Here is a 60,948-nt window from a genome sequence, read left to right as displayed (position 1 = left end):
CCTTTATAATCTCTTTAAGTAGCACCACTTCCTAATAACCAAGTATCCAAATATCGGAGCCTATAAGGGCATTTCTATTCAAATCCCCATGTTTCCAATCAGGTGAATATCATAAAGCATGGTGTTTTATTCCTTAGATTGTGGGGTACTGTAATCATACTGCCATACGATTTTTTTAAAAAGATTTATTTATTTATATGAATACACTGTCGCTGTCTTCAGTCACATCAGAAGAGGACATCAGATCCCATTACAGGTGGTTGTGAGCCACCATGTGGTTGCTGGGAATTGAACTCAAGACCTCTGGAAGAGCAGTCAGTGCTCTTAACTGCTGAGCCATCTCTCCTGCACCAGCCATATGATTTTTAGATAGATTCTCTCTGATGCTTGTTTGCATTTTCTGCTTTAGAATGTACTACAGAGATTTTCTCAAGATTGTCAACAAAGAGGAAATTATCAGTTAATAATTATTTCCTCCCTTCCTCTCTCTCTCTCTCTCTCTCTCTCTCTCTCTCTCTCTCTCTCTCTCTCTCTGATATAGGGTCTTATTATCTAGACCAGCAGCCCTTAAATTCACTATGCATGTCATGTTGGTCTTGAATTTCTGATTCTCTTGCCTCAGCTTCCCAAGTGTTAGAATTACAGGTTCATGCTCACCTAACGAGTAACCTTTTGAACATCAGAAGTTTTATTGTCTTTTCCTTTTTCACTAAGGTTAACATAAGACACCCCAAATGGAAATTCAAGAAGATTTTTTTAAATATAACTGCTCATTATCAGGGAAAGTTATACTAATTCAACTAAAAATTTGATCCTTAAAACAGACTCATTTGTTGCTAGAAGGGTTGTGGATCTATCAGCTCTCAAGTGGGTAGCTTTTCCTTAAAAAGTCATTTTTTTAATTAATTTAATCTGAATTTATGAGTTAATTTTCCTTTTTTACCAAATAAATTAGCTTACTTTACCAATTCTGTTCCTTTAGAGAACCCTGATTAGTATACTATCATATTTACTTTTATTAACGACATAGCCTTTAATATTTAATTTAATCTTTAAGACATTATTTGATGGGAGTCCTTAGTCAGCTACACACAGGTCTTCTCATTGAGAAATCAGAAATAATCATTGCTTACATTCAATGGAATAAAGTGTAGTATGGAATGAAAAAGTTTAAGTTCATGAGCTTGCTTCTTTAGCAATTATAAATATTGCCATGAGGTCTTAGATGACATTCCCAGGTACAAGAAAATGGTTGCTTTGCAGTATGTATACTTTCTCCTTTTTGAGCAATGTTACATACAAATCAAGTATAGATGACTTTTTTTAGATGTTTAAATTATTTTTAATAATTTGAAGCAAGTAAGAAGATAGCTTTCTAAAAACAACTTTTATTATAGAAAAGGCAGCTTTTCAAAGTCTACATTCCTTTCATATTTGATTACTAAGTGTTTAAAATAATTTTTCAGTTTATTTTTATCTCACAGAGAAAGTATCATCATATAAATAATCACTTAATTTTTAAAGAAACTACTTGTCCAACTCAGAAATTTCTGAAAAACAGTGCAAAATTGTGTACATCTTTGACTTAAAACCATGATAGACAGCAAGCTAAAATAAACAGAATTATTTTATTTTTTCTGTTTTTTTTAAGATTTATTTTACACACACACACACACACACACACACACACACACACACACACACACATACACACTGTAGCTATCTTCAGATACATCAGAAGAGGACATTGGATCCCATTACAGATGGTTGTGAGCCACCATTTGGTCGTTGTGAACTGAACTCAGGATCTCTCGAAGAGCAGTCAGTGCTCTTAACTGCTGAGTCTTCTCTCCAGTCCCTAAAATAAATAGAATTTGATCATAGATTTGGGGCTAGTTGGCCTTCTTGGTTTTGCCATTAAAAACGTGTCTTTCTAGACTACGTTGATGATTTTCTGTATTTTTAAATAAAAATTACATTTATTTATTACATATGGGTGTATATGTCCCAAAATGTATGTGTAGAGGTGAAAGGACAGGAGTAAGTTCTGTTCTTTCATGATGTGGATCACAGAGATTGAACTCAGGTTTTCAGGCCTGACAAGTGACGTTACTCATAGAGCCATTTTTGCTCACCTGGAATATGTTCATGGTTTTTTGAACAGTCCATGGAAGGTCACAGGAATATTAGTCTCCACTTCAGCCCTGGCAATTTCACTCAAGTCTTTGGCATTCAGAACCAGGAGATATGCAGGCTTTTGTCCTGCCCCAGGACTCACCACCACACTCAGAACTACACCTGTTAATTAAGGCAGTTTTGAGATTTTAAATACAGGTTAATCTGACATTGAAGTTATATAGTTAATAAGACAGTATTACATTAAGAAATAGAAATCATATAGAAATAAGTCACATAGAAAACCATGTACGCGATTCTCGTTCTTTAATAACCTGGCTGTGTGACCACTTGAAGGAATACTCTAAACTCTTTCTTCCTGGACTAGAGCTATCCTGAAGAAGGGAGTGACCTTGTCTATAAGACATCACACTTTCTTCCTACAACAACCAGATCAAAGTAGTAACTCATCAATATTGGCTAAGGGAGCAGATCTATGTTCTTATCTTTAATATAAATTATGATTAAGTAAAAATGTATACTTTAAAACTTTCAAAGCAGAAGAGTGTGTTATAACTATGCATTTCAAGACTTATATGTAAGTTTATTTCTTTCAAACAAAATGAAAACCTTGCTTTTATACTTTTCAATGAATGGTGTGAATGTAAAACCACTTATCAGAAAATGGCCACCAAAATTATTTATTATTCTTCTATGGTTTCCCACATTTTAAAATTTTAATCCTACAGAATATAATACATTTTCCTATCCTTGTGTTAATGGTTTAAAATTCCTTTATTATTTTTATGTGTATAGTTATTTTGTCTGTATAAGTGCCTGTGTACCATATATATGTCTGGTGTCCACAGAGGCCAAAAGAAGGTTCTGGATCGCCTGAAGCTGAAGTTACAGCTGGTTATGAGCTATAACGCGGGTGCTGGGAATTGAACCTTGTCCTCAACAAGAAAAGGCGCTGCTTTTTACCACTGATCTAACCTTCTAGGCTCCCTAGCATTAATGTTTAGTTGAGACCGATGCAATGTAATACAATTGCTTTATTATATGCTATGGCTCTGGTTCTTGCTTAGCCTCAACTTACTAAAACAAACAAACAAACAAACAAACAAGCATTAGAGTCCCAGACATGCAAATTCACTGATCTTCTACAATATTTTATTTCCTTTCTTAGAACTCCATCTGCTTATTCAGAAATATATTTTGGCGAAGAAAGGCAAATAGAATTCTTGCTGTTATGCCCTTTCTTGTCCCTTCCATTCAGAGCTTCACTATGACACAGAAGGTGCTTTATTGTGGTGTTTTGTTTTCATTTTGGTTGGTTGCATTTTGTTTTTTCTAATAGCAACCTATGAGACCTGACCAGTGATGAAAGTCATTTGGAAAGAAATTTCAATTCTTCAATGCAATACCATTCGGTTTAAGAACCACCATTTGAAAGTTAGTGAATAATCAGTCCAAACCCCTTCCTAATAGTGAACCCACTGAATTTCAACATAAAGGAAAGTTCGGACACATTCACTGCTTCCATTACCATCATCTTCTTCCAGAGCATCCGGTTGAGAAACAAAGATGGGTTCAGATGGGTAAGAATCCGGTTCTTGCCACATCCAGATTTCTTTAGTTTTGACATTCAGCTTACACAACTGCTTATGTCCAAGAAAAAGCAATTAGTTAATTAATGAACTGCTTTACTTGACTAGCACATAACTCAAAGATTTATTGGATGTTAGTAAGATGCTTTATTACCTTGTCTGGAACAAAGTGATTCAATCCAAGTCCGTATGCATAAGTGTAAGGTTTCCCCCCACATTTCTGGTAATTGATTTGAGGAAATTCAAAGGCTTTAAGACAGAACACAGGCACAGGAAAATTCAATATCTTTAAGTAGATCATTGATTCCCTTCTCAGCTTTTCTCTAGATATCTTACCTTGACGGGGCCCTGAAAAGAGGACTTCAGGTTCCAGCCATATGGTCTCATCACTGCACAGAATGGCTGTGGCAGTTGTATGGGGAAGTGTGACTAAATTTCTGCCTGTGTCAGCCTAAGAAAGAAGATAACAGAGACCACAGGGAGAAGAGAAGGAAATTCAAGTATCTGTAAATGCAGACGTCCCAAACTTTGCCTCCTCTTTTCAGAGGTCACTGCACAAGGAACAACAACGACGACCAGACAAGAAGGCTGGCTAATATATTGGTTTTGAAAGTCTTTCAGATGACATACTGGTAGGTTATAAGTAACCTGCAGGAAACATATTGTTCAGGGTTAAATGTCTGTCTCTAATGTGACAACCATATTGATTACTTTAAAATTCTCGATGATGGTCTTAGACTTCAGAATGTGACATTGCCCTGTCCTAAATGTCTATTCTTTCATGCAGCCAATCAGTCAGGCAAGTCAGTTTCTTAATCACTTGTGTGCTAGGCACCATGCTAGGTACCAGGAGGGGAAATAATATTTAGGGATTCTCCAATTGTCTACAAATTCAGCATTACAAATACAACTGGTATGACTGAAAAAATCTTGGTTATTTGGTTACTTCACAACCACTTACTGAGCACCTCCTGTAGATTATGGGTTATATTAGGTGTTAGGGAGACAGCTATAAAAAGGGTTGAAATGGACCTTGTGGCATGTGTGTGTGTGTGTGTGTGTGTGTGTGTGTGTGTGTGTGTATGTGTGTGTGTGTAATTTAAGAAACCACACGAAAGCACTGTAATAAAAAATTCTGTAGTATTGTGGGATAAATGAGAACATAGGTGACACCTGTGGGTAGGAAGGACAGGGCATTACAATGGGCTCATAATACAAGGTAGAGAATATGTCAATGTCAAGTAGGTGGAGAAAAGTTTCTGCCTGTTTTATGGAGTCAGAAAAAGACAAAGCCTGAGAACAATCTGAAGGTGAAATTTAACTCCAGGTAAAAATGAGAACAGAACTTTAAAACTCAGGAAGAAATAAGGACTGTTGAGGAAGTAATAATAATAGAACTACTTAGCATGCTTAGCATACTTAGACTTATGAAAAAGCAGGTGTAGCTGGGGGAGTGTCCCTGTGACAGTGAAAAGCAGAAATTTTGAAGACCTGGTAAGACCGGAACCTAAACCAGAGATAACCAAACCGTGGGGCTCAAGCCACAGCCTGGAAATATGGAGATGGTTTCCTGCTTCCATCCATTCAGAGTTTCTGAAGGCTCTGAGTGTTAAAGAAGGCAACATGGCCCCATGTAGGGGATGAGCAGGGAAGAGAGCAATGGAGGAAATGTCAGCTCAGACCTGACTACAACCCTACACATGCAATGCTAAAAGGAAACTCAGGCAAAAGAAAACAGGACTGGGAACATGAAGGAAAGGCAATAAGAAAGTGTTGACATCACACAGAGCTATCATAATCACACCCAACACACATCATCAAAGAGGACTGGAAAAACAGCCACTGGTCAGTCTTTGTCTGATATTTGCCTTTATCGACCATCTGAATACAGAACACTGATATAACAACACCATGACAATGTTAGTGAACAGTAGCAGTAGTTTTTATTTAGATGCCAGGCACTGTGCAAGCTATTTGGTATAGATCATATTGATTTGTTTCTCACAGCAGGTAAGTCCTGTCTTTCTCCCATTTTACACATGAGGAAATTTAGCCTCAGATGAAGTACCATGTCAAAGTTACAGAGCTAGGGCGTGCCTCAATCCTAGTCTTAACAAAATGTTTGCTTCGTTAGCAGCTGAGTTAGGACTCCATACCCATAGGGAAGTCACAGAGGATATTAGTGACTCAATTTCTTCATCAGTGAGATGAAGCTGTTCTCAGTGAAAATTAAGGGTTTGAGGAAGGACCCTATGAAAATGTAGTTTTTTTTTAAAATTATAGTTTCTGAAGAGCAACAGATGCCATCTGCCTAAGGATAAAAGTACTTATTATTTTCTACCTAGGATATAAAAATGACATATAGTTATATTTTCCAACAAGAAACATAGAGTTATATTTTAAACCAAAAACCTACTAGGCCTTATTTTTAAAAAGACATTTATCTCCTCTCATATGCATGTGATGGTACACACACACACACACACACACACACACACAAACACACACACACACACACCCTTAGATGATTGCATGAAAATAATGGGAAAACACTTCTGGATCATATTTTATACTCTTATTATTGAGGGGCAGAGAAGCTTATGTAGTATTTGGAGATTAACAGATACACTAATAAAGTTTACAGTGTACCATGAATGTAGAAATAGAAATAGAATAGTAGAGGGATTCAAATCCTGAGGAATTTGTGGGTTGAAATTTTAATATGGGTCAGAGTAAATCTCTTTGTAAAAGTAGGATTTGATACAAAAGTCTTAGATGAAGAAATCTCTAATGCACTCAAGCAGGGAGGGAAAAACTGTCCTAATCTAGAAGAATGGTACTGAGTATGTTCCAGGAGCACCAAGGACCAGTGCAGTGGTAATTATAGAACTCTGTGGCGAGCTAATGGGCTTAGACTGTGTAAGGCACATGGGTTATAGTGAGGACCTGAGCTTTCACTATGGATAAACAAGGGGAAACTATACAAGGATTTTGAGTAGGCAAGCAAGACACTGTAATTTATTCTTAAAGAAATCCCTCTGCTTTGTTGAATCTACACCTGGGTATTTGTTTTGAGTAAAAATGCAAGATTGGATTCAGAAAAACCACTTTGTTTTATAGTAGTCCAATGCAGACAATATGATTCTAGTTGGGCTGGTAACACTGCAATCAGTGAGACAGGATAGATGGAATTGAGAGTTTCCTAGAGAGAGACAGCAAGCCCAGTACCATGTTGTCTGATCTGAACAATCAAAAACTGGTATTATTTCACAATTGTTGAAACTATTTCAGGTGGTACAGTTTTTGATTGGGTTCAGTTTTAGGTTTTGTTGCTTACTATTACATTGAAAGTTGCAGGTAGCAGTTGATAACTTGAACCTTGAGATTCAGAATCAGGAAGAGATATTATTCAGGCTACTATAAAATAATCTGTCAAAGCACTGAGGGCATAAAAAGATACTATAGGAGCCAATGACTGAGTCATAGAGCCTTTCAGCCTAAAAAAGATATGTACTAGTAGCTTGTTAAGGAAAAATGAGTTGAAAGGACTTGGTTCCCTAAGAATAGCAAGGAAGATCTGGGAGGGAGGAAGGATGGGGGAGATTGCTGGACCAATGTATCAAGTGCAAGGATGAGAAATATTAGATTTGCTTAGGAAGATTGATATTCAAGGTATGGGTACAGATGCTGGTGGGTGGTAGACAAGACAGCAGGAATCTGATTCTTTTCTGATTACTTTCATTTCATTTCATTTCATTTTAGTGAGGAGAGGAAGATATGGAATATTTAACTAGCAAAGTAAGACAATATGTGAAGTTAGAAAATGAAGCAGTAAAATTTGTGGCCATTTAAAATTGAACCAACAAATATTACTGTGTGTTTGCAACACTTAAATTTAGATACAGAGATACAAATATGAAGAAGATAGATAATCTAATTGAACTACAGTGTAATTTTGACAAGTTTTATAAAGAATAATTATCTACAAGGATGTTCATAATTATTGACCATGCAAGGTGACTTGAGTGAGACAGGAAAGTGAGTATTTCAAGTTTGTAAGGGATATTAAGTGGCATGTTCAATGGAAGAAAATTTATAGTAGGAGTGATAGCAGGGCAGGCAGCTGTACACATCATGTTATTGTACGCTGTGTAAATATTATCCCGGTGTTATTCAAATGCTGATTTTTCTGCCCCATATCTGGTTGCATTCAGACATGGCTTTGTAATGCTTATTCTGACAGTCTCCAGTCTCAGGGTTGTATATAAATTGCTCCCCATCTATTCTCTGATTTGTCAATAAAAGCTAATCAGCCAGTGGCTGAGCAAAGGAAAGAATAGGGCTGGACTTCTAATCCCAGCTAGAGGAAAGGAAGAGTGGAAGGGAGGATTCACCATGAGAAGCAGGATCTGGAGACACCATGGGAACACACCTGAAGCAGGGAGAGTCATGTCAATACTAAAATGCAAGTACCTTTGGGATTTTGGCTGGGAGGTGGCCAGTTTAGTTTAGAGGATTAAGATAGATTAATCCTGCTCAACTATTGTGCCATAAAGCTAGATTAAATAAATCTTGTAGTCTCTGTCTCATTTATTTGGGAGCTAGTCATGATAAAGGAGAAGTTATCACTTTTTAAATCATGCTAACAGGCCACACTGTAATATAAAAGGCACAGCTATAGCAGGGAGTGAATGGGATTGGAAGAGCACTGAAATTTCAGAAGAGCATTTATATTCTAAAAGCTTTAGAATTCTCTATAACCCCATCTGTTCTCCACGCCATTTCCAGAGGGACCCATGTCATACACACACACCATATACAAGCTCCCTCGGTAATCTGTTACCAATTATATGTTATCCAGAGTTTGTAAAGAACGCCCCTTTATAATCGCTCTCACTCCATCCATCTTTCCAGCTATTCTTACAAACTCCCACCTCTCTGCTTTCAATGAAGCATCCCAAGGACTCTGTTATACTTCTATGTTAAGTCCCATTTGCTTTTTATTTATATTTTTAAATAAAACTGTCTTAGCAAAGTTCTTTTTTTTCTATTTGTAGAGCCAAATTTAACTCAACTATTATTCTTTATCAGCTTGTATATATGCTTAAAGGCAAAAGGATCAAGTTCTAAGCTATATTTGTTTTCAACTGTGTCTGATTTAAGCCTTTAGTTCAATGTATCTGCTTCAATACCTTTTGTCCAAGCCGGTAGCATACAGACAGAAAAAGTGTGTGTTCGTGTGTTTACATGAGAAAAATATGTTTTTCTTGGCTTTGACTGGTATTTCTATTTCACTAAAAATTCTGGATACTGCTGATGTTATTCTGAAACACTGAAGAGACAAAAATCTAGAGACAGAGATGGTTGTGTGGGGTTCAGAAAGACAGCTCTCCAAATATTCATTAGAACCAGGTTTCCTGATTCTAGATCTGCTGTTATTTTCAGTCACAAAGTCCTTTTTAAAAGGCTTTCTTAATGGTAGTGGAGATTCACTGCAGTGTAAATTCCTATTGTATTTTCTAGATTGGTAACAGTAGGGTCAGAGTGGCTTCTTGTTCAAGTCACATTGTCTAGTTGGATAGTCTCACAGTCACCTTCAAATAGTTAATTTCCAAAGGAATATTACACTTTACATCAAAGAGGAAAACACATCTGGGACCCAGAGGACCTTTTTTTCAAATCCTGTCTACTTTCCACGTTATTAGTTTCCTTTGACAATCATGCTTCTTCTATAATGTTCATGTTTACTTTATCAAAAGAGTATTTAAGCCTCAACTTTGAAGTTCATGATTTTTAAGGTTCTTATTTATATATTAATACTTTTGAATGCTATTTCTCTTGCCAGTGTACCTACTGTCTTTATTTCAGTTACCAAATTTTCAGAGGAATATTATGAACACATCCACCAACTGTCTAATATTATTAACTATTTTTGTGTTTAATGTCATTTTCAGATTTATAGAAAAACAAGTTTCCATTGTCAATTGATTTAGGACCTGCTTTCTGATCCTTCGTTTCTCCAAAATTTAAAATTATTTAAGATATTTGCACAACTGTCAAAGGATGCTGAGAATCACTGGGTCTGTAGTTTTTAAGGAAGTATACTTTCAAAGGGATTTTGTGAATAAAAAGGCCACAGAATTTGAAATCAAGAAAATTATATAACTTGGCTTTGTGGAAGTTGCCTTTTCTAAATCACACCATTCTTTTGAGCTTCAGTTTCCTCATTAGTAAAATAAGAGGTTTAATAATGATATTTAAAAACTCCTTCCAGATCTGAAATTTCAGAATTATATGTATAAACAGTACAGTTTCCAAGTGAGATGAAAAACTCATGTAAAGAAAGCTACCTTGTCAATTGTCAAAGGAAGAACGTATCTCCTGACTTCAGGCTGAGGAGCTTTCATAGCATTTCGTTTTACTTCTTCCCAATTCTCACGTAAATTAGCTAAATATAAGTAATTATAAACAAATTCAAACCTGTGAAAACAAGAAGTCAAACATGAACACAATTACAAGTAATGAAAAAGGGTCTAATGTAAAACAAGCTGACCTAGCACTTAAGATCTTCCTGCCTCTTCCTCCTAAATGTTGGGATTTAAGGCATGCACCATTACACCTAACCAATTTTAGAGATGATTCATGACTTTGAAAGCACATATGTCTGGTTATTCCTTAGGCCACAACTCAGACTGCTATTGACAGAAATAATGTCAGAGTCATTTCCTCTTCCTACTCAGTGAGGGAAAATAAAGAGACTTACCTCATGCATATGTTGCAGTTACAGCAGCTTTCCATATTCTTTGTTCTGCCCCATTGTCTCTGCTCTGTGTCTTTAGGAGTCAATGTATTTTTAATGACTAGCCTGAGAATAGCATTTCTGTTTCTATTATTCAGAATGAGGGAGGGTTCACAGCCTTTACAGACCTCAAGAAGTTTCCATTTTCAGGCCTGCTCAGATTAAGTTGGTTTTCAGTATTAACTGTAGTTCTGATGGTCAGTCTGTCTCGATTTTCTAAACTCTCTGGTCATTAACATTATACTTTTTGCTATTTCTACCACTTCCCTTTTTATATGTGATTCACATTAAACAACAAGGGATTGCATATTTATTAAGGCACTTTGTTTCCAGAAGAAATTGGAAATGGGACATTTATTTAACATCTTTCTTTACCCTTTCCAGCAACAGAGATCCACAATCAGAAACCCATTATCTTCATAAGTATTGATATGATGGAAGAGATTGAAAGGGGAGGTCCTGTATTTGTTATTGAAATATTTTCTTCTTTTTTTGTCAGCAACATGAAGCCAAACCTGGAGAAGTAAGGAAATGTTTTGATAAATTTTAAGGAAAAAAATTATAAAATACTTTCTTCAGTATCACAATGTAACAAATAAATCAGACATACCCCCATGCTTTCATTGGACTCGAAACAGTCCATGTAGTTGGCTCCCCAAAGACTCCACGAAGAAAGAAACTTGAAAAGGTTAATTTTGACTGGAGTCTCCACAAAAACGATATAGTTGGGAGTCAGACCAAAACTGTTCAGAAACACAACAGCTTGTGAATGGGAGGTCTAGTTCTCAGTTATGAAAGGGAGGGGGGCAGTACATAAAGTATATTTAGCTATTCAGATCTACAATGCTTACATGAAATTAATTGACTTTAAACTTAGTTTTCAGATCAGGATTAGTATCAAAGGTAGGCAAAGGGAGATCTTTAAATTTAAGATGTCTTTCAAATTACCTGTGTACATAAGATGGCTTGAACCGATCACTGCATGGGAACTGCACAACAACTTCTGACTTGTTTATTGGGTCTTCCTTGTCTGAAATAAAGTGGTTTTAAAGTCTTTAAAACTCCTCCTCCTCCTCCTCCTCCTCCTCCTCCTCCTCCTCCTCCTCCTCCTCCTCCTCCTCCTCTTCTTCTTCTTCTTCTTCTTCTTCTTCTTCTTCATTCTAATTCTTCATGCAACACATTCAAAACAGCTTATATAAGAAAAAATACATTTTCAGATGTGGATTTTTTTCAGAGCTTGTTTTCATCTTCTTAGTCATTGGGATACCTTAATAGAGTTTCATGTTGTTAAGGGGGTCTTGAGTGACAGGTAGTTACCTAAGGGTTCCACCAAGTTTCTTCTGGGGTAAGAACAAACAATTGTGTGTCTTAGAAAGAAGACTCAGTCAGGAAAATGTAGTGCCAGTTGGAGAGCAGGGAGCTAGAGAATTGAGATGGAGGACAAGAAAGCAGCAGCTGAAAGTCTTAGACAGAAAGTAATAGGTACAGATCTGAGGACACCTGATGGAATGGAAGGACGTTATGGGTTGATATGGGAAAAAAGATGCACCAGACATAGATAGAATTAAAGAACAAACTCCCAAAACTTAATTTTAAATGGCAAAATACTCCTATTGAGGGTATAGAAGAGACTCCAGAGGTTGGAATCCAATTTTCAGTTTGGGGTAGGACTTTTTATAGGCTTTTCGGGGGCCCTTAGTACTCCCTCTCTTTTCTGATTTGTCCAAGCCTGGATATCTTCTCTTCAATAGGCTTCCCCCACTCCTTTAGTCTGTCATTTACAGTTAGAAACAGTTTCAGTCTCTTCCAGGAAGAGGGCTGTCCTCTACTCCAGGAGCACCAAATAGTTCTTGCATAAGAGGCCAGTATTGTTTTCCAGATCTGCCCACATTCTGATGACTTCTCTTTATTGTGAAGTTACACTAATGTAGGAAAATCCAAATAGCAGCAAATTTGAAAAAGTGCCCAGGGAGACACATTTCACAGCAAGTGGAGGTCAGGTTTAAGTCCAAGAAAGTAAAGCAGTTCTTTAATGTGGGCAAAGTACCCTCTGATATTGCAAAGTTCCTTAGAACTATAGTATGGATGAATAATATCAACAGCTCTGTCCAATAAATACTAGGCATACTAAAGTTCACAGATGAGAAAATAATGTGAATGACTTCTTAAATAATGTCATTGGTCTCACTCCCCAAATTTTTCAGTCATTCCATATAAGGAGGAACTCAAGATTTTGCTTGGTATATGAATAAGGGCTCAATAAATCTTCAATAGACTTAAATTTATCAAATTTATATTTGATATAATTAAATTAATATTTAAATACACATATGCACTAGATCTTGAAACATTGTAGAAAAGAACTTGGCTTCTTGCTTTCTGGATTTTGAAGCCATCTTTGTTTACTGTCCTGCTTCTGGACATTAGTCACCTGGTAGGATATGAACGAAAGGAAGTTTAGAGTAATCTTGATACTATGATCTAGATTTGATATTTCTAGCAACTGTTTTTTTCAATGATAGGAACACCACTTTCCCCTACTGGAGGGAAGATTACAACCTCACCTGCTTTCAGTGGAGGGATCTTAATAATGTTGTAGGCAACTGTAAAATTTTTCCCAAAGCAATTGCCAATGTTATAAACTGTTCCATCACTTTCAATATGTGGATGAGCAGTGGCACCATTGACGGAAACATAGTTGCAAAGATCAACCTGTGGAATGAAAGATGAATTTTGAGGGTCCTTTTAGTTTCAGTTGTACACTATGAGTAGGACACTGAGTATAGTGGGTTGATGTTGAGGTTGTCTATAAACTAATGGCAGAATATCTAAACTCCTTTATTCTAACTATTTGAAATAAACATCACATTAATGATCTTTATAGTCCTGAATTCCATGACTGGTCCCCTATTTAGCCTTTATTGCTTCCCATTCCCAAGTAAACACCTTAATAATTTCTTTGAGGAAAGACTTTCAGTAGCTTTCAATTAGAAAAGCAGTTTATTTCAAATTTATAGCTTAGTATTCCAGCTTTCCGTTTCACTCTACTATGCCCCACTACTTCCCTTTAAACCATCAACACTTCTAGATGTTGAGTTCTCAGTTTAAAGCATTATTATTCCATACCCGAGATATCAGAGTCATTTTTGAATTTCATAGTGATCAATGACATTTCTACTATTTAGTGGACAAAGTCAGGATCATCAAGCCTTTTTAGTATATGGGACAGCCTGTATAAAGTAGCCATCTTCTGTCTAAAGCTTCTGCAGAAAATCGCAGGTTTAGCCTACAAAGAATATTCTCAGTTTCTGCCAAAATGTCTCTTATTTTCACACCTCTGTGACTTCGACCATGCAACCCTCTCCCCAATCTAGAATGTTCTTTGACCAAATTCAGCGAAGTTACATGAATTCAGATGAAATGCAAGAGTTTAAACTCTGATTTCATCTTTCTCCACCCTAAACAATTGCCTTCAGACATACTTTTGTATCCACTTTCCTTAGATTTACATTTTCTTAAAAGATTTATCCATCCAGTGGAAAAAAGACAGCATTTTCAAGAAATGGTGCTGGTTCAACTAGTGGTAAGCATGTAGAAGAATGCAAATTGATCCATTTTTATTGCCTTGTACAGAGCTCAAGTCAAAGTGGATCAAGGACCTCCACATAAAACCAGATACACTCAAACTAATAGAAGAGAAAATGGGGAAGAGTCTCAAACACATAGGCACAGGGAAAAATTTCCTGAACAGAATGCCAAAGGCTTATGATCTAAGATCAAGAATTGACAAATGGGACCTCATAAAATTGCAAAGCTTCTGTAAGCAAAGGACAGTGTCAGTAGGACAAAATGGCAACCAACAGATTGGGAAAGATTTTTACCAATCCTACATCTGATAGAGGGCTAATAGCCAATATATACAAAGAACTCAAGAAGTTAAATTCTAGAGTCAAATAACCATATTAAAAATGGGATACAGAGCTAAATAAAGATTTCTCAACTGAGGAATATCGAATGACTGCATAGCACCTAAAGAAATGTTAAACATACTTAGTCATAGGGAAATGCAAATCAAAACAACCCTGAGATTCCACCTCATACCAGTCAGAATGGCTAAGATCAAAAACTCAAGTGACAGCAGATACTGGCAAGGATATGGAGAAAAAGGAGCACTCTTTTATTTTTGGTGGGATTTCAAGCTTGTACAACCACTGTGGAAATCATTCTGGAGGTTCCTCAGAAAATTGGACATAGTACTACCTGAGGGCCCAGGTATACCACTCCTGGGCATATACCCAAAAGATGTTCCAAAATACAACAAGGACACATGCTCCACTGTGTTCATGGCAGCCTTATTTATAATAGCTGGAAAGAACCCAGATGTCCTTCAACAGAGGAATGGATACAGAAAATGTGGTACATCTACACAATGAGTACTACTCAGCTATTAAAAACAATAGCTTCATGAAATTCATAGGCAAATAGATGGAACTAGAAAATATCATTCTGAGTGAGGTAACCCAATCACAAAAGAACACACAAGGAATGCACTCACTGATAAGTAGATATTAGCCCAAAAGCTAGGAATACCCAAGACACAATTCATAAACCATATGAAGCTGAAGAAGGAGGAAGACCAAAGTGTGTATACCTCAGACCTTTTTAGAAGGGGGAACAAAAATACCCTCAGGAGGAAATATGGAGACAATGTTTGGAGCAGAGACTGAAGAAAAGACCATCCAGAGACTGCTGTACCCGAAGATCCATCCCATATACAGTCACTAAACACAGTCACTATCATGGATGCCAAGAAGTGCATGCTGACCGAAGTCTGATATAGCTGTCACCTGATAGGCTCTGCCAGAGCCTGACAAATACAAATGTGAATGCTTGCAGCCAACCATTGAACTGAGAACGGGGTCCCCAGTGGAGGAGTTAGAGAAAGGACTGAAGGAGATGAAAGGGTTTGCAACTCCATAGGAAGAACAACAATATCAACCAACCAGATACTCTAGAACTCCCAGGGACTAAACCACCACCAAAAAAGTACACATGGAGTGACTGGTGCCTCCAGATGCATATGTAGCCAAGGATAGCTTTGTTGGGTATCAGTGAGAGAAGAGGCCCTTGGTCCTGTGAAGGCCTGATGCCCCATTGTAGGGGAGTGTCAGGGCTGGGAGGAAGGAGAGAGTAGGTGCGTGGGTTGGGGAGTACCCTCCTAGAAGCAGGGGGAAAGGGATGGAATAATGGGCTTCTGGAGGGGAAACCAGGAAAGGGGATAAATTTGAAATGTAAACAAAGAAAATATCCAATAAAAATTATAAAAAATTTATCATTTTCTGAATCCTGCCTCTTTGATTTCCCATCTAGAAGTTAAGCTTACTAAAGACAAGTACAATACTTTGCAAACATATGTTAATACATGCTGGTTGAGATTGTGTGTCTATTTTAAGTAATATTCATGAATACTACGAAGTATATCATTGTCTAGTATTTTGATCAACATTATTTTATTTAAAATATAGTTTTATTTCTAATAAGTATCTATAAAAAGGGACAAATTTGTGCAACAAAGTTGTGTCGAACCACCAATGGGTGGTTTTCAGTATTACTGTCTTTTTTAAGACTGATATGTACTGGATCCAAGCTAGCCTATTACACCTTAAGTGTCAGAGATGATGCTGTGTTACTCATTGTTATATCCCTTGTATCTAACAAAAGTTTTAATACATGGGAAGGTCTCGTAAAATATTTGTTGTACAAATGAACAAATATAAGTTGTTTTAATGGTTTCTCCCATCTATGTAAGTATTTTAAATGCCATAGATTAAAAAATAAATTCCATCCTATGTTAAATATCTCATAGTTGGCAAAGCTTCTGTAAGGCAAAGGACACTGTGGTTAGGACAAAACGGCAACCAACAGATTGGGAAAAGATCTTTACCAATCCTACAACAGATAGAGGCCTTATATCCAAAATATACAAAGAACTCAAGAAGTTAGACTGCAGGGAAACAAATAACCCTATTAAAAATGGGGTTCAGAGCTAAACAAAGAATTCACAGCTGAGGAATGCCGAATGGCTGAGAAACACCTAAAGAAATGTTCAACATCTTTAGTCATAAGGGAAATGCAAATCAAAACAACCCTGAGATTTCACCTCACACCAGTGAGAATGGCTAAGATCAAAAACTCAGGTGACAGCAGATGCTGGCGAGGATGTGGAGAAAGGGGAACACTCCTCCATTGTTGGTGGGATTGCAGACTGGTAAAACCATTCTGGAAATCAGTCTGGAGGTTCCTCAGAAAATTGGACATTGAACTGCCTGAGGATCCAGCTATACCTCTCTTGGGCATATACCCAAAAGATGCTTCAACATATAAAAGAGACACGTGCTCCACTATGTTCATAGGCAGCCTTATTTATAATAGCCAGAAACTGGAAAGAACCCAGATGCCCTTCAACAGAGGAATGGATACAGAAAATGTGGTACATCTACACAATGGAATATTATTCAGCTATCAAAAACAACGAGTTTATGAAATTCGTAGGCAAATGGTTGGAACTGGAAAATATCATCCTGAGTGAGCTAACCCAATCACAGAAAGACATACATGGTATGCACTCATTGATAAGTGGCTATTAGCCCAAATGCTTGAATTACCCTAGATCCCTAGAACAAACGAAACTCAAGACAGATGATCAAAATGTGAATGCTTCACTCCTTCTTTAAATGAGGAAAAAGAATACCCTTGGCAGGGAAGGGAAGGCAAAGATTAAAACAGAGACTGAAGGAACACCCATTCAGAGCCTGCCCCACATGTGGCCCATACATATACAGCCACCCAATTAGACAAGATGGATGAAGCAAAGAAGTGCAGACCGACAGGAGCCGGATGTAGATCGCTCCTGAGAGACACAGCCAGAATACAGCAAATACAGAGGCGAATGCCAGCAGCAAACCACTGAACTGAGAATAGGTCCCCCGTTGAAGGAATCAGAGAAAGAACTGGAAGAGCTTGAAGGTGCTCGAGACCCCAAAAGTACAACAATGTCAAGCAACCAGAGCTTCCAGGGACTAAGCCACTACCTAAAGACTATACATGGACTGACCCTGGACTCTGACCTCATAGGTAGCAATGAATATCCTAGTAAGAGCACCAGTGGAAGGGGAAGCCCTGGGTCCTGCTAAGACTGAACCCCCAGTGAACTAGACTGTGGGGGGGAGGGCGGCAATGGGGGGAGGGTTGGGAGGGGAACACCCATAAGGAAGGGGAGGAGGGAGGGGGGAGGGGGATGTTTGCCCGGAAACCGGGAAAGGGAATAACACTCGAAATGTATATAAGAAATACTCAAGTTAATAAAAAAAAATCTCATAGTTGGGGACCAGTAAGAAGTTAAATTTAATCTGCCTCAACTGTTTTTTCTGTCAATTTATCCAAATGTTTTCATTATAAGTTCCCAATTTTATGTGCTTGAGTGATGTCCCCTAAGCACAGTGTCATACCTGCTTAATAGTCTCCAAGGTCTCTGGGTTAATCTTTGTGATAAAGTTGGTCTCTGTGCATGCATAGTAATCTTCTCCCACTGGGTAAATATTTACAAGGGCATTGTCAGTAATCTCTACTCCTCGAAAGTAAGAAAAAAACCTGCAGAAGCAAATTAATTTTGCAGTTCAGTAACTTCAAAACTATATGAACAAAAAGGGACTCATATAAAACACAGTTTGGTTTCATTAACCTGGAAAATATATTCTTGCAGGGGTCTGGAAAAGCACAGGTGCCAAATTCTGTTATGACAATCCTCTTCTCGGTCATTGCTCGAACATAAGCATCAGTGCGGATGAATCTGGAGAACATTGAGAAATGGGAAAAGGATGCAAGTAGGCTATCCATTCAAGACACATGAAGCTGGGAGTCAGTGTGTTTTCATCAACTTGGAATCATAAATCCCTCCCCCCAAATAGAGAGAACCATCAACTTCCTTTATTGGGAATGACCCCAAAAGGAAAGAGCTTAAACTGAGTCTTCTAAACATAACAGTGATTGATGGGGAAACTGAGGCACTGAAAGTTAATTAGTTGATATGTGTGATTGTGACAGTGGCCAGAGTTAGAAAAAGTAAGTGTCCCATATCATGGTGTGTAGTTTTTGTCAGCCTGACATGAACTAGAATTCTTTGGGGAAAAGAAAACTTTCATTGAAAAGATGCATCTATCAGATATCTTATAGGCAAGTCCATGGAGCAGTTTAACAAATTAATGATTGATGCAGGAGAGAGCAGCCCACTGTGGATGGTACCACCACTGGGCAGGTGATATAAGAAAACATGCTGAAGCCTGGGGTGATGGCTCAGCCATTGAGATCACTAGCTGCTCTTCCAGAGGACTTGGATTCAATTCCCAGCACCCATGTTTTTGGCTTACAACCATCTGTCTATAACTCCACTCCCAGGAGATTTATCACCATCTTCTGGTTTCTGCAGGTACTGTATGAATGTGGTGCACTGATATACATGCAGTCAAACATAAACATAAAATAATATTCCCAAAATGTTTTTTAAAGAAAGGTAATAAAGAAAGAAGGAGGGGAAGGAGGAGGGAGAGGAGGAAGAGAAGGAGAGGAAGTAGTATAGGAGGAGTAGAGGGAGGAGGAGGAGGAAGAAGAGGAGGAGGAGGAAGAAGAGGAAGAGGAGGAGGAGGAGAGGAAGAGGAGGAGGAGGAGAAGAAGAGGAAGAGGAGGAGGAGGAAGAAGAAGAAGAAGAAGAAGAAGAAGAAGAAGAAGAAGAAGAAGAAGAAGAAGAAGAAGAAGAAGAAGAAGAAGAAGAAGAAGAAGCAGCCAGACCCGGTGAGAGAGAGACCCAACCGCCTGGTCAGGTGGGCACTCCTGAGGCTGCAGAGCGGAAGAGACCACCAACACTGCTCACCCCTGCCCACATCCCTGGCCCAAGAGGAAACTGTATAAGGCCTCTGAGCTCCCGTGGGGGAGGGCCCAGGAGCGGCAGGACACCTGCCTGAGACACCGCCGGAACCTGAAAGAAACAGACCGGATAAACAGTTCTCTGCACCCAAATCCCGTGGGAGGGAGAGCTAAACCTTCAGAGAGGCAGACAAGCCTGGGAAACCAGAAGAGACTGCTCCCTGCACACACATCTCGGACGCCAGAGGAAAAAGCCAAAGACCATCTGGAACCCTGGTGCACTGAAGCTCCCGGAAGGGGTGGCACAGGTCTTCCTGGTTGCTGCCGCTGCAGAGAGCCCCTGGGCAGCACCCCACGAGCGAACCTGAGCCTCGGGACCACAGGTAAGACCAAATTTTCTGCTGCAAGAAAGCTGCCTGGTGAGCTTGGGACACACGGAAGCAGAATTTCTCTAGGACCGGGCACCTTCTGTGTTTACCGGAAGTCCCACACCCGCGGATCCCGGCCCGCAGCAGCTCTCTGCTCCCAGACCCGGTGAGAGAGAGACCCAACCGCCTGGTCAGGTGGGCACTCCTGAGGCTGCAGAGCGGAAGAGACCACCAACACTGCTCACCCCTGCCCACATCCCTGGCCCAAGAGGAAACTGTATAAGGCCTCTGGGCTCCCGTGGGGGAGGGCCCAGGAGCGGCAGGACACCTGCCTGAGACACCGCCGGAACCTGAAAGAAACAGACCGGATAAACAGTTCTCTGCACCCAAATCCCGTGGGAGGGAGAGCTAAACCTTCAGAGAGGCAGACAAGCCTGGGAAACCAGAAGAGACTGCTCCCTGCACACACATCTCGGACGCCAGAGGAAAAAGCCAAAGACCATCTGGAACCCTGGTGCACTGAAGCTCCCGGAAGGGGCGGCACAGGTCTTCCTGGTTGCTGCCGCTGCAGAGAGCCCCTGGGCAGCACCCCACGAGCGAACTTGAGCCTCGGGACCACAGGTAAGACCAAATTTTCTGCCGCAAGAAAGCTGCCTGGTGAACTCAAGACACAGGCCCACAGGAACAGCTGAAGACCTGTAGAGAGGAAAAACTACATGCCCGAAAGCAGAACACTCTGTCCCCATAACTGACTGAAAGAGAGGAAAACAGGTCTACAGCACTCCTGACACACAGGCTTATAGGACAGTCTAGCCACTGTCAGAAATAGCAGAACAAAGTAACACTAGAGATAATCTGATGGCGAGAGGCAAGCACAGGAACCCAAGCAACAGAAACCAAGACTACATGCCATCATCGGAGCCCAATTCTCCCACCAAAACAAACATGGAATATCCAAACACACCAGAAAAGCAAGATCTAGTTTCAAAATCATATTTGATCATGATGCTGGAGGACTTCAAGAAAGACATGAACACACTTAGGGAAACACAGGAAAACATTAATAAACAAGTAGAAGCCTACAGAGAGGAATCGCAAAAATCCCTGAAAGAATTCCAGGAAAACACAATCAAACAGTTGAAGGAATTAAAAATGGAAATAGAAGCAATCAAGAAAGAACACATGGAAACAACCCTGGATATAGAAAACCAAAAGAAGAGACAAGGAGCTGTAGATACAAGCCTCACCAACAGAATACAAGAGATGGAAGAGAGAATCTCAGGAGCAGAAGATTCCATAGAAATCATTGACTCAACTGTCAAAGATAATGTAAAGCAGAAAAAGCTACTGGTCCAAAACATACAGGAAATCCAGGACTCAATGAGAAGATCAAACCTAAGGATAATAGGTATAGAAGAGAGAGAAGACACCCAGCTCAAAGGACCAGTAAATATCTTCAACAAAATCATAGAAGAAAACTTCCCTAACCTAAAAAAAGAGATACCCATAGACATACAAGAAGCCTACAGAACTCCAAATAGATTGGACCAGAAAAGAAACACCTCCCGTCACATAATTGTCAAAACACCAAACGCACAAAATAAAGAAAGAATATTAAAAGCAGTAAGGGAAAAAGGTCAAGTAACATATAAAGGGAGACCTATCAGAATCACACCAGACTTCTCGCCAGAAACTATGAAGGCCAGAAGATCCTGGACTGATGTCATACAGACGCTAAGAGAACACAAATGCCAGCCCAGGTTACTGTATCCAGCAAAACTCTCAATTAACATTGATGGAGAAACCAAGATATTCCATGACAAAACCAAATTTACACAATATCTTTCTACAAATCCAGCACTACAAAGGATAATAAATGGTAAAGCCCAACATAAGGAGGCAAGCTATACCCTAGAAGAAGCAAGAAACTAATCGTCTTGGCAACAAAACAAAGAGAATGAAAGCACACAAACATAACCTCACATCCAAATATGAATATAAAGGGAAACAATAATCACTATTCCTTAATATCTGTCAATATCAATGGCCTCAACTCCCCAATAAAAAGACATAGATTAACAAACTGGATACGCAACGAGGACCCTGCATTCTGCTGCCTACAGGAAACACACCTCAGAGACAAAGACAGACACTACCTCAGAGTGAAAGGCTGGAAAACAACTTTCCAAGAAAATGGTCAGAAGAAGCAAGCTGGAGTAGCCATTCTAATATCAAATAAAATCAATTTCCAACTAAAAGTCATCAAAAAAGATAAGGAAGGACACTTCTTATTCATCAAAGGAAAAATCCACCAAGATGAACTCTCAATCCTAAATATCTATGCCCCAAATACAAGGGCACCTACATACGTAAAAGAAACCTTACTAAAGCTCAAAACACACATTGCACCTCACACAATAATAGTGGGAGATTTCAACACCCCACTCTCATCAATGGACAGATCATGGAAACAGAAATTAAACAGTGATGTCGACAGACTAAGAGAAGTCATGAGCCAAATGGACTTAACGGATATTTATAGAACATTCTATCCTAAAGCAAAAGGATATACCTTCTTCTCAGCTCCTCATGGTACTTTCTCCAAAATTGACCATATAATTGGTCAAAAAACGGGCCTCAACAGGTACAGAAAGATAGAAATAATCCCATGCGTGCTATCGGACCACCACGGCCTAAAACTGGTCTTCAATAACAATAAGGGAAGAATGCCCACATATACATGGAAATTGAACAATGCTCTACTCAATGATAACCTGGTCAAGGAAGAAATAAAGAAAGAAATTAAAAACTTTTTAGAATTTAATGAAAATGAAGATACAACATACTAGAACTTATGGGACACAATGAAAGCTGTGCTAAGAGGAAAACTCATAGCGCTGAGTGCCTGCAGAAAGAAACAGGAAAGAGCATATGTCAGCAGCTTGACAGCACACCTAAAAGCTCTAGAACAAAGAGAAGTAAATACACCCAGGAGGAGTAGAAGGCAGGAAATAATCAAACTCAGAGCTGAAATCAACCAAGTAGAAACAAAAAGGACCATAGAAAGAATCAACAGAACCAAAAGTTGGTTCTTTGAGAAAATCAACAAGATAGATAAACCCTTAGCCAGACTAATGAGAGGACACAGAGAGTGCGTCCAAATTAACAAAATCAGAAATGAAAAGGGAGACATAACTACAGATTCAGAGGAAATTCAAAAAATCATCAGATCTTACTATAAAAACCTATATTCAACAAAATTTGAAAATCTTCAGGAAATGGACAATTTCCTAGACAGATACCAGGTATCGAAGTTAAATCAGGAACAGATAAACTAGTTAAACAACCCCATAACTCCTAAGGAAATAGAAGCAGTCATTAAAGGTCTCCCAACCAAAAAGAGCCCAGGTCCAGACGGGTTTAGTGCAGAATTCTATCAAACCTTCATAGAAGACCTCATACCAATATTATCCAAACTATTCCACAAAATTGAAACAGATGGAGCCCTACCGAATTCCTTCTACGAAGCCACAATTACTCTTATACCTAAACCACACAAAGACACAACAAAGAAAGAGAACTTCAGACCAATTTCCCTTATGAATATCGACGCAAAAATACTCAACAAAATTCTGGCAAACCGAATTCAAGAGCACATCAAAACAATCATCCACCATGATCAAGTAGGCTTCATCCCAGGCATGCAGGGATGGTTTAATATACGGAAAACCATCAACGTGATCCATTATATAAACAAACTGAAAGAACAGAACCAAATGATCATTTCCTTAGATGCTGAGAAAGCATTTGACAAAATTCAACACCCCTTCATGATAAAAGTCCTGGAAAGAATAGGAATTCAAGGCCCATACCTAAACATAGTAAAAGCCATATACAGCAAACCAGTTGCTAACAATAAACTAAATGGAGAGAAACTTGAAGCAATCCCACTAAAATCAGGGACTAGACAAGGCTGCCCACTCTCTCCCTACTTATTCAATATAGTTCTTGAAGTTCTAGCCAGAGCAATCAGACAACAAAAGGAGATCAAAGGGATACAGATCCGAAAAGAAGAGGTCAAAATACCACTATTTGCAGATGACATGATTGTATATTTAAGTGATCCCAAAAGTTCCACCAGAGAACTACTAAAGCTGATAAACAACTTCAGCAAAGTGGCTGGGTATAAAATTAACTCAAATAAATCAGTTGCCTTCCTCTATACAAAAGAGAAACAAGCCGAGAAAGAAATTAGGGAAACGACACCCTTCATAATAGACCCAAATAATATAAAGTACCTCGGTGTGACTTTAACCAAGCAAGTAAAAGATCTGTACAATAAGAACTTCAAGACACTGAGGAAAGAAATTGAAGAAGACCTCAGAAGATGGAAAGATCTCCCATGCTCATGGATTGGCAGGATTAATATAGTAAAAATGGCCATTTTACCAAAAGCAATCTACAGATTCAATGCAATCCCCATCAAAATACCAATCCAATTCTTCAAAGAGTTAGACAGAACAATTTGCAAATTCATTTGGAATAACAAAAAACCCAGGATAGCTAAAGCTATCCTCAACAATAAAAGGACTTCAGGGGGAATCACTATCCCTGAACTCAAGCAGTATTACAGAGCAATAGTGATAAAAACTGCATGGTATTGGTACAGAGACAGACAGATAGACCAATGGAATAGAATTGAAGACCCAGAAATGAACCCACACACCTATGGTCACTTGATTTTTGACAAAGGATCCAAAACCATCCAATGGAAAAAAGATAGCATTTTCAGCAAATGGTGCTGGTTCAACTGGAGAGCAACATGTAGAAGAATGCAGATCGATCCATGCTTATCACCCTGTACAAAGCTTAAGTCCAAGTGGATCAAGGACCTCCACATCAAACCAGACACACTCAAACTAATAGGAGAAAAACTAGGAAAACATCTGGAACACATGGGCACTGGAAAAAATTTCCTGAACAAAACACCAATGGCTTATGCTCTAAGATCAAGAATCGACAAATGGGATCTCATAAAACTGCAAAGCTTCTGTAAGGCAAAGGACACTGTGGTTAGGACAAAACGGCAACCAACAGATTGGGAAAAGATCTTTACCAATCCTACAACAGATAGAGACCTTATATCCAAAATATACAAAGAACTCAAGAAGTTAGACCGCAGGGAAACAAATAACCCTATTAAAAAATGGGGTTCAGAGCTAAACAAAGAATTCACAGCTGAGGAATACCGAATGGCTGAGAAACACCTAAAGAAATGTTCAACATCTTTAGTCATAGGGAAATGCAAATCAAAACAACCCTGAGATTTCACCTCACACCAGTGCGATTGGCTAAGATCAAAAACTCAGGTGACAGCAGATGCTGGCGAGGATGTGGAGAAAGAGGAACACTCCTCCATTGTTGGTGGGATTGCAGACTGGTAAAACCATTCTGGAAATCAGTCTGGAGGTTCCTCAGAAAATTGGATATTGAACTGCCTGAGGATCCAGCTATACCTCTCTTGGGCATATACCCAAAAGATGCCTCAACATATAAAAGAGACATGTGCTCCACTATGTTCATAGGCAGCCTTATTTATAATAGCCAGAAACTGGAAAGAACCCAGATGCCCTTCAACAGAGGAATGGATACAGAAAATGTGGTACATCTACACAATGGAATATTACTCAGCTATCAAAAACAACGAGTTTATGAAATTCGTAGGCAAATGGTTGGAACTGGAAAATATCATCCTGAGTGAGCTAACCCAATCACAGAAAGACATACATGGTATGCACTCATTGATAAGTGGCTATTAGCCCAAATGCTTGAATTACCCTAGATCCCTAGAACAAACGAAACTCAAGACGGATGATCAAAATGTGAATGCTTCACTCCTTCTTTAAATGAGGAAAAAGAATACCCTTGGCAGGGAAGGGAGAGGCAAAGATTAAAACAGAGACTGAAGGAACACCCATTCAGAGCCTGCCCCACATGTGGCCCATACATATACAGCCACCCAATTAGACAAGATGGATGAAGCAAAGAAGTGCAGACCAACAGGAGCCGGATGTAGATCGCTCCTGAGAGACACAGCCAGAATACAGCAAATACAGAGGCGAATGCCAGCAGCAAACCACTGAACTGAGAATAGGTCCTCTATTGAAGGAATCAGAGAAAGAACTGGAAGAGCTTGAAAGGGCTCGAGACCCCAAAAGTACAACAATGCCAAGCAACCAGAGCTTCCAGGGACTAAGCCACTACCTAAAGACTATACATGGACTGACCCTGGACTTTGACCCCATAGGTAGCAATGAATATCCTAGTAAGAGCACCAGTGGAAGGGGAAGCCCTGGGTCCTGCTAAGACTGAACCCCCAGTGAACTAGTCTATGGGGGGAGGGCGGCAATTGGGGGAGGGTTGGGAGGGGAACACCCATAAGGAAGGTGAGGGGGGAGGGGGATGTTTGCCCGGAAACCGGGAAAGGGAATAACACTCGAAATGTATATAAGAAATACTCAAGTTAATAAAAAAAATGAAAAAAAAAGGAAAAAAGAAGAAGAAGAAGAAGAAGAAGAAGAAGAAGAAGAAGAAGAAGAAGAAGAAGAAGAAGAAGAAGAAGAAGAAGAAGAAGAAATGATTAGGCAGTATTCAATATTTCTTCATGGTCTGTGCTCCATGTCCTGATTCCTTCCTGACTTGTCTTCCCCTGGTGATGAACTGTAAAGGTTAAATAAACACCTTTCCTATCCAAGTTGCCCTTGGTCATGATGTTTATCACAGAAATAGAAAAAAAAGTAAAACGTGTCTATTTCACACATATAGCTCATCACATTATAGGACACAGTGTGATGGATTATGTTTCTTTCATCTCTTTGAACTGTGTTTCTCTTAAATTTTAAAATATGCAATATATTTTAAAATTTAGTTTTTATTGAATTTTATCTCTTTCATAGGTTGATCTGTGAGCTACTTCTTAGACCATAAGGAAAATGCTACTTGCTTGCCATATGGAGGGAGAAGTAAACTTTGATTTTTGTACTTTTATAAAGAGGAATGTATATTAAAGTATACATTAGAAGTTAACAAAAGCTTTGTCTGAAATCTGAAATTGCTTTCTTAGAAAAACTTATGCTTGGCAGTCTCTGCCTCTCTTTTGTCACACTTCAAATCCTATTCCCTGTTTTCTCTTACTCCTGCTTTAAAGTCCTTTCAAAATGCTTGAAATTCTTGATCATCATACCACTAACAGGCCTGAGTATTTAAGTAGGAATCAGGGTATTTACTGTGTTGTTATGGGGGCTTCTTGGAATAATGACTTCAGCAATAACTATTTATTGTTGCTATTCATAAAGTTATTACTACTAATATTATATGTGTGTGTGTTCTGCTTGCACATATGTCTGTGTACTACATGTGTTCCTGTTGCCCACAGAGGTAAGTAAGAGCATCGGATCCCCTTGATTTAGAGTTGCAGACAATTGTGAGCAGCAGCTACAGTGGTGCTCAGAATTGAATCCTGGGTCCTCTGGCTGCTGAGTCATTGCTCCAACTTTTTCCACAAACAACTCACTAAAAATTTTCTTTTTCTCCCTGTGTCTCTCCTCTTACTTCTCACCCCTTAATCTAGTGTTTCTGTGACATACTTTGTCCCGCCCTCCTTTGTGAAACCCTTTCCCTTTCCCAGTCCTTATAATTTTTAAACATGTGTGTGTGAGTGTTTGTGTGTCTGTGTTTGTGTGTGTGTTTGTGTATTTGTGTGTGTGTTTGTGTGTGTGTGAGTGTGTGTGTGAGTGCGTGCACACACACGCGCTCATGCAGGAGCTACGGAATGCATGCAGAGGTGAGAGGAAAACTTGCTGGAGGCAGTTTTCTCCTATTATATGGGGACTGAATTAATGTAAGTCTTAATGGCATGTACCTTCACTTTTTAGTCATGTTACCAGCTTGTTTCTCAGAACTTTCTGACACTTAAAAAATGAAAGGAACCTAGATAACCCAGTAGTCTAATAATCACAACAGTAATAGCAGCTTTTGTGTTTACTGAATTATTACTATCAGTTATATATTTTATTCTCATTTAGCCATGGGTAGATTCTATAGAGTAGATTCTACCATTTCTTTCATTTTACAGATGATAAAATAATTAGAGGCCAATAATTTCCTGCCAGATGTGAACAGTTAAGACAAAATGGTGCCTGGTGGATTCAGGATTTGAAGACAGCCATGTTTTGCTCTGAGCTCTTGACCACCATTATCTCATTTTAGCATTCTCAGGTGACTGTGAAAACATACAAACCTGGCTAGACCATGAAGAAATAAGAAAGAAATGAATTTAGAGGTCTTCTCCGGGTTCATGAAGGTGAAAGTTCAAACAGGAGGAGAACTGAGGCAGGCTCTACTCTGGTGAGGTCAGTCATGGAACACAGGACTTACCTCCTGTAGTATGTGACATGGCCCTCCTTAAAGTCAAACTTGTGCAAAAGGGCTTGTCCATCAAACAGGTGATAAAAAGGCTCAGATCCAACTTCAAAGAGCCCTGGCCCACATCGAAGGAGACTGCCAGTGAGCCAGAGGGGAATCCTGCCTGCAGCAAAGTGAGATATCAGGTGGTACTACTTACTAGATTCTCTAGGTGTCAGTCTATTTGTCATTTGTCAGCTTACCTCTAGCTAGAGCATCAGTTTTTCTTATGCAATTTGGGGTTTAAAAAGTATAGGAATAGACATTAGGAACATGGGTCAAAATACTAAAACTAGGTGCGTTGATTTAAAAAAAAACAAAACCTTTTTTTGAGACAGGGGTTTTTGATGGTCTATACTCAGTTAAACAGACCAAGCTGGCCTCACATTCCCACGTCTGTGCTTTGAATGCTGAAATTAAAGATGTGCACTACTGTACCTATCTACAAGGAACCTTTTAAATGAAGCAGCAAGAATGTTGGCTGAGTTTTTAAAATCTAAAATTCCCACTTATCTTGGGATGTGAATGGACACCCTTTATGAAATTCAATCTTTGTGGCAGATAAGGTACAGGGATGAATGTCAGGACCTGGATTCAGATGCAGAATATGCTCCTGCTTTCTCTAAGAGCTTTTGTATCCTTATCAAAAATTTGAAGGACACCAAGATTGTCACTGGGGCCTTCCATATTTCACAGTGAGTCTTGGTCAGTCCTCTTATCCCTAGAAAAGTACATGCTTGCTCAATCCTTACCAGGTCTTTATTTTAAAACAAATAGATTGTTGTCTACATGTTAAGTTCAACCATCAAGCAGACATTAAATAAAAACTAGAAAACAGTATTTGCTTTGATTGAAAGCTAATGTTTGATGCTAAACCTAGATTGTAACGCCACCATCTAGTTGAGGGGTGTTCACTTCTCTCCTCTTTTATAGAGCAAGAAGCAGAGGAAAGGTTTGCCCAATCACTGACATTTCACATAGCATCTTGTTATACTCAACAAGAAATGGGTCACATGGGGTCTTTGGACAGAGTTGATATTAACGGTAGCTCCTACCTATTGCTTACTTGGTGTCTGGTACAGAATGAATCATTCTAAATTACCTTAGTCTTTGCAATATCCCCACAAAATAAATGTTGGTCTTTAGAGAGTGAAGAAATTACACTCATAGGATTCACAGATGGTGAGATAATAGGAAAGTAACAACACTGTCATCTGCAAGTGCTTCTGATATAACAGGCATAACACCACCACCTCAAAGCAAAACTCTCAGACACTTGTCAGTAGGCTCTCTTAAGGTTTTTATGGAACAGACACTTAAAAGGCATTTCCTGTATGGTAGGCATTGAACAAGTCAGTGTCATATTGAAGATAACAAAAGTGCCATCTTTATTCTCAAGGAATTCAGTTAAGTATCATGTATTTACACCGAGGAAGTAAAAGTAGAGGTAAATGAGGGGAGATGATTTCTTTTTATGGTTTCGTTTTGTGTTTGTCTCTCAAAACAGGATTTCTCTGTGAGGCCTGGGCTGTTCTGGCACTCATTTTATAGACAAAAATGGGCTCAAACTCATGGAAACTTGTCTGCCTATGTCTCCCGAATGCTGGGGTTAAAAGTTTGTGCTACCTTCTGGGTAGGTGTGGTTGCCTGCAATTTTCAGGATCCTAGTTTCCAAAGTGCTGGTGTCAGAGGCATGTACAACTATGACTAGGTTTCTTTTTTTGATTAGGTTAAAAAGGTTTAAATCTATTCTATCTATCCACAGATGCTTAGTTTTGGTTTCTGTGGATCCTCCTTCCCTCTCTTTAGGTTCACTTTTACTCTATGTGAGTCACTACTGTTGATGTGATCTTTGCATATCTTAGTGTTTTTCTACATATCTTTTGAATAAAGAATCAAACTGTTTTCAATTAACAGTAGAATTGACAAATACTTTATCAGTATAACAGTGGTAATAATATATTATTTATGTATGCCTTTGTATATTGTCTGTTTTACTCTGTTATAACTGCAAACCTTTTCTGAAACGAGGATTGCCTGTGTCAGCTAAGGGAATCAGGAGCTTTTTCCTTCTATGTAGAAAGCCATCTAAATATTTCTTTCTAAATATTACAAGGTTCCCTATCTTGATGTTGTGAATCTTGTTGTTCTCTAGTTAGCAGCTCAAATTACAATTATTTAGTTGTTGGGTAGGCTGTTTCTTAGAAGAAAGAAAGGTCTGATAGTTTCTTATTAATTATCCTGAACTATATTCTGCCTCAATAGCTGTCATAGATGTCAAAAATACTTGCTTTTCAATTATAGAACAACTGTGGTGTGCTGTCTTCCCGCTTCCCTCTGGTGCATCAGACATCTATTTACAACAAACTGAGGAGTTATAATGGAGCTGGGGGACAAATAGATTCCAGCGGGCTCCTGCCCAGCCTACGAATGCCAGGAGTGTTACAGGCCTTAGAAGAGAAGTAAAGAGGTTTGGGAGGACCATAGCCCAGGTCCCAGGTCAGCCACAGTGATGGGGCAATCCCAGTGGTGTGAGCTGCTACTGCTCTGGTTTGAGGCTCTGCAGGCAGTGAGAGCCTGAGATCCAGTGGAATATTTCAGGAGAGAGAACACTTCCCCAAGTGTTACAGCTCTGTAAAGACAGCCACTCTTAGATGATCCTTGGAGAAATAACTTGTGTGCTTTATTCCTTGTGGACAGAGACTATATGAACCTTGGGGAGTGGGATGGGATGTGGGAGTAAATGTTTTCTCTTGGCTGAATTTGAAATATTAGTGATGCTTTACCTGCATGATGAAAGATGTAGGTGCTGCATTATGTGACTGACATCCCACGGTTCTCTTGGTGGATGTGTGGTCTTGTGTTCCAGAGCAAGAACAGAGACAGGTAGGGAGTGGGTTCACTTCTGCCACACTAAAGTCCCTGAGACCCTGGAGTCTGGGCTTCCTCAACCTTACCAGTTCTTATGCCTTTCTAGTGGCACTTTCCACTTGCACTGCAAACAACTATATATGAATGTATTAATCAAATTTTATGTTATAAGCATAATAAATATAAGGATAAAACCAGGAAACTGTAAAAAAAAAGTTTGTGCTACTATCTCCTGGCAGGAGACGTTATAATATCAAAACCTGAAGTTCAAAAGTAACATCAGAAGCAATTCTCAAAGCCCTGGTGTCTTAAATCTGATTTTCTCCCCATCTTTTTCTTCATTTTTCTCCTGGGTTCAGATCCTTACAATTTTTTAAAAATCATTCACTCTGTGTATATGTATGGCCATGCGTCAAAGCAGGCATGTGGAAGTCAGAAGACAATGTGCAGTTGGGTTGGTCAAAACTCACTAGTTACACTAGATTCACTAGTTACACTAGACTGATATACAGGTTTATTTTATTTTACTTTGTAAAAAATTGTAGAAGACAAAACAACACATGAGCTCCATACTCCCTTCCCTGCATTGTAGAAGCAGAACCTGTACTGAGAGACCTAAATGAATACGAAGCCTGAGAAAAATGATCTTGACAGAAAAGAAAGCTTTCAGAAGAGTCAAACTATGATAGTTTGAACCTAGTACTCAGAGGATAAAACAAAAAAGGTGTCATGGTTTACATCAACCTAGGCTATATAACATGGTGCCAGTTTAGAATACATAATCAACAAGCAAGCTAAGATCAATGAGACCAACCTGTGACATGAGCTGTTAGTGGTGTGGACAGTTCCTCCACAGTTTCAAATAGTTTCTTGTAGCCACCAGCAGGGTGTTCAATTCTGAAATGTGGGGGTTATGAGAAAGAAGCACAGGTTGATTCTCAGAGTATTTCAAGGGGTCAGAGGTAGTGCCTCTGTTTTGGAGAAAGGTGTTTTAAGGACTCCTTGCAGTTCACCTGTAGCCCAGTCCACTTAGAGTTTTATGAGGTGCTTCTCAGGTCCTTCCTTTCATGTCAAAGAAAATGTTGCCACTTTAAATAAAAATGGCCATATTGTCCAAATCCTACTTCATGCAGTTTTTCATGTTTCTGAAAATTTATCAATTAACCTGGCTGTGTTCACTTCTACTCCTGAATTGTGACACAAGATTCTTTACAAGAACTACCTGCCTGGAGACACGCAGCTGAGGCACTGCTGACCTACTTATGGGCTCATTCATCCACATAAAATGAGATCAGCATTCAGAGTCAGGTGCCCCACCATTTGTTATTCACTATATTATGCTATTAGTTTTCCCCATCATCTCATGTCTCAACCAATCCTCAAGAGCTATAGTACTTTCAAGAGGAAGATCGAGAGACTCAGGTTCTATACTTGTGTGTGCCTATTGATGTCTTGGTTTTGCTTCCATTTTATAACTTCTTAAAGCACAGTCCTAACCTGCTAGAACTTCTAATTCTAACTACATTTTATCAAGCACTTATTATTAGACACTTTATAAAAAGAATTTCATATTGTACTATAACATTTAAATCTCTCAGCAATGCAGTAGAGTAAGTCATATTTTGATATCACTTCTGGAATTGAAAAACCTTTAAAAGTTAAGTAATTTAGACTTAAAAGCATATGTAATTTGCCAAAGCCACACAGGTAGCAAATGACGAGGCAAGACATTAAATTCATATCTGTGTTCATAACTGCCTTCCAGGCCCATAGCGAGTCATACAGATCTCACCATCATCTAAATGTGAACTTTGTATGTTCTGTTCACTCCAGGAAGACGTTAGGCCCAAGTGCTGTCTTAAGCAAGCCATAACCCAGTACTATCTTTCTAGAATATCCTGAAATGCTCTATTTACCACCACAAAGTCATGATAAAAGCTCTCTCAGAGATACTTACTGGATAGACATTTTCTTCCAGTGAAGACTAGAGAGAATTCTGGTACCAGCTGTAGGACAAGGAAGCAAGTTCTTAGCCAGGGCTTTTTTGTATGCAATCTAATCCTTCTTGGAGAAGCCGGTGTCTCTGGGAACCCTCTCCACCCCTCAGCTGACGGAGGATAACAGAAGTGGCTTTCAGTACTTTAGATGTTTGTACATTATTTGGACTTGGTGTTTCCATAACAGTACTTTGGCTGTTTTCCACAGACTTGGATCCTTCCCAAGGGGAGGGAGAAGTGAGTTGGATAAAAAGGAGCCCTGTGGGCCTGGCATGGGAGTCCTGAGATGACCTCAGTCATCACATTTTCTTGTGTAAACCTCTGTTCACCATTTCTTTGCTATCATCACCACTGTGATTCATTTACTCAATTATTAAAAATTATATTTATTATACATGATCTAGAACTGGTTAGAGAAAGCACAGCCATTATCATTGTGTTGTAACTGTCATGATGACAGGGCATTGCTTGATGAAATTTAGCTATTGTTAACATTAAAGGTGTGTGGGGTATTGTCATTGCAAGTTTTAACTCTACTATCCTTCTTTGGTACAGTTCAATATCCAGGTCCTGATACAAGGCTGAGAACTTTGGCTGCTAGTTTTTCTTAAAGAGGAAACACTACATGTTCCTGCTTATCACCACTGTTTGCCTATTGTCCATCACTGTCCTGACCATTGCTTTTGTTCTGCACTCAGAGACTAAATAATGTCATTTTATTCACATGTCCACACTTATATTAAGCTACTGTTATTATTAAGGACAGACATATAGTGCACACAGAAGTCCTAGGAAAATAGACAAGAAAGAGACAGCAGTGATAGCATTTTCAGGAAAACTGAGGGATAAATTTAAATGTAATAAATTTAAATAAAAGAAGGGCAGGTCCAGTTTTGTATTATTTTTTAATTTAACCAATTTTTCTTATACAGCAAAGCTGTGTAGAGCAATCAATCCAAGTACTCAGAAAATACTATGAACTTTCCCAGCTTGCTTGCAGCAGGGGAACATGCTCAAGTATAGGCAGAAGAAGAGGGTGGTGGTAGCACTCGTGCCTGACTCATTGGAGGTTCTGTTCATTCATGATAGTCCTGAGATCACTTAAGATAGTGTGTAGAGGAACTTAGGTAATAATTGTATAGTTAATTCCTAAAGCTCCATTTTTAAATTGTTCCACAGATTATGTAAGCTACCTAATATTTAAACTATCTATGTACTTCTTTACTTAGTTAAAGTTGGTTTCACCATTTGCAACTAAGGGTTTAATTTCTATAAAATGATAACAGTATTCAGGAGGAATGTCTCTATTGGCTTAGGAAGTCCTAGAAAAAAATAGAACAATCTGAACTAGAAAGACTATATAAAATCCAGTCAAAGAACAAGAAATATAGAGTGCAGGCTAAGCTTGAGAGTTTATAAAGTTTAGATGCAAATGTGATACCGTGAACTAAAAAAGGTCAAAATTGTACAGGCTTTTTTTTCAACTTGATATAAGCAACAGTTATATTACAAGAGGGAATCACAATAGATAAAATACTTCTAATAGACTGGTCTGTAGGCGAGTCTGTAGGGCAGTTTATTAATTTGCTATTGATGTAGGTGGGCACAGCCCATTGTGGGTGGGTCACCCATGAATAGATAGATGGTCCTGGGTACTATGAGAAAGAAGGCAGAACAAGCCATGGGGAACAAGCTAGTAAACAGCACCCCTTCATGTCTTCTCCTTTTGTTCCTGCCTTCATATTCCTGACTTGAGTTCTTGTCCTGATTTACTTCAGTGATAGAGTGTGACCTGAAAGTTGTAAGATTTAACTTTCTTACCAAGTTGCTTTTGGTTATGGTGTTTTTCCCCCAGTAATAGAAACCTAAGATACTTGTCTAGAGATAAGGGCAAGAAATCAATAGTTGTTCATGAGAAGGGATTTTGCTGAAGAATTACATGATCTACCTTGTGTTTTTAAAGATTACGTATGGTCAATATATTGTAAGGAGCATTTGTAATAGATAAATCAAAGGGAGGAACAGGTCAAGCAAAGGAAGAATAAAGAACAATGGCTCTCATAGAAAGATGCATCAGGGATGGGTATACATGGTTATATTAAAGAGCTATTTTAGAGGATGCTTGATCAAGATTTGTTATTAGTAAATGTTCTGTGAAAATAAAAAGCCAAAGAGATGACCACTAGATTCTGGTATAATTCATTGGGATAGCCCACAGAGTATAAAGAAGAAAACAGAGAGAGAAAGAAAGAGAGAGAATGAATGAATGAGTGAATTTGATTTGGGTTTATTATATAAGAACAGGCTACTTAGATGACTCAAGGGTCCTACATCAAAGCAGACTGATTTGGTTGTGTATGGGAAAGAGAGATATTAAGATAGAGAGGACACTGCTAGGATGAGGGCAGTATAAAGGTAAGCAGTCATTCCAGGACTTTCTATTTCACTTTTATTGGATATCATTTTCTCCTGAGTCTTTCCTTGGGTAGATTTATGGTTCATATCATAGTACTGTATACTTCCTAGGAAGCAAACATCTTAATATTCCCCATGCTGCTTCATGCCTTAAATGTCTTTCTTTGGTATTTCTGGACAGGTTTTGGTATCTTTGGATTGAATCCAGGCATTTAAGAGCAGGAACTAGTTGTTGTTTGGTGGTGGTGGTGGTGGTGGTGGTGGTCTGTACCCTTTATATTCTATCTGTATAGACTCTAGAAATTAGTACCTTGAGGGATATATTTTCAAAAGTAAAACTCATTTTAAGTCATTCCTGAAAGGTTTATAAGTTCAGACTTCATGTGTGTTAAGTGAGCATGCTTAGATAAAGTCAATATGAAAATTAGTTTCTAACCACAGGGGTGATGGGGTAGGTATGAATTTGATTTGGGTTTATTATATAAAAAAACGGATCACTAAGAGAAGTACATATAATCTCAGGTACTTGAAAGGCTGAAACAAGAAGATCCTAAGTTCAAGTGAGCCAACCTGTTGAGACACCACCCCCAAAATAAAAATAAAAAGTAGATGGGACTGGGGACTGAGGACTGGGGATATAGCTTAGTGGTAGATTTTGTGTGCAACCCTAATTTTAATACTTAGTATCTCAAACAAATAACTCCCTTCATACACACACACACAGACACACACACACACACACATACACACACACACACGCACACACACACACACACACACACACACACACACACACACACACACATGAAACCCTGGAGAACAATAACAAAAATGTTCAGCCATGCATCCAAGGCTGAGTTTCTGAGGATTCTACATTGAATTCTTAGTCAATCAGGTGTAAGCATGGAAATATGCAAAGCCCACCCCCAACACCGGGGATTGAACTAAGTAAGGCCTTGTGGATTCTAGACAAGCACCACTGAGCTATACCCCCAGGTCTGAAAGGTACTTTTTATTTAGTTATTTTAGTCAAAAGTGCTAACATAAATATCAAGTAATACATGACAATGACCACTTTCAGGAGGTTTGAGTTTATATCTAATGTTTTACAGATAATCCTGTACACCTATTTTGTCATTGGTATAAAGTTAAAGATCAGCTGTACTCACTCTTCCCACAGTGTCATTTTGCCTTTTTGCCCATAACACCCAGCTCTAGATTTCTCTAGAAGCCTGAATTGATCTTTCTCTAAATGTATTACTAGTTTTTCTACCCATCCTCTCCTCTCGTTAGCTCTCTTAACTTTTTATCAATTGGGAAAACAAGATGTTCATGTTTAACTATATAAACTATTTTATTTTGATACATTTTGGTATATTTAACCAAACTAATATTAAAGTAGAAAAAGCTTTCCATGAACAAAGATACCATGCTTCCTTGAAGAGGTCATTCATGCAAGTAGAATTGAACTTGCTGTTTTGTCTTGGCTACAGGAAGATGTGACTCAGAGTGTGGAATGAAGACTATATTCTGAAAGCAGGGATGATGCTAGAGGGTGCAGAGCAGAAGAATGGCTAAGAAAGTCTTTGATTTGCAAGCAAGCCACTCACAAATATCTATATCTGAAGAGAAATGCAAGTGTCAGACTATGATAGAGAAATTTACATAGGAAACAAGCTGGTGGAAACTATAGAACTTTCACTATAGATTGCCCTATCTGAGCTTTAGAAAAATGAGTAAAAGACATATCATTTCTCTGTTGTCAATACTGTAGCATATTAAATTATTAATATTAAATGCCAGTGCCAACTAACAATTAAGAGGAGCAGTTGGCTGCATAAATCTGCTGACATAGCTGGACTTGTCCTCATAACTAGAATTTGTGATAATTGGTAGGCTGGTCTGGGTCTTAGCTGAAATAGCTGGTGTGATTTCACTTTGCTAAATATGTCTCCCCAGTAAGAGGCCAGCCTAGGCAATATTCTTGCCTAGTATAGATAAAATGAAAGTAAACACAAGATCTAGGTTCAGAGCAGATCCAGTCATGTAAGCAGTGTTATGTTCAGTGAATTGTCACAAGCATTCAAAACTTGTTTGTTGAATGTAGCTAGTAGACTCTAAATGCTGCTTTTTATAAACTAAGCGGGGAAAAAAAGTGTTTATAACTGAATGCTTAAGAATTTGGCTTCTTTCTACTAAAGAATTTGAAATATCTTACTTAAAGTCTTGATTATACTTGGATTTTAATTAATCAGCTCCTGAGTCATACTCTTGAAAAGGACAAAAAAAAAAAATGATTCTGAGTCTGTCTTGTTGGATTAGTGATGGCTCAGCCATGAAAAGCCTTATTTAGGGAACTTATTCTTTTGTAAGTTCCCAGACCCTGTCAAATATGTGACAGAACTGGTTCATTAGATGAAAGAACCTCAAATATGGATTAAAACCACCTAACCCCCTTCTCAGGCACCAAACAAAGAGTTATTCTGGTATCATTAAGAATCTTGGTGATGCTGGTAAAATTTACAGAATTATTTTATTACTTGTTAGGTCTTTCTCACAAATAGAAGACTGGGTGACCAAATTGAAGACAGAAGTTAATAGAGTTGTTCATATTACACGTTTATTATTTGTTTTTGTTATTGTTTGTTTCTTTACTTAGAAATTCTCCTGAAGGCAGCAGTTCTGTTATATTTCACTGTAACAAAAATCTTTTTACTTATCAATAATTATTAAATATCTTGGGATGCCATAAGTGACCTTGCTTTTTAATTTGAACTTATGCTTTTTAAATACTAATGTATTGAAAGACATTTGACTATGAATTCATCTTTTACCTGTACTCTTTTGAAACTCTTTATTTTTTTTATTTATTAATTTTATAGATTTCATCAGAGAGTATACACAGATAATGTTGTCTATAAATAAAGAGAGCTTTACTTCTTCTTTTCCATTAGGATGTCTTTAATTCATTTCATTTTCTTGTCTTATTACACTGGCTGGAAACTCTAGTATGTTGATGAGAAAGGATATCTTTTTGAATTCTTGACCTTAAGGTCAAAGCATTGAGTTTTCCATCACTAAATCTAATGTCAGCTTTCTTCTCTTAAAGATATGCTCCACAAGGTTAAGGGATTTTTTTTCCTATTGAGAATTTTTAAATAGGGATATACTTTAATGCTAATAAAACTTTTTTTTGAGATAGGGGTTTCTCTGTGTAACAGAACCCTGGCTGTACTGGACTCATTTTGTAAATCAGATTGGTCTCAAATTCACATAAATCTGCCTGCTTCTGCCTCCTGAGTGCTGGGATTAAAGGTATGTACCACCATGTTGCATGCTAATATTAACATATCAATTCTAGTTCACCATTTATCAATTTTTGTTTTAATTATACATTATATTTGTTCTTTGCATGTCTGATAATTTTGGTTGGATAACAAACATTTTATTTTTTACATCATGGTTGCTGAGTTTATCTGTATTCCTTGAAGAGTTTTGGGTTCCTATCAGGGACTCCACACATTTGAAACAGTTTGATCTTTTAGGCTTTTTCTTAAAGATTTAAGAGGAACTAGAGTAGTATTCATTTTAATATTTCTTTAGCATTTGAATATTTGTATATTTTTCTATTGCAATACTGTATTTCTCTTGAGACTCTTGTCCTTTCAAACAATTTGTTCAGGAAACATGGAGCATATTTCTATTTAAAAAATCAGTACTGGAGAGACAGCCCAGCAGTTAAGATCACTTGTTCTTCTTCCAGATGACGTAGGTTCAATCTCAGCATACATATGGTAGTTCACAACCATCTGTAACTACAGTTCTAGGGGATCTGATTCTCTCTTCTGAAATCTGTGGGATCCAGAAACACAAATGGTACAAAAACATACATGCAGGCAAAACACTCACTTATAGGATAAAAAATATCAGCAAGTTGTAATAAATATTAAAAACATTTTCTTTTTTGTTCTTTTTTTTTCTGGCTAGTGGGAACAGGTACTATTAAGGAGTACACTGTACAAGATTCATTGTAATCTTTTCTATAAATTCCAATAATTTTTCTCCTGTAGATTTTTAATGTTTCCTCAGTTCAGGAAGTCTGTTACTATGTTCAAAAGCCTTCTGGAACCACTTCTGCTAATATTCCTGGCCCAAGAGGAACCTACCTAGTGCCCTTTGGATACAGGAATATAGAAGCAGTCATGGCAAGAACCTCCTGGTTTCTGCCTGCCCCCAGAACTGAACTGAACTGAACCGAGCTGGTCCAACAGCTCTTTGTACCCAAATCCTGTGGGGGATTTGCAGATAATATTGAGAGCTCAGGGGAGACTGCCACTTCTATTCACATTCTTGGCCCAAGAGGAACTCACCTAGTGCTCTGTGTGCCCTCTGGGCACAGGAACCTAGGAGCAATCAGAGGCAGGAACCCTCTTGTCGCGCCCACCTCGACCGGCAAGGAAGACGCAACACCGTTGAATCCTTCTCAATCAGCCTTTTTTTTTTTTTTTTATTAACTTGAGTATTTCTTATATTCATTTCAAGTGTTATTCCCTTTCCCGGTATCCGGGCAAACATCCCCCTCCCCCCTCCCCTTCCTTATGGGTGTTCCCCTCCCAACCCTCCCCCCATTGCCGCCCTCCCCCCACCAGTCTAGTTCACTGGGGGTTCAGTCTTAGCAGGACCCAGGACTTCCCCTTCCACTGGTGCTCTTACTAGGATATACATTGCTACCTATGAGGTCAGAGTCCAGGGTCAGTCCATGTATAGTCTTTGGGTAGGGGCTTAGTCCCTGGAAGCTCTGGTTGCTTGACATTGTTGTACATATGGAGTCTCGAGCCCCTTCAAGCTCTTCCAGTTCTTTCTCTGATTCCTTCAACGGGGGTCCTATTCTCAGTTCAGTGGTTTGCTGCTGGCATTCGCCTCTGTATTTGCTGTATTCTGGCTGTGTCTCTTAGGAGCGATCTACATCCGGCTCCTGTCGGTCTGCACTTCTTTGCTTCATCCATCTTGTCTAATTGGGTGGCTATATATGTATGGGCCACCTGTGGGGCAGACTCTGAATGGGTGTTCCTTCAGTCTCTGTTTTAATCTTTGCCTCTTTCTTCCCTGCCAAGGGTATTCTTGTTCCCCTTTTAAAGAAGGAGTGAAGCATTCACATTTTGATCATCTGTCTTGAGTTTCATTTGCTCTAGGCATCTAGGGTAATTCAAGCATTTGGGCTAATAGCCACTTATCAATGAGTGCATACCATGTATGTCTTTCTGTGATTGGGTTAGCTCACTCAGGATGATGTTTTCCAGTTCCAACCATTTGCCTACGAATTTCATAAAGTCGTTGTTTTTGATAGCTGAGTAATATTCCATTGTGTAGATGTACCACATTTTCTGTATCCATTCCTCTGTTGAAGGGCATCTGGGTTCTTTCCAGCTTCTGGCTATTATAAATAAGGCTGCGATGAACATAGTGGAGCACGTGTCTCTTTTATATGTTGAAGCATCTTTTGGGTATATGCCCAAGAGAGGTATAGCTGGATCCTCAGGCAGTTCAATGTCCAATTTTCTGAGGATTCTCCAGACTGATTTCCAGAATGGTTGTACCAGTTTGCAATCCCACCAACAATGGAGGAGTGTTCCTCTTCCTCCACATCCTCGCCAGCATCTGTTGTCCCCTGAGTTTTTGATCTTAGCCATTCTCACTGGTGTGAGGTGAAATCTCAGGGTTGTTTTGATTTGCATTTCCCTTATGACTAAAGATGTTGAACATTTCTTTAGGTTTTTCTCAGCCATTCGGCATTCCTCAGCTGTGAATTCTTTGTTTAGCTCTGAACCCCATTTTTTAATAGGGTTATTTGTTTCCCTGCGGTCTAACTTCTTGAGTTCTTTGTATATTTTGGATATAAGGCCTCTATCTGTTGTAGGATTGGTAAAGATCTTTTCCCAATCTGTTGGTTGCCGTTTTGTCCTAACCACCGTGTCCTTTGCCTTACAGAAGCTTTGTAGTTTTATGAGATCCCATCAGCCTTTATTGCAGGAACACCTCATTGATAGTACAGGGACCCCGGGGAACAAAGGCACTCGCCTTAAATACAAGACAGGCTGTGGCTGTAAATTTGTCCACTGGGGATTGGTGGAGCATGAAATACCTATTTAGCATGAATATCACCCTGGCCTTGTAGGTGCTGGGGGTCTGCCAACACATGCGCTGTAGGTGTTTACCACAAACGACCACCGGATGTCGGCGCCATCTTTAGCCGCTCCCTACACCCTCTAGTTTCTGCCTGTGCTTAGAGCCAAAAGCCAGTTGCCAGGAGTACTGACACACCTGAGAACATAGGTAACACCAACTCTTCTGCCACCCACCTGGAGGCGTTAGGACACACAAATCAAGGAGCAGCTCTCTGTTCTCCGTTCTGACTGAAAGAAAACAGGTCTACAGGAGTGCTGAAACACAAGCTTTTAGGATGGTCAAGCCACTGACAGAGACAGCAAGACAAGCTAACACCAGACACAACCTGATGGCGAGAGGCAAGCACAGGAACCTAAGCAACAGAAACCAAGACTACTTGGCATCATCAGAGCCCAGTTCTCCCACCAAAGTAAATACTGGATATCCAAACACACTGGAAAAGCAAGATTTGGATTTAAAATCACATTTCATGATTATGATGAAGGACTTTAAGAAGGACATAAATAACTCCCTTAAAAAAATTCAGGACAACACAGGTAAACAAGTAGAAACCCTTAAAGAGGAAACATAAACATCCCTTAAAGAATTAGGGGAAAACACAACCAAACAGGTGAAGGAATTGAACAAAACCATCCAAGATTTACAAATGGAAATAGGAACAATAAAGAAACCACAAAGGGAGACAACCCTGGAGATAGAAAACCTAGAAAAGAGATCACAAGTCATAGATGCAAGCATCACCAACAGAATACAAGAGGAGAGAATCTCAGGGGAGGAAGATACCATAGAAAACATTGATGCACCATCAAAGATAATGTAAAGCTGAAAAAGCTCCTAATACTTTTTCATCCAGAAAATTCAGGACACAATAAGAAGATCAAACCTAAGGATAAATAGAGAATAGAGTGAAGATTCCCAAATCAAAAGGCCAGTAAATATCTTCAACAAAATTATAGAAGAAAACTTCCCTAACAAAAGAAAGAGATGTTTATAAACTTACAAGAAGCCTTAAGAACTCCACATAGATTAGACCAGAAAAGAAATTCCTTCTGTCATATAATAGTGAAACTGCCAAGAGCTCAAAACAAAGAAAGAATATTACAAGCAGTAAGGGAAAAAGGTCAAGTAACATATAAAGGCAGAACTATCAGAAATATGCCAGACTTCTTACCAGAGACTATGAAAGCCAGAAGATCCTGGACAGATGTCATACAGACCCTAAGAGAACAGAAGTGCCAGCCCAGGGTACTATATCCAGCAAAACTCTCAATTAACATAGATGGAGAAACCCAAGATATTCCATGACAAAACCAAATTTATACAATATCTTTCTACAAATCCAGTCCTATAAAGGATAATGCACGGAAAACTCCAACACAAGGAGGGAAACTACACCATAGAAAAAACTAGAAAGTAATCTCCTTGCAATGCAACCAAAAGAAGAGAGACACACAAACATAATTTCACCTCTAACAACAAAAATAAGAAGAAACGATCACTATTCCTTAATATCTTTAAATATCGATGGACTCAATTCCCCAATAAAGAGGCATAGACTAACAAACTGGATACATAGAGAGGACCCAGCATTTTGCTGCATATAGGAAACACACCTTAATGAAAAAGATAGACACTATCTCAGAGTAAAAGGCTGGAAAACAATTTTCCAAGCAAATGGTCCCAAGAAACAAGATGGAGCAGCCATTCTAATATCAAATAAAATTGACTTCCAGCCAAAAGTTATCAAAAAAGATAAGGAAGGACATTTTATATTCATCAAAGGAAAAGGCACCAAGATGAACTCATAATCCTTAATATCTGTGCTCCAATTGCAAGGGCACCTACATTCATAACAGAAAGCTTACTAAAGCTCAAAACAAACATTGCACCTCACACAACAATAGTGGAAGACTTCAGCACCCCACTCTCATCAATGGACAGATCATAGAAACTAAAACTAAAAAGAGCCATAGAGGAACAAACAGAAGTTATGAACCAGATGGATTTAACATATATTTATAGAACATTTCATCTTGAAACAAAAGAATATACCTTCTCGGCACTTCATGGTACCTTCTCCAAAACTGACCATTTAATCAGTCACAAAAAAGGCCTCAACAGGCACAAGAAGGGTCAAATAATTCCATGCATCCTATCAGATCATAACGAACTAAGGCTGGTCTTCAATAACAACAATAATGACAGAAAGCACACATATACATGGAAATTGAACAATATTCTACCAATGATAACTTGGTCAAAGAAGAAATAAAGAAATTAAAGACTTTTAAGAATTTAATGAAAATAAAGGCACAACATTATGGGACACAATGAAAGCAGTGCTAAGAGGAAACCTCATAGCTCTGAGTGCCTAACAAAAGAAACTGGAGAGAGCATACATTAGGAGCTTGACAGCACACCAAAAAGCCCTAGAACAAAAAGAATCAAATACATCCCAGAGGAGTAAACAGCAGGAAGTAATCAAACTCAGGACTGAAATCAAACAAGTAGAAACAAAAAAGACTATTGAAAGAATCAGCAGAAATAAAAGCTGGTTCTTTGATAAAATGAACCAGATAGATAAACCCTTAGAGTAACCAGAGGAAACAGAGAGAGTAACCAAATTAACAAAATCAGAAAAGAAAAGGGAGACATAAAAACAGAATCTGAGGAAATTAAAAAAAATCATCAGATTCTACAACAAAAAGCCTATATTGAACAAAACTGGAAAATCTGGAGGAAATGGACAATTTTCTAGACAGATATCAAGTACAAAATTAAATCAGGATCAGATAAACCATCTAAACTGTCCCATAAGTCCTAAAGAAATAGAAGGAGTTATGAAAAGTCTCCCAACCAAAAAAAGCCCAGGACCAGATGGGTTTAGTGCAGAAGACCTCATACCAATACTGTTCAAACTATTCTAAAAAATAGAAACAGAAGGAACACTACTAAATTCCTTCTCTGAAGCCACAATTATGCTTATATCTAAACCACAAAAAGATCCAACAAAGAAAGAGAACTTCAGACAAATTTCCCTTATGAATATTGACACAAAAATACTCAATAAAATTCTTGCAAACTGAATCCAAGAACACATCAAAACAATCATCCATCATGATCAAATAGGCTTCATCCCAGGTATGCAGGGATGGCTCAATATATGGAAATCCATCAATATAATCTACTACATAAGCAAACTCAAAGAAAAAATCCACATGATCATCTCGTTAGATGCTGAGAAAGCATTTGACAAAATTCAACACCCCTTCATGATAACAGTCCTGGAAAGATCAGGAATTCAAGGCCCACATGTAAACATAGTAAAAGCCATATACAGCAAACCAGTAGCCAACATCAAAGTAAATGGAGAGAAACTTGAAGCATTCTGACTAAAATCAGGGACTAGACAAGGCTGTCCACTCTTTCCCTACTTATTCAATATAGTTCTTGAAGTTCTAGCCAGAGCAATCAGACAGCAAAAGGAGCTCAAAGAGTTACAAATTGGAAAGGAAGAAGTCAAAATATCACTATTTTCAGATGGTGTGATTGTGTACTTAAAATACCACAAAATTTCCCTTAGAGAACTACTAAGTCTGGTAAACAACTCAGCAAAGTGGCTGGGTATAAAATTAACTCAAACAAATCAGTTGCCTTCCTCTATACAAAAGAGAAACAAGCCGAGAAAGAAATTAGGGAAACGACACCCTTCATAATAGACCCAAATAATATAAAGTACCTCGGTGTGACTTTAACCAAACAAGTAAAAGATCTGTACAATAAGAACTTCAAGACACTGAGGAAAGAAATTGAAGAAGACCTCAGAAGATGGAAAGATCTCCCATGCTCATGGATTGGCAGGATTAATATAGTAAAAATGGCCATTTTACCAAAAGCAATCTACAGATTCAATGCAATCCCCATCAAAATACCAATCCAATTCTTCAAAGAGTTAGACAGAACAATTTGCAAATTCATCTGGAATAACAAAAAACCCAGGATAGCTAAAACTATCCTCAACAATAAAAGGACTTCAGGGGGAATCACTATCCCTGAACTCAAGCAGTATTACAGAGCAATAGTGATAAAAACTGCATGGTATTGGTACAGAGACAGACAGATAGACCAGTGGAATAGAATTGAAGACCCAGAAATGAACCCACACACCTATGGTCACTTGATCTTTCACAAAGGAACTAAAACCATCCAGTGGAAAAAAGATAGCATTTTCAGCAAATGGTGCTGGTTCAACTGGAGGGCAACATGTAGAAGAATGCACATCAATCCATGCTTATCACCCTGTACAAAGCTTAAGTCCAAGTGGATCAAGGACCTCCACATCAAACCAGATGCACTCAAATTAATAGAAGAAAAAGTGGGGAAGAGCCATGAACACATGGGCACTGGGGAAAATCTCCTGAACAAAACACCAATGGCTTATGCTCTAAGATCAAGAATCGACAAGTAGGACCATAAAATTACAAAGTGTCTGTAAGGCAAAGGACACTGTCAGTAAGACAAAATGGTAGCCACTGATTAGGAAAAGATCTTTACCAATCCTATATCCTATAGCAGGCTAATATCCAACATATACAAAGAACTCAAGAAGTTAGACTCCAGAGAATCAAATAAGTGGTGTACAGAGTTAAACAAAGTATTCTCAACTGAGAAATATCAAATGGCTGAGAAGTATCTAAAGAAATGTTCAACATCCTTAGTCATCAGGGAAATGCAAATCAAAATAACCATGAGATTCCACCTCACACAAATCAGAATGGCTAAGATCAAAAACTCAGGTGACAACAGATGTTGACAAGGATATGGAGAAAGAGGAACATTCCTCCTCTTTTGGTGAGAATGCAAAATGGTACAACCACTCTGTCAATCAATTTGAAGGTTCCTCAGAAAATTGAACATTCCACTCCCTGAGGACCCATCTATACCTCTCCTGGGCATATATTCAAATGATGCTCCAATATACAACAATGACGCATGGTCTACTATGTTCATAGCAGTTTCATTTATAACAGCCAGAAGCTGGAAAGGACCTAGATGCCCTTCAACAGAGGGATGGATACAGAAAATGTGGTACATTTACACAATGGAGTACTTACTACTCAGCTCTCAAAAACAATGACTTCATGAAATTCATAGGCAAATGGATGGAACTAGAAAATATTATCCTTTGATGTTACCCAATCACAGAAAAACAAACATGGTATGCACTCACTGATCAGTGGATATTAGTCCAAAAGCTCAAATTACCCAAGATACAATCCACAGACCATATGAAGTTCAAGAAGGATGATCAAAGTGCAAATTCTTTAGTCCTTCTTAAAATGGAGAACAAAAATATTCATAGGGGGGATATTGAGGCAAATTCTGGAGCCAACACAGATAGAATGGCCATTCGGAGTCCCCCAACCTGGGGATATAGCCCATATATATATATATATATATATATATATATATATATATATATATATATATATATATATACAGTCTCCAAAACTAAATAATATGTATGAAGCAAAAAAAGTGCATGCTGACAGGAGCCTGATATAGTTGTCTCTTGAGAGACTCAGCCAGAGCATGACAAATACAGAGGCGAATGCTAGCACCAAATCATTGAACTGAGTATGGGGTCCCATTGTAGGAATTAGAGAAAGGATTGAAGAAGCTGAAGGGGCTTGCCACCTCATAAGAACAACAATACCAACCAACAAGAGCTCCCAGGGACTAAACTACTACCCAAATAGTACACATGGACAGACCAGTGGCTCCAGGCATATGTAGCAAAGGATGACCTTGTTGGGCATCAATGGGAGGAGAAGCCCTTGGTCCTGCCAAGACTGGACCCCTCAGTGCAGGGGAATGTGTGTTGGGGGGTAGTCATGAATGCTGGGTGGTTGGGGATGGGGAACACCCTTGTAGAAGAAGGGGAGGTGGATGGGATAAGAGACCTATGGCCAGTGAAGCGGGAAAGGGAATAACATTTGAAATGTAATTAAAAAGAAATCAATAAAAAATGAAAAATGAAACAAAACAAAACAACAACAAAGCCAAAAACTTCCTGGTTTCAGAAAAGAGGGTCAATATGGCCTCTGTTGTTCTATCTGGGCAGGCATCTGATTGTTGTTGTAGGGGGGAGGTATCTTGCCCAGCTTTGGAAGTTGGAACTGAGATTATGACGTTTTATGACTGAAATAATTAGGTGTGATACAGTGGTAGCAGAAATTCTGTAGTATAGGAGGAGAAAAGAAAACCAAATAAAAATCCATTAGCAATGATCATTAGAGACACACAGATACACAGACACAGACACAGACACAGACACAGACACACACACACACACACACACACACACACACACACACACCGAGAGAGAGAGAGAGAGAGACAGAGAGAGACAGAGACAGAGACAGAGACAGAGAGAGAAGAGAGAGAATAAAAAGTTTTTTTTAATTTTATTAAACATGTTCTAGCAGGGGGAATAGGAAAAAACAAAACAAACAAACAAAACAACAACAAAACAGTCAATCAAATATAGCATGTGATACTTGTTATATTATGTAGTGCTTACCCATTACAGTACTTGGTACATTATTTTAGGTTAATGATTTTTTCTCTAAGCATTATGCAACCTTTGGAAGAATAGCTGGGGCTGTTACTTTGACCTTTGTCCACATTATATAGAGCAGTACAAAGCTCATAGAAAGATCAGTGGATGAATAAATGAGTGAAACATAATTTGTATCTTTACTCTAAGAATAATGCTCAAGAGAGTTATTTTGGATTGAGTAGTCAAACACGTTCTCAAACCTAATAGAAGGTGATATAAATAATAATAATGATAATAATGATGATGATGATGATGATGATGGTGATGATAATTTGCTCAACGTTTAATATATATTTTGCTGTGGTTTAAATGTAAAATGACCCCCAAATGCTCATGTGTTGAAGCAGAGTTTACAGGTGACTGGATCCTGAAGGCACTGCTCTGATCAGTGACTTAACATGTCATTGATGAGTTCAAATCTAATGAGCTAAGGAGATAAAACTTAGCTGGAGGAAGTACATTATTGAAGGACTGCTTTTGACTAGTATTTTGTCTCTGGACTCCTTGTATACTAACTGTACCTCTTTCTGCATCCTGGCTCCCATGAGGTGATCTGCTCTTCTTTGCTATGCTCTTCTGTCATGAGGGTTCTGCCTTATTACAGGTCTAACAGTACCTCACACCTCAGAAACAGTGAACCCAAATACATCTTTCACCCTTTAGGTTGACTTTCTCATCATTTTGTCACAGCTGTGAAAATTTGGTTTTTCTTCAAGTTTTAATACTTACTATAGTATGTGTATAATATGACTTCAAGCTTTTTAAACTTTATGATTTTATATTTATAGAAGTGAAAGGTAGCATTTCCTAAATTTTCACGGAAAATTGGGCAGCATACAGCATAGTTATGGCATGGTAAAGCAAAACCTAGGAGCTGCTCTTGTAGACAATGATGGCAACAAGGTCCTTGCCTTTTCTTCTAGGATCTGGAACTGCCTGGGAGTGAAGATGAGTTCACACAGTGTCCTTCTCCATGCTAACTCACAATCCACAAAACTAGAAGAATATAACTCAAAGAAAGAAAAGATAAACCATTTTATGATATATGTATATTATATGAAGGTAATATTATGGTTGATAAAGGTAATTATTCTCTTCTAGTGTGCGTATTTTATAGCTAATTGGACTCAGGCCTTCATAGGAGAGCTGGAACACTTTATTTATTTATTTACTTATTTATTTATTTATTTATTTATTTTCATGGACTATCTTTAGCTCAGGACAAGCTATTCAAAGTCATGATTCAATATATGATTAATACAGGTTTTCCAAAGAGGTTAATTTGGAAAGCTCTGCAAGAGTAAGTTCCTTCTTAGCCATCTGTAAAGCAGTGTAACACTACTTGGAAGAGAGAAGAAAATCACATAATTTCTTGCATACAGGAAAAGAAACTGATGGTGGAAAAACAGATTAGTAGATTTTAGTAGCTTACCATGAAGACTTGATTAGCTGTCCAACTCTTGATAATAGCACAAAGTGGCTTTGAAGCTGTAAGATAATCCAAGGAACTGCTGTAATGTCTTTTTCTGGCACCTGTCCCTGTATGGATCAATTCACATTGAATAAAAATTCTAGTATTTCTTTGTTTTGTAAATCCTACATAATCTTACTTTGCCTTAGTTAATCATAACTGCATAGGAATTATTTAGTGGGGGCAATTATCCAAAGAATCTTGTCCTTAAAATCACCTTGATCTGATGTGTTTATACTTCTAAATAAAAACTGTTTTTCATCTCACTTATCTCCTGTTGAGTCAACTTCCATTTTATTATTTTTGAGAAAAAGTTTCTGAGAATCTTTATTGTTTTCATTGTTTAAAGATATTTTAAATAGAAATTCTTTTATTCTTTTTAAATTATCTTTGATCTCTTCTTACAGTCCAGTCATTATCCCCTTCCCAGTCTGTCCTCTAACAGTTTTTCATCCCATTCCTCCTCCCTTGTCTCCAAAAGGATGTCCCCATCCACCCTACCAGCAGTCTCAACTAACCTGGACCCCCTGAGATCTCTCAGACACTGAGCCATCAACCAGGCAGCAAGCATACACCAGCTGACACCCCCACCCTCACCCCGACACACAGACAGCAGAGGACTGACTGATCTAGCCTCAGTGAGAGAAGATGCATCTAATCCACTAGAGACTTGAGGCCCCAGGGAGTTATATCAAAGAACTTGACTTGGAGCTTTCCAATTGTTCTGGTCCTGCATTTTAACTGCTATTTTCAAAAAGGCCTCCCTTAGAAATAATTAATAAAGCTAAAATTTTGAAACAGACTACAAGTAACAGTGGCAAGATTTCTTTGCATAAATATTTCCATGAATGTTGCTAATTAAGTAGGTAAAAGACGTTCATGCAGTAAATAGATCATGAGAGTATGAAGGAACAGAGTACTGAGAGGGCATTCTGGCCTCCTCCTCCTCCTCCTCCTATATCCAAACTCAGATTAAATGGAAATCAGTAGTTTAGTTTAAGGAAACAAATTTATTAACCAATCACATAATAATACTATTATAACTCAATAAAAATTTCAGTCATGCCAGTGACTTTTATTTTGTTTAATTAAACGGATTCTTAGAATATAAGATCCATTTCTTTAAGGGTACTGAAAGATGATTATTAAAGTCTCTCACAGTATATCTTAGGAAACTAAATGCCAAAAATGTTATTTATGTAATCTCTTCGTAAAAAAGTAAGGACTAAGTTTCCAGAAACACTTACTTCTCTACGTGGAAACCATGCATCATGAATACTAAATTCAATGTTTAGCACTTTGTTAATAGAGTAGGTTATGGTTAAAGTCATTCTGGTTTAGGCATGAACTTTCTAATAGTTCACAATATTTACAGAATATGACCTTAACAGTTTTACGTTTGGGATAGAGATTGAAGATCTCTTAGTAGAAACTTCAATTTTCAGATGAAGAAACTGTTGAAGAGAGTGAAATATTTGAAAGGGGAGGGGAAAAGAAGGGAGGGGAGGGAAAAAGAGGGGAGGGGAGGGAAAAAGAGGAAGGTCAGAACCTGGTATGGGAAGAGACAGGAGAGAAGTCCAGAGGGCCAGGAGAATGAATAGAAATAAGTAGTAGTAGTAGTAGTAGTAGTAGTAGTAGTAGTAGTAGTAGTGTGTGTGTGTGTGTGTGTGTGTGTGTGTGTGTGTGTGTGTGTAGTGCGGGGGCGGATGACGGACTTGGGAGAACCACTAGAAACTTCCAGACACCAGAGATTCGAGAGGATCCCAGGACCCAGTGGGGATGACATTAGCTGAAATATCCAACAACAGGGAGCTATAACCTGAAAAGACCACCTCCATACAGACATGACCCCTGGTGGAGGGATGGGCCACCAAAGTATCTAAAATAACCCACGCTTAAAGGAAAGGAGCAGACGCTACAGGAGCTGAAGGGGATTGAAACCCCAAAGAAAAACAGTATTAATTAACTGGACCCCTCAGAGCTCCCAGGGACTAAAGCACCAATCAGAATATATACATGGGTTGGTCTGTCCATGGCTCCAGGTACTTATATAGCAGACGACTGCATCATCTGGCATCAGTGGCAGTGGAGTCCTTTCTTCCAGTGGAGGCTTGATGTCCCAGAGAAGAGGGATGAGGCAGGAGCGGGTAGGTGAGGGAGCACCCTCTTAGAGGAAAAGGAGAGGAGGTGGGGTGGTGGCCTTTGTTGAAGGAAGACCGGGAAGAGGAATGACATTTGAAATGTGAACAAATAAGATGATTGATATAAAAAGGTGCTTTTTTTTTTTTATTAACTTGAGTATTTCTTATATACATTTCAAGTGTTATTCCCTTTCCTGGTTTCCGGGCAAACATCCCCCTCCCCCCTCCCCTTCCTTATGGGTGTCCCCCTCCCAACCCTCCCCCCATTGCCGCCCTCCCCCCATAGTCTAGTTCACTGGGGGTTCAGTCTTAGCAGGACCCAGGGCTTCCCCTTCCACTGGTGCTCTTACTAGGATATTCATTGCTACCTATGGGGTCAGAGTCCAGGGTCAGTCCATGTATAGTATTTAGGTAGTGGCTTAGTCCCTGGAAGCTCTGGTTGCTTGGCATTGTTGTACTTTTGGGGTCTCGAGCCCCTTCAAGCTCTTCCAGTTCTTTCTCTGATTCCTTCAATAGGGGACCTATTCTCAGTTCAGTGGTTTGCTGCTGGCATTCGCCTCTGTATTTGCTGTATTCTGGCTGTGTCTCTCAGGAGCGATCTACATCCGGCTCCTGTCGGTCTGCACTTCTTTGCTTCATCCATCTTGTCCAATTGGGTGGCTGTATATGTATGGGCCACCTGTGCGGCAGGCTCTGAATGGGTGTTCCTTCAGTCTCTGTTTTAATCTTTGCCTCTCCCTTCCCAGCCAAGGGTATTCTTTTTCCTCATTTAAAGAAGGAGTGAAGCATTCACATTTTGATCATCTGTCTTGAGTTTCGTTTGTTCTAGGGATCTAGGGTAATTCAAGCATTTGGGCTAATAGCCACTTATCAATGAGTGCATACCATGTATGTCTTTCTGTGATTGGGTTAGCTCACTCAGGATGATATTTTCCAGTTCCAACCATTTGCCTACGAATTTCATAAAGTCGTTGTTTTTGATAGCTGAGTAATATTCCATTGTGTAGATGTACCACATTTTCTGTATCCATTCCTCTGTTGAAGGGCATCTGGGTTCTTTCCAGCTTCTGGCTATTATAAATAAGGCTGCGATGAACATAGTGGAGCACGTGTCTCTTTTATATGTTGAGGCATCTTTTGGGTATATGCCCAAGAGAGGTATAGCTGGATCCTCAGGCAGTTCAATGTCCAATTTTCTGAGGAACCTCCAGACTGATTTCCAGAATGGTTTTACCAGTCTGCAATCCCACCAACAATGGAGGAGTGTTCCTCTTTCTCTACATCCTCGCCAGCATCTGCTGTCACCTGAGTTTTTGATCTTAGCCATTCTCACTGGTGTGAGGTGAAATCTCAGGGTTGTTTTGATTTGCATTTCCCTTATGACTAAAGATGTTGAACATTTCTTTAGGTGTTTCTCAGCCATTCGGCATTCCTCAGCTGTGAATTCTTTGTTTAGCTCTGAACCCCATTTTTTAATAGGGTTATTTGTTTCCCTGCGGTCTAACTTCTTGAGTTCTTTGTATATTTTGGATATAAGGCCTCTATCTGTTGTAGGATTGGTAAAGATCTTTTCCCAATCTGTTGGTTGCCGTTTTGTCCTAACCACAGTGTCCTTTGCCTTACAGAAGCTTTGCAGTTTTATGAGATCCCATTTGTCGATTCTTGATCTTAGAGCATAAGCCATTGGTGTTTTGTTCAGGAAATTTTTTCCAGTGCCCATGTGTTCCAGATGCTTCCCTAGTTTTTCTTCTATTAGTTTGAGTGTGTCTGGTTTGATGTGGAGGTCCTTGATCCACTTGGACTTAAGCTTTGTACAGGGTGATAAGCATGGATCGATCTGCATTCTTCTACATGTTGCCCTCCAGTTGAACCAGCACCATTTGCTGAAAATGCTATCTTTTTTCCATTGGATGGTTTTGGCTCCTTTGTCAAAAATCAAGTGACCATAGGTGTGTGGGTTCATTTCTGGGTCTTCAATTCTATTCCATTGGTCTATCTGTCTGTCTCTGTACCAATACCATGCAGTTTTTATCACTATTGCTCTGTAATACTGCTTGAGTTCAGGGATAGTGATTCCCCCTGAAGTAAAAAGGTGCTTTTTTTATCAGTGTAAAATTAGTCCTAACATACATTTGAATTTTCTAGGAAAAAAAAAAAGCACTTGTTAAAGAGAGGAACAATTGTGAAGAGCAGAGAAAAGAGATTTGATCAATGAGGTGGGAAGAAACAGAGAGAGGGTCCAGTGACCCTCAAGCCATCTGCAAGGGTACTGACCTTAAAAAGCAAGCAAGCAAGCAAGGGTCTTGAGACCCCACATGAACAACAATGCCAAGCAACCAGAGCTTCCAGGGACTAAGCCACTACCCAAAGACTATACATGGACTGACCCTGGGCTCCAACTTCATAGGTAGCAATGAATAGCCTAGTAAGAGCACCAGTGGAAGGGGAAGCCCTTGGTCCTGCCAAGACTGAATCCCCAGTGAACGTGATTGTTGGGGGGAGGGCGGTAATTGGGGGAGGATGGGGAGGGGAAGCCCACATAGAAGGGGAGGGGGAGGGGTTAGGGGGATGTTGGCCATGAAACTGGGAAGGGGAAAACAATCGAAATGTAAATAAGAAATACTCAAGTTAATAAAGATGAAAAAAAAAAGCAAGCAAGCAAGCAAGCAAACAAACCAATGAGGTGGGCTCAAAAGGTATGGGAAATTAAGCAGTCCTATAACTTGCAGAACCGGAACTCAGGCACTGGTCAGCTAGATAACACGTTGATCAGGACTCTATATTATGCAAACCTGTGCCCTCTGCCTAAATTCTTCCTTTGATTAAACCCAAAGCTCATGCCCAAAGCTTAAAAAAGAACTTGGGATTGTTGAATCTCTTTATATGTTTTTCAGAATGTGAATGAGAAATTTATTAAATTTCTTATTCTGCCTTTAAAATTTTTTTAATCATTATTTATCTCTTTAGTGGTGTACTGGAATGGGTTGTTGAACCTTGTTCTTTTCACAACTGGAACTTTGGCCTGAAGATCTGGTTACAGCCCTGTTGTACACTTTCTGTCTCTGATTCTGACCTTCCTGCCCCCCTTTGATAATAAATACAAAATGACACTAGGTCCACCCAAATAACCAGGATAATTCTTCACCTCACTGGGGAATTTGCTCATATCTATAGTCTTTTTTCATATATAACATAATAGTAGAATTTGGGTCTGATAGACTGATTCCAGTGCCCTTTATTCAATCTTTTGCAAGAAGATTGCATTTTAGGAAAGCTATTTTTTTTATAGAATAAGATCCAAGTTCTTTGACATAACTCAGATAAATTTTTTTGATGTTCTTCCTTCCTGGTCTTATCTCTGACTCTTTTTTAAACACATGGCTCAGAGTTTCTCACACCTGTTTGCAACTCTCTGTGGCATTATTGTACTCCAGACTCTATATATCATATTGCCTTTTGATTTGGAAAATATCAGCCATGCCTCAGTATTTGTTGTCTGTGAGAGAGCAGTTTACATCCTTGTGACTGATAGGAAAGGATGAGCAAATCCTTTGTATAAACAGCATAGTCGTTCCATGCAGTCTTCACAGTCTTCCTATGTACTTTATAATCATCTCTGGATTACTTCAAAAGATTTAATGCTATGTAAATGCTTTCTGAACAATTGTTATACTGCATTGTTTTGGGAATAATGGTGTGAAAATTTCTATATGTTCAGCGCTGGTACAATTTCTAAAAAAATTTTTTTTCTTCTAAAAAAATCCTCCGTTGACTTTCCAGGTATAGGACGTGAAGATATAGCTGACTAGGCTCAGCTAGGCTATTTCCTTATCTGAGAAATAACGCCCCTCCATTCATTTTTAAAATTCTCTGTTTGTGTGTATGTGTGTGTGTGTGTGTGTGTGTGTGAGAGAGAGAGAGAGAGAGAGAGAGAGAGAGAGAGAGAGACAGAGACAGAGACAGAGAGACAGACACAGACACAGAGACAAATACAAAGACAGAGATAGACAAAGAAATGTACCAGGAGGGGGAGGTGCATGCCATGCCACATAGATGTATTTTCTCATTCTTCCACTGAATTCAGGTCATCAGTTATATTTGGCATTTGCTCCCTCACACTGAACCATCTTGTCAGTCCTCCCTTCAATAATTCTTAAAAGATTCTGGCCTCTATCTTTTTATCCTATATGAGGACTGTTCACATGTGTGTCTAAGACCGGATGTCCTATGGGAGCATTAAGTATCATTAATTTCTCAAGCCCCAGGAATTAGAACAATACCTGACAAGAGTGAAGGCTTAAGAAATGTTAATAATGGAATAGTGTGATCAGTGAAACTATTATCTTTTGGGAAGAGAAATCTAAGGTGTTTTTTTTTCTTTTTTGTCTCAGGGTTTTATGTACGTTTTGTGTCAGTCTCCACTGAGTGAAGAGAAGCAAGAGCACTGGAGAATGAGACAGATATAAGTGACCTGTTTGAGTTGCTTGAAGGTAGTGAGAACCAGCCTGAGACTTGAGGATGCATGCTTGCTTTGATCCCTGCTGTGGAGTCCTGACCTAGAATGTTCTAGAATGAAGTAAAACCACTTACTCTTTCTGATTACCAACTTGCAGCGTGCAACAAAGAAGCATTTGGAGAAGTTCTTTTTGTTTCTTTGTCTCTTTGTCTCTTTGTTTCTTTCTTTGTTTCTTTGTTTCTTTCTTTCTTTCTTCCTTCCTTCCTTCCTTCTTTCTTTTTTCTGGAGACAAAATAAAATAACTTCCCCCAAAGTATAGTCTCTCTAGCCTGGCTCAGAAAAAGAAAAGAAGTACGAAAAAAGATAGAGGAAGTATTGAAAGAGCTTGAAGGGGCTTGAGACCCCATATGAACAACAATGTCAACCAACCAGAGCTTCCAGGAACTAAACCACTACGGAAAGACTATACATGGACTGACCCAGGGCTCCAACTGCATATGTAGCAGAGAATAGACTTGTTGGGGCACCAGTGGAAGGGAAAGCCCTTGGTCTTGCCAAGGTTGGACCCCCCAGTGCAGGGGAATATGGGTGAGGGCAACAAGAGGGATGTATAGGGAATACCCCTATGGGGGAGGGGGAGGGGAAGGGAAGGAGGGCTTATGGACAGAAAACCGGGAAGGGGAATAACCTTTGAAATGTAAGTAAAGAAATATATAATAAAAAATTAAAAAAAAAAAAGAAAAGAGGTGGCATCTCACCCTTCTCAAAAATTTTAACCCAGAATTGCTCCTGTTTAAAGGAAATACAGGGACAAATAATGGAGCAGAGACTGAAGGAAAGGTCATCCAGAGACTGGTCCCACTTGGGGATTCATCTTACATTCAGCCACCAAACCCAGTCACTATTGTGGATGCCAAGAAGTGCTTGCTGACAGGAGCCTGATATAGCTGTCTCCTGAGAGACTTGGCCAGAGCCTTACCTATACAGATGCAGATGACTGAGCATGGGAATCCCAATGAAGGAGTTAAGGGAAGGACTGAAGGAGCTGAAGGGATTTGCAATTCCATAGGAATAACAACAATATCAACCAGCCAGACACCCCCCCCCCCCCAGAGCTCCCAGGGACTAAAACACCAACCAAAGAATGCACATGGAGGGACCCACGGCTCCAGCTACATGTGTAGCAGAGGATTGCCTTAGCTGGCATCAGTGAGAGGTGAGGCCCTTGGTCCTGTGAAGGCTTGATGCCCCAGCATAGGGGAATGCTAGGGTGGTGAGGCAGGGATGGGTAGGTGGGTGGGGAACACCATCATAGAAGCAGAGGGAAGGGATAGGACAGGGGGTTTGCAGAGGGGAAACCAAGAAGGGGGATAACATTTGAAATGTAAATAAATAATATAACCAATAAAAATTTTAAAAAAATAGAAAAAAGAAAAGAGGTGGCATAGGATATGCAAATTTCAAGAGAGAAATATAGGATGGAACAAAAAAAAAAAAAGAAAGGTTTTACAGGTATATGTGGAAAGACAGAAGTGCATGGGAATATTAGAAACGCCTGAAACACTTGGGAGCTCACAAGACTCAACAGGAAGAAACAGGCTAACAGTCACACTATGGGGATAGGAAACACATTGCACCCTTCTTATATGGAAACCAAATGGAACTTCAAGTTGTACCACTTATTTGTACAAGCATGGGTTCTATCATGATGTTCAAATTAAATCAAAATTAGTAAAGTTATATAGGATGTGAACTTTGTTATCTTTTAAAACTCTTCTTAATTTATGAATCATACTCTACTGACCATCTTAGACTACACTGGGTAAATGTAGGAGTGAAGGAGCTCTTCCTTTTACTGAAGACTATCTAGCCTTCAAATATGCTGAAAATAACTGGAAACAGATTAGCAGGAGGAAAAGAACAGTAAAATATATTTATATCTACAGGGCCTCTGAGTAGGTGAACAATAAGCCTGCAGGATTCAGAAACTTGCATGCTCATAAGGAGAGAAAAATGAGGACATGCAGGCATTTTGATGATTAGTATATGAATTTTAGGGGAGATTATTGTGTGTGAAGACCTGATAGTGTCTTGGCACAAAGTCCTGATGGTTCTGGATGTGGTATTCAAGTGTTAGTCTTTTCCTCCTCTTAATTCTTAATCCTCTTTGGTTAAGAAAAAACTGACAACAAAGTAATCATGTTTCTCTTTGGTGGATCTTGTGGTATAAAAAATATTTATTTTTATTCTTTTAAATATGTATATGCATGTGGATATGTGAATGTGCGTGCTGGTATCTGCGTGTGCGTGCGTGTGCGTGTGTGAGTGTGTGTGTGTGTGTGTGTGTGTGAGTGTGTTTGTCTGCGCCCACGAGTGCACACGCATGCGGGTGGAGGAGGGAACCTGTGTACATGCACCCTTGAGGAAGAAATGGGAGTTTTTACTAGAAAGAAAATAGAATTAGAAGTGTATACTCCATTAACAGTTTAAGATACAACAAGCTAGAGCTGTTCCTGAGCATAGCTTTCATAGGTTTGATTTTAAAAGTAGGTAGTTTTAGAATGTAAGAATATAGTTTATGGTTATATTGTCCCAGCCTCAAATCCTGAACATAGTTGAATAAGTGTCCTTGTATCCCCAAGGTCAGCATATTTTGGGTATATGTCCAGGACTGGTAGAGCTGGGTCTTGAGGTAGAAGTATTCACAACTTTCTGAGAAACTGCCAAACTGATTTCCAGAGTGGTTGTACAAACTTATATTCCCACAAGCAATGAAGGAGTATTCCTCCTGCTCCACATCCTCTCTATCATGTATAGTCCCTTGAGCTTTTGATTTTGGCCATTCTGATGGGTGTGAGGTGGAGGGGATTATACTTCTTGGCCATTCAAGATTCCTTTGTTGAGAATTCTTTGTTTAGCTTTTGTAATGGTTTATATATGCTTGGACAAGGAAGTGGCAGTATTTAGAGGTGTGGCCTTGTTGGAGTAGGTGTGTCACTGTGGGTGTGTGTGGGCTTAAGACACCCCCCTCCCCACTAGCTGTCTGGAAGTCAATTTTCTACTAGCAGCCTTCAGATGCTCCTCCTGCACCATGCCTGCCTACCTAGATGATAATGGATCGAACCTCTAAACTTGAGGGCCAGCCCCAATTATATATTATACTTACAAGAGTTGCCTTGGTCTGGTGTCTGTTCACAGCAGTAAAACCCTAAGACAGCTCTGTACCCCATTTTTAAATTTTCATTTGGGGTGTTGATGTCCAGCTTCTTCCAATTTAATTATTGATCTCAGTGCCTGAGCCAGTGGTATTCTATTCAGGGAGTTGTCTACTGTACGAATGAGTACGAGGTTATTCCCCACCTTCTATTCTAGTAGATTTAGTGTATCTGTTTTTACACTGAGGTCTTTGATGCATTTGTACTTGACTTTTGTGCAGGGTAATAAATATAGATCCATTTGCATTCTTCTACATGCAGATATCCACTTAGACTAGCACCAGTTGTTGAAGATGCTATCTCTTTTCCATTGTATAGTTTTGACTTCCTTGTTAAGTGTTTCTAGTTGTGTGGGTTTATTTCTGCATCTTCAATTTGATTCCATTGATCAACTTACTTGTCTGTTTCTATACAAAGACCATGCAGTTTTTTGTTGTTTTCATTTGTTTGTTTGTTTGTTTTTCACGATTGCTTTGTAGTAAAGCTTGAAGTCAGGGATAGTGATGCCTTTAGAAGTTCTTTTATTGTACAGACTTGTTTTAGCTATCCTAGGTTTTTGTTTTTCTATATGAAATTGATAATTGTTCTTTCAAGATCTGTAAATAATTGTGTTGGAATTTTAATGGAAATTACGTTGAATCTGTAGATTGCTTTTGGTAAGATGGTCATTTTCACTACATTAATCCCACCAATCCATGAGCATGGGAGATCTTTATATCTTTTGATATTTTCCTCAGTTTTTTTCTTCAGAGACTTGAAGCTTTGTCATACAGGTCTTTCACTTGCTTGGTCAGAGTTACATGGAGAAATTTTATATTATTTGTGGCTATTGTGAAGGGTATTATCTCCCTAACTTCCTTCTCAGCCTGTTTTTTTTTTGTTTTTTTTTTGTTTTTTTTTGGTTCCTATAACTGAGGACTAATGATTTCATTAAGCTAATTTTGTATCCAGCCACTTTTTAAATTATTAATCATTACTGTAGTTTACATCTCAAATGATATTCCCCCTTCCAGGTTACCCCTCTGCACAGATCCCACCCGCATCCCATCTGCTCTCTCCCCACTACCTTTTGCTTCTGTGAGGGTGCTCCCCCACCCACCCACTCCTGTGCCACAGCGCCTGCATCCCCTTACACTGGGGCATCAAACCTCCACAGGACCAAGGACCTCCCCTCCTATTGATGTCAGACAAGGCCATCCTCTGCTACATATTAATCTGGAGCCATGGATCCCTAGCTATACACATCTTGGTTGATGGTTAGTCCCTGGGAGCACTGGATGGTCCAGCCAGCCAACATTGT

The 60,948-nt window shown here is 38.9% G+C and overlaps 1 protein-coding gene across 6 annotated transcripts; it reads right to left on the bottom strand.

Annotated features, from left to right (window-relative positions):
- Positions 1-1,318: 1,318 nt before the first annotated feature.
- Rpe65 (retinoid isomerohydrolase RPE65) lies at positions 1,319-33,300 on the bottom strand. Of its 6 annotated transcripts, NM_053562.3 has the most exons (15): positions 33,103-33,160; positions 31,960-32,042; positions 28,248-28,398; positions 18,266-18,373; positions 18,033-18,174; positions 13,089-13,236; positions 11,473-11,554; positions 11,135-11,267; positions 10,900-11,039; positions 10,076-10,205; positions 4,062-4,176; positions 3,880-3,974; positions 3,665-3,776; positions 2,136-2,298; positions 1,372-1,858 (listed from the first exon to the last, which is right to left on the bottom strand). In NM_053562.3, the coding sequence occupies exons 1-14, from the start codon at positions 33,111-33,113 to the stop codon at positions 2,147-2,149; spliced, it is 1,602 nt and encodes a 533-aa protein (NP_446014.2). In that variant the 5' UTR covers positions 33,114-33,160; the 3' UTR covers positions 1,372-1,858; positions 2,136-2,146. The 6 variants fall into 6 exon arrangements, with proteins under 6 accessions (XP_038959207.1, XP_063138717.1, XP_038959208.1 ...); XM_039103279.2 differs by having other exon boundaries at positions 1,319-1,858; positions 3,880-4,176; positions 33,103-33,300; XM_063282647.1 differs by lacking the exon at positions 18,266-18,373 and having other exon boundaries at positions 1,319-1,858; positions 33,103-33,273.
- Positions 33,301-60,948: the final 27,648 nt, after the last annotated feature.

The sequence above is a fragment of the Rattus norvegicus genome, chromosome 2, assembly GCF_036323735.1.
Source record: "Rattus norvegicus strain BN/NHsdMcwi chromosome 2, GRCr8, whole genome shotgun sequence".
Taxonomy (NCBI): domain Eukaryota; kingdom Metazoa; phylum Chordata; class Mammalia; order Rodentia; family Muridae; genus Rattus; species Rattus norvegicus.
This window is presented reverse-complemented; position numbering and strand designations above follow the sequence as displayed.

Excerpts from the sequence above, each read along its gene's own strand:
- Rpe65 (XM_039103279.2), bottom strand. Across the intron at positions 18,175-18,265 it reads TGCAAGAATATATTTTCCAG|GTTTTTTTCTTACTTTCGAG; the intron begins GTTAATGAAACC and ends TTGCTTCTGCAG. Across the intron at positions 11,268-11,472 it reads AAGCCATCTTATGTACACAG|TTTTGGTCTGACTCCCAACT; the intron begins GTAATTTGAAAG and ends GTTTCTGAACAG.